This window comes from Arvicola amphibius, chromosome 13, assembly GCF_903992535.2.
Source record: "Arvicola amphibius chromosome 13, mArvAmp1.2, whole genome shotgun sequence".
NCBI lineage: Eukaryota > Metazoa > Chordata > Mammalia > Rodentia > Cricetidae > Arvicola > Arvicola amphibius.
Window position 1 is genome coordinate 59,788,601 of NC_052059.1, and position 72,089 is coordinate 59,860,689.

The 72,089-nt window shown below is 43.3% G+C and overlaps 1 protein-coding gene across 1 annotated transcript; it reads right to left on the reverse strand.

The window, feature by feature from the left end:
* Positions 1-5,296: 5,296 nt before the first annotated feature.
* Positions 5,297-14,453, reverse strand: LOC119799978 (dehydrogenase/reductase SDR family member 2, mitochondrial-like). The gene is made up of 7 exons (XM_038309913.1): positions 14,314-14,453; positions 13,496-13,673; positions 12,800-12,901; positions 12,272-12,342; positions 6,906-6,957; positions 6,452-6,610; positions 5,297-5,449 (listed from the first exon to the last, which is right to left on the reverse strand). Exons 1-7 carry the CDS (start codon positions 14,451-14,453, stop codon positions 5,297-5,299), a joined length of 855 nt encoding a protein of 284 aa, XP_038165841.1.
* Between the last annotated feature and the right edge of the window lie 57,636 nt (positions 14,454-72,089).

Genomic DNA, 72,089 nt, shown 5'->3' on the forward strand with positions numbered 1-72,089 from the left:
CAATTCCTTCAGGGAATACTATTTGTTGAGACAGGATCTAACCAACAGTGGAGTTGTGGGAGGAGACTACTAAAGGCTTGTGAGAAAACTTCAAGAAAACAAGAGTCCTATGACCTCAGGTTCTTCAAAATGTGGAATCGCTTTTGGATTATGCTTTCATGGCCCTCGCAGGTGTAGAGGATGGGTGTGAGTTTACTTCAGATGACTCATTACAGCTGGCTATTGGTTTTGTTTATGTGCACCTATGGAAAAGCATGCTTCTTCCATGTGCAGTTTGTTCACCACATGTGACTGGCCCTTGTGGCTGTGCACTCTACTCAGGTGACCCCTCTTAGCCCTCAGAATATAAACTGTCTGATGCTCTGAAGAAAGCTGGCTATTGCAGAAGAATTTAGTTTGCCTCTTTTATGGACTCTGTTCTTCCAGGTCCCATGGCCTTTAGAGAGGTAACCACTGGTTTTGACTCTAAAATGCTTCAATTTAACCATTTCAAACATAATAGCCCTCACACCACTCATCACAGAGCCAGTGTGGGAATTCTGCCAACTTCTAGGTTTATCTATCTCAACTATACTTTCTAGGACAGGGGAAATAATCGCAGGATAGATTTGAGGACCCACTGGACTTTCTGTGAGTCAAACTTCAGTCAAAACCCCATTAATCAGCAGAGCTCTATAAGTCACTACTTTAACTGAAGGGCCACAGCTTTCCTTGGGGTCTTCTGGAATCAGTGTCTATTCTGAACCAGTATCCAGCAGAATCTGGAAAGTCTCTTTCCTTCCCCCCAGGGTACAGTTACTCTTGTAAAAGGCCATAGGTCCCTCTGGGGAAGGACTGGAGAAAGACTAACCAAAAGGTTTAGGTATTTTTATCAGGGTCCTTCCCCAGGAGAACCTGGTTGCTCCTTCATTCAAAAGGATCTGGTTTTGCAAACTGACTCAAGTCTGAAAATTGATTCATGGGCCATAAGTCCCCTTTGCCATGATCCAATTTAACCTTTCTTCCATTTGTTTGAGAAATTTTTGGCTTATACAAATAAAACAAAAATGCAGTAGACTTCTTACCTATTTCATGTTAGGAAACACCAAGGTGGATTAGCCAGTACCAAGGGTCCATAAGAAGTACGCTACCGTCAAATTCACTTTGCATCTGCTGACCATTGTGGGTCAGGCCATTAAGGACATTACTTTTTCTATGCTTCCTATTACATAACTATGATCACCTTGCTTTTGGCGATTCAGTGCTGCCAACTGACCCCTGCTACTTCAGGGCCCACTTAAGTCTACTACATTTAATTCAGCAGCTCCAACCCTAGGTCTGGCAGAAGGAAGGGGGCCACAACAAAGCCCTTCAGATGTGCTGGTGCCCTCTCACCAATGTACATCTTATAGGATCAGTGAAGGGCATGCCATCCGGGCCTTCTCATTGTGGAGGATTAGGCTTCATGTGGTATATTCACTCCAGCAATGCAATGTTCCTGAGCTTTAAAATCCGTTCATCAACATTAAGCAAGGGTTATCAGGCAGTTCCAATTCCTTTTCATTAGGCCTTCTTTTGACAAATACTCCAGACAGTTATTCAAACAGAACTATGTGAGCTTCCATATTAAACCTAGAATCTCCATTCAGTGGGTTCATATCAGTAAACTCAGCCTGATCCAGTTTATGTCCCTTTCAAAATTATCCAATACCCCTAAAATCCATTCCCACACATGTTTTGCAGACTTCTGTTTGAGTGAATCAGCAAACTCAGTAAGTTCTTTAGTAGTGCAGTGCACCTCCTCTTGGGCTACGTTTCCTACCTTTCCTCTAGGAGCCTGCTTAGCCTATAAGGGGGTTATAGGTTTAGAAGCAACTATTGGTGGGCCCTAAGGGACTTCAGTATTATCTTGCCTGGCATCAACATTGTCCTGCTGGTTTAGCAAACAATGAAGGATTAATTTCTTCTATCAAAGGCAGAAAAGGCAGTATATTAGGGGTGTGGGTGGGAGTTCATCTTCTGTTGAGGGTGGAGACTACTCCCTCAGGTGAGATAAACCTTTGAGAATCTGAGGGTTCAAACAGGGTCCCCCCACATCTCCATCTCAAGTTACAAGATCCTCTTCTTTACCAATTAACACCCTTACTTTAACCTCTGACACTCTCCAAGACCGGGATTTGAATTTTCTGTATAGTTTAGTCAACCTTGTAATGAAAGCTTTGGTTTGCTTTTCTGCAACTTGAGTTCTGTAGCTGCTGGAGAGAAGATTTTCTTCCTGGGCACACTTAGAAACCTTTAGACTGTTTATGCGCATCTGGAGCCGGTTGGTTTTATCGGAGTTTATTGTTGTCCTTCACCACATTTTGAGATGCTAGAAGTTTTTAACGTTATTACAGAACTCATTATTTTCCTTTGTCAGTTTATTCAGAGATGCTAGGAGAAACCAACCAGGGTCTTCATTTTCCTTCTTTTTTCATAGGTAGTCAAAAGTCTTATATGCAGAATTGCCAAATCTGTTGCCTTTCACAATTGATGCGTCAAGATAATCAAGTGTATTTGTCTCTACACGCTTGTAAAGTACTTTACACCATGGGCTTTCAATATTCTCTGAGCTTTAAGGACTTTCAGTAACTGTAGCTGTTGGCAAATTGGAAACTTACCTAAAAAGTTCATCCTTACACTTCCGCCACTCTAAAACGACTCTGTTACCTAACCCTGTAATAGATCGGGTTCTGTAGAGGAACAGAACTGATAGACTGAATCTCTCTCTCATTGATTACACACACACACACACACACACACACACACACACACACACACACACACACTGGATTTACTAGAGTAGCTTACAGGCTTTGGTCCTGCTAGTCCATTGTTGGTAAGCAACAATGACTACCAGTGACATCCAATAGGAAGTCCAAGAACCTAGTAGTTGTTCAGTTCCCAAGGCTGGATGTCTCAGCTGGTCTTTAGTATATGATGTGATTCTGAAGAAGTAGGCTCTAATGCCAGAGAAGGAGTGGACTTGTCAGCCAAAGTGAGGGCAACCAGGCACAAAGAGAGAGTTTCCATCTTCCATGTCCTTTATGTAGACTTCCACCGGGTGTGGCCCAGATTGAAGGTGGATCTTCCCACCACAAAAGATCTAGACTAAAAGTTTATCTGCCCACTTCATATGGTTTAATTAAAGAAAAATCCCTCACAGGTACTCTCAGCTGCTTGGATTTTAGTTAATTCCAGATGTAGTTAACCAAGAAGAGCCATCACAAACCCACTGAGTGAGTGTTTCAATGTTAACTGATCTTGTTGTTGGCTTGGTCCTGTTGTGTGGCAGGTAGCCATAGACTAGACCTATTCCAAGCTACTTTCTTCCTCTGTTGCCTTCTAGGAAGCTGAAATGGGATTTGGGACTCATGGAAATCAGGAAGCTGCTTATAAATAAATGGTTTCTAACCTGTTGGAGGAAGGGGCCTCTGTCTCAACTGCTCTGTGCTGGATGCACAGATTTGGAAAGTAAGGGTGATGCCAGTCTTGGTTGTCAACTTGACCATGTCTGAAATGAACTATAATACAGAAATGGAGGATACGCTTGTGATCTGGATCTTGGGGAAGAAGACAACACGTCTTTAATCCAGACCTGGAGGCTGGAAGGCACACCTTCGATCTGTGCCACACCTTCGGCTGGGAGCTATACGAGGACAACCAAAGAACAGGCTCTTCTTTGCCTGCTTCCCTCCCCTTATCAGCGCATCCAGAAGAGCAACTGGGACACCCAGCCTTGTGGACTGAGCAGCTACTAGATTATTGCATTTTCCGTTCACAACTAGTCATTGTTGGGCTGCAGCCTCTAAGTCATTCTAAGAAATTCTTCCCCCGCCCCCCCCCCACACGTATTCTCTCTCATTCCATAATTTCTGTGACTCTAGAGAACCCTGATTCTCTCTCTCAGTCTCTCTCTCTCTCTCTCTCTCTCTCTCTCTCTCTCTCTCTCTCAAGATTTTTGAGACGGGGTTTCTCAGTGTTACCTTAGCATCCTGGAACTCATTCTGTAGGTCATGCTGGCCTTGAATTCACAGAGATCCACCTGTCTCTCCCTCCAGAGTGCTGGGATTAAAGGCGTGCCTCCAAGGCCAGCTACCAATAGCCATTCTTTGCTCACAAAAACCCTTAAGCTTCCCAGCGATGTTGGTTTCCCTTACTATATTTCTCTTTAAGTCAAGGAAGAATCCTTGAGGTCCTCCAAGAGCATAGTCCATGTACACCTGCTCCGTGTACATATGTACATGTGTGTGTATGATGTGTGCTCTTAAGGAATTCATCCAGTATACCCACTCACTGATTTAGCATCTGGGGTAGGAGTTCTCTGAGTTGGTCTGGCTATGAATTTGTGTTGCTTCTTAAAGGTGTGGTCTCTAAACATATCTGCTTGGGTTCTCCTTTCTCTATACTTCCGTTTGGCTCTCTCCATTCCGTATTCTCTTTTTGCTTACATCTTTCTCTGAGGATCAGTAGAAGGGCACTGAGATATATTTTTCTGTCCCTTTCAGGTGACGATGCTTCTGACTCAGCCGAGGTAGGGGGCAGTGATGGTTTGTGTCAACTATCTGAGAATGTTTGGACCCTGGGGAACCCTGGAATTGAGTTTTCAGAAAGAAAACCCCAGCTGTCATTCTGTGTATGTTAGCTAGATTTCCATAATTATAAGAAATACCTGAGGTAATAAACTCATGAAGAAAAAGGATTTCTTCAGCTAACACACTGTAGCAGGCGTGCACAGGGAAGCAGTTAGCTATGAACCTAATGGGAGGATGAGGAGCCTGGGGAGTGCTCTTCCCTTGGGCATGAGTCCCAGGCTACTTCCACCCTATTGTAGAAACAAAGTTGAGTTCAGCTCCTGCTCACACACTACATATGTCTTCTCAGAGCATTGCCTCTAAGTCTCAGCTCCCTTTGCTGCAGAATCAGCTATTAAGAGACCAGGCTCACAGGACCCTTTAGGAAATACTCTACACGAAAGCATTTAGTAACACGCACAGAAAACCAATTTGCTGTCCTTGCTTCTAGCGCTTTCCCTGCCCAACTACACCTTCTTTTTTTTAACCCAAAATTCCTGAGCCCCACATTTTGTTTTCTGGCAAACTGAGATTGTTTTGTTCCTTTTAATCAAGTTTTGCATTGCAAACTCTTTTCTGATGAGGTTTTATTTCTCTAAAAACTTTGACCCAAAGTGTACACATTTGGAACACAGGCTTATTTTTAAAAACATTATCGCATATGGCCTTAGGGACATGGGGAGGGGAGCCTGAGCTCAGGCCCCTCAGAGGTGGGGGGACCAGCCAGCTACAGCGATGTTCTCACCAGTGATATAGCTGGCCTCCGGGGAGCACAGGAAAGACACGATTCCCGCACAGTCCTCAGGCTGACCCACTCTGTATGGAGAGAGGAGAGGAGGCTGAAACACTGACGTCCTCTACATCAGCCCCATGCACTTGTGGGGAGCTGCAGAATCAAGACGGGGTGGGGACGAGCAAAGATCCACAAGCAGAGGCTTGTGGGCTCTGCGAGGAGCTACAGAGTGTCTCAAGCCTTTGGGGGATCTTCAGATCCTAGAAAGGGGAACGGCTAATGACCTGCAGAGCAACAGACTCTAACGTCTCATCTTTCATGTAGGTTCTGAGGTCATGCTAATTCAGACCTACAAGGGAGTCTGCTCATGATAACCTACCTCTGCATTCCAAAGATGTACTTCAAATGGTCCTCAAAGACCGAGTCTTCAGTGAGCTAAAGGCAAGGTCAGAGGTTAGAGTCCTGTTCATGCAGGATGCTGTCACATGGGCTCTGCATGAGGCAGGCCGTATGTTTGTGAAAGGGCTTCTGTGGGGACACTCTGGGATGACCCTGATTTTGATTCTAATGTGGATCCCCAAAGCTGTGGACTAGAACATCTGAGCAAAAAGGAGACCAAAGGTTTAAACCTAAGACTGCAGGTCCCACTAGGAGAACACGGTCCACAGAAGCAACTAAGCAGGGGTCGCATAGGCTCACAGAGACTGAAGGGATAATCACTGAGCCTGCATGGGTCCAAACTAGACCCCTGCATTCATGCTGTGGTTGTTTGGCTTGGTGTTTTTGTAGGACTCCTCACAATGGGAGAGGGGGTGTCTCTGACTCTTTCGCCAGCTTGTGGGACCCTTGTCCTCCTACTGGGTCGCTTCGTCCAGCCTTGATAGTGTTGGTGCCTGGCCTTGTGTCTTGTAATGCTGTATTTGGCTGATATCGTTGGGGGACTGCTCTTTACTGAAGGGAAAGAGGAGGAGTGGCTCTCCAGGAGAGGGGAGGTGGTGGGCAGACAACTTGGAGGTGTGGAGGGAGGGGAAATTGTAGTCAGGATGATCATATGAGAGATTTATAAAAAAAAGAGTGCAGGGGCATATCTGGGAGGCGGCAGGCGCCCAGAACTCAGGGGCTGGACAAGCTTCTTGCCCTTGGTCCTCACCACCCGGCCGAAGTCTGTGTTGATGACGCCTGGTGCTAAGCAGTTCACTCGAATGTTCTTTGGTGCTAGCTCCACTGCCAGAGTCTTGGTTAGTCCCAGCAGGGCTGTTTTACTGACATTGTAGACTCCTAGCTTCTGAGGACAGAAAGAGGACTAGATGGGGTGACTGGAATTGAGGATTTGTGTTTCCTGCATTCTTCTCGGGGAATCTGTCCTGGTTAGTATCCTGATCATCAAGTTTGGAAGTCAGTGTCCAGAAGAGATGGCACATGTTCCTCCTACACACATTTATAGAAGATGAAATGCCTCTTTTGCCTATGAGCAGTTCTGAGAAAGCCTCTGTTAAACGTCGGTTAGTTCCATACACCCCATTTTCTGAAAAAGGGGAGTTTCCTCTAATCTGACTGGAGCCACATAGAGTCATACTTACAGGGAATGGTATGTAGGCTGCAATCGAGGACACCAGGACCACGGAACCTTGTCTGGCAAGATAAAGAGGGACAGAACATAAGCTGAACCCGGTTATCTTATGTGTGACTGAAAATAGAGTTGGTGTTGTGGGATGGTAGGCATGGGAGTCACGGAGAACAGCTCAGGCCGGGCAGGATTCATTTTCCTTTTGCTCTACATCCTCGATAATGTTTATCAGGTTATATTAACAGAAAGGCCGTCTGCGTTTGGATTTTGTTTTTGGAAAGAAGTTGACTATGGATTACTATGGCTATTGCTAAATGGACATAGTATAAACTTACTGCTGTTTTATTTTTCAGACAAGGTCTCTCTATTATGTAGCTCTGGCTGTTCTGGAACTTTCTTTATAAATCAGGCTGACTCTGAACTCACAGAGATCTGCCTTTCTCTTCCTCTTGAGTGTTGGGATTAAAGGTGTGCACCACCACTGCCTGTCTAACTGACTATTAGTAACTTTTATTTATATCCATGGATCTCTCAACCCTCATTCGAGAAGCTTCTGTTGTGGTTGATGGGGATTGACGCAGAAACCCACAGTTGGTCAAGGTGAAGAGAATGCCAGCTCAGCCTACACGGGACAACTCGCTCACACCTCCTTCTCCCCAGGACGAGGCTGCTGAAAGAGTTTAAGAACCAGAGGTTTTGGATGACTACGGTGAAACCATGTTTTCCAGACACTGGAGGACAGTTGTTCAGATAAGTGCACAGTTGTTGTGATGGTGTGCACAAGATCTACACAAGCTCAACTCAGACCTACTCCCGGCACAGAGCTGTGGACATGAAGACCCACCCTGCGTTGAGGACAAAAGAGAATAAAAAAAATCCAGGAAACTGGATGGGGCGGGTTGCTCTGGGAGGAGTGAGGGGAAAGATATGATCCAAACGAGCGTTTGAAGTTCTCAAAACCAAATAAAATAAGAAAAAATAGACTAGAACCATTTTCTATGCATTCTTGAATTAATTTTGGTAAGGTATATGATTTAAAAAATTGTGTTTCATTACAATTTCAGCTTGTGTTTATCACAAAGTTTTCTGGTTGGCATTATCATTTGCTTAATGCCGTTTTATTGCCTTTTGCATCTCTAGTGGTGCTTTTGTCTTTATTCCGAATACTATTTGTCCTTTCCTTCATCAGTTTCACTAGCAATCTGTCAAAAGCACTATTTTTTATAAAATACATTTTTGGTTTTATTTATTTATGTATTATATTGCTCCCAGTCTCTCTTGCTCCTTCTCCAGCCTCCTCCCTTGAATGTATGTGTGTGTGTGTGTGTGTGTGTGTGTACATGAGTGTGTGAGCGCTTGTGTGTCCGGACATCCGAGGACACGCTTCGGTGTTGTTCTCAGGTGTCATGCGCTGTCTTTGAGGCGGGATGTTTCACTGAGCTCTCTTGCCTCCGTGGCTAGGCTGGGTGGCTAGGGCCTTCAGTGGTGAAACACAAGGCTTCCTTATGTGGGTCCTGTGGAACAAGCTCAGGTCCCCATGCTCGTTGAGGCAGGCACTTTATTTACCTCCCTGGCCCCAGCTTGGTGATTGTTATATTTTAACAGTTTTACCAATGAACTAAGAATCCCTTACCATCTAACCTTCAATTCTGTGATTTTTATGTCCCAACCCAGTTCCCTCTTGTCTGTCTGTTTTCGTTTTCTTTCGGATTTTGTTTGTTTTGTCTCTATCTCCCTGCCCTATTAGTTTAAAAATGTATCGTGTCCTCTATGGCCATTGTTGGCGCTGTCTGTGCAGAAAGGAAAATGAGACTGTTTAACTAATTAAAATACAATGTTCTTGCTCTGTCTAAACAGCATACGAATCTCTCAACAGTGTAACCCAACTTCTTTCTGATGTGAAAATTATTGTTTGTATGTTTTCATTTCTCTAAAACCCCCAAGACAGTTTTGTTTTGTGGAATAGATGGTTTGGTTTGCTCATGTTACTATGTTCTCTGCCTTTCACTCCAATTTTTGCCTCAGGTTTTACAGGTTTTACAGACCGGCTGTCTAATTCCTCTTACAGGAAGCAAGTGGCTTAGAATGTCCTTCAGTGACTGATGCCTGTCTGCCCCGGAACACTGTAACCCTAACCTGGGTTTCTGAGAGATGCATTTGTTGAGTATAGAATTTCAAGTTGAGAGTGCTGTTTTCTCCAGCATACAGGAAGCTCCATTTAAATTGGGTCTTGAAGAAGGATAATTAGGATTTTTAGCAAGTAGGCAAGACTGGATGGAAACATTTTAAATGGAATTCATTTCATGAAATTCTGCCTTCTTCAAAAACAATTGAAGCAATTTTGCTTGCTTCGATCCCAGAATAATAGTAATAAATTAATATTTTTGTAAATGGTAAGCTGAATTTAATTATGAAATTATATCTGTACTACTTATATGATAAACTAAACTGCAGGTCATTTTACTTTCAAATAATACTTGTTACTTATTATAGTAAATACATAGATTTTTTTACTTTATTTTGGAGCTGGCATTTATTATGTCAGTTATGTTCATGAATCCGTTAACTGTCTGAGCTCCTGCTCAGCAGACAAAGACCTGAAGACTGGGAATGGTAGGGACGCACAGCAGTGATGAGCGTTCATCTAAAGGCCTCGGACTTGAAAGCCCATGCAGTCCTCTCATTAGTTCTTTCTAGCTAGTTCTGTGCAGCTGGGTTCTGCAGAGGTGCCCAGGTCAGCTATCAGGAAACAGAATAATCCACATATCAGCCCCAGCAGTGGCTGTTTCCGTCTGTTTGTATTGGACTCCCACAGAGGGTACCCTCTGATGGGCAGGACCATGCTGCTAAAAGAAAAATCCAAAGCCATCGGATTGAACTGCACCCTATGAACTACTGTTTGGCCATTTTTTCTCTCTCTTTAGAGAATTTATTATTTTCTTTTAAAAAGAAAACAAACTATCTTTTTTCATTATACATACCAATCCAAGTTCCCAGTCCTTTCTTTCCTCCCATTCCCTCCACATACCCTCCCACCCCACCCCACTTCAATCCTCAGAGAGGGTAAGACATATTGCTTTGGGGAAGGTCCAAGGCCCTCCCTACTATATCTAAGTTGAGGAAGGCATCCATCCAAAAAGAGAATAGGTTCCCAAAAAGCCAGTACATGCAGTAGAGATAAATCCTGGTGCCACTGCCAGCGGCCCCTCAGCCTGCCCCAGACATGCGACTGTCAACCACATTCAGAGGGACTAGTTTGGTCCTATGCTTTTTCCTTCCCATCCCAACTGGAGTTGGTGAGCTCCCATTAGCTCAAGTAGACTGTTTCAGTGGGTGCACACATCAGCGGTAAAAACAATAACATCTTGAATTTTGCATGCAAATGTATGGAACTAGAAAACACTATCCTGTGTGAGGTAACCCAGACCCAAAAAGATGAATATGGTATGTACTCACTCATATGTGGATATAAGCAAAGAATATTGAGCCTACAGTTCTTGATCCCAGAGAAGTTAAGTAATAAGGTGAACCCTAAGAAAAACATATATAGATCTAAATAGACAAGATCACCTGACAACATTGGGGGCATGAGGATGGGGGAGACGGGAGGATAGAAAGGGAAAAGGAGGGGAGAAGAGGAGGGGCAAGGAGAACTTGAGGGAATGGGATAGTCCATAAGGATGAAGGACAGAGATGAGAGCAAGGAAAGAGATCTTGATTGAGGAAGCTATTATAGGGTTAGCAGAAACCTGGCTCTAGAGAAATTCCCAGGAATCCACAAGGATGACGCCACCTAAGACCCTAAGCAATAGAGGAGAATGGACCAGATCTTGACTTGCCCTGTAGTCAGACTGATGAATAGCTTTTTTTTTTTTTTTTTCCGAGACAGGGTTTCTCTGTAGTTTTGGAACCTGTCCTGGAACTAGCTCTTGTAGATCAGGCTGGCCTCGAACTCACAGAGATCCACCTGCCTCCTGAGTGTTGGGATTAAAGGTGTGTGCCACCGTTGCCCGGCTCAGACTGATATTTTAAATATCACTATAGAACCTTCATCCAGCAACTGATGAAAACAGAGGCAGAGACCCTCATGGGAGCACTGGACTGAGCTCCCAAAGTCCGGTTGAAGAGTGGGAGGAATGAGAATATGGGCAAAGACGTTTGGCCATTTTTATCCTGCAAATGTGGCACTTCTGAAAATACGGTTCAGTCGAATCCTACAGCATGCCTGTGCTGGAAAATGGAACAGGGCTTCATCGTCATAGTAAGAAGTGCTGGCTGTATTTCACAGGCAAGAGCTATGTCTAGAGAAACAACACCCTGCCTGTACCAAGTATTCGGCCTGTGCTTGCTGGACTCAGAACGCCAACACAGGACCAGACAGGGAAGCAGTGCATTCGGAAGAGAGTTGGCTTTCTTTTCTCCCTGGAAACTTTATGCATGCTGAGAACGCACTTCACGTGTGCCAAATTACATGCCCAGCCCTGGAAGCGGAGTCTTAAGGCAGTGTGTGCAAAGTACTTGGCCCAGAAACAACCTCGGCTCGTCGCTCTGAGTTACAGAGTGAGGGCCGTGCTGGCACAGAAGGCTGCTGACGTGCGTCTTCAGAACACGAGCGGCTGCAAGAGAAGAGACCTGCTAGGTTTTCCAGGGAGAGCAAGACCAGGCCAGGTAGCTGCTGACCTTGACCTCTCAAGACAGCCGCCACACCCAGCTGACAAAGGAAAACAGACGGGGTGGGTCTGCGGTGCAGCAAATGAGAAAGAGTTCTTGGGAAAGCAGCGACAGGGGTCCTGCCCTTCCCCCCACGCCCCCAAAAACGCTCAACTCCCGGAGAACACATTTCAGGAAACATCTCAAGTCACTGAGATTAGTGGGAAATCCAAAGAGAGAAAGTCGGTGCTCAGTCTCCCTCACAGGTGAGACTACACGGAGCTGATCAGGCCCGTCTCTGTCCCGGCGTGTGACAGAAGGCAGAGAAGCAGGCTACAGAGATGCCCCACGGCACCTCAGGTCCACCAGTCCCTGTGGCCTGCGCTCCTGTGTGCCGAAAGAAATCACATTCATTTCTGGATTCCGGGACAGTTGTGGGAACTCCTGACTTCCTATTTCCGTACCCCCCTCACTTCCCCCATTCCCCCATCCCCCATGTTCCCATACCCCCCATCCCCATTCCTGTTCTCCTTTCAAAAGAGTCATTGACAAATTCCTGGGCCATTGTATTCTCTGGGCACAATAATAGATAGGGTTCTTTGATTTCTGTTAGTGACCCAGAAGTCTGGAAGACAAACTTATTGTGCTTGTGTTATTGGCACACTCTTGCTTCCCTACTCCCGGTTCCATACCGGGTAACTCCTCCCTTTCCCACTTCCTCATCCTCACCCTCTGTTTTCCATATGGGGCAGCAGCTGGCTCAGCAGCAGGGCTGGGGCCTTCACATTCACACCCAGGATCTGAAATCAGAGCAAATAAGAGAGAAGAGATAGAATCCGTTTAGTGTTCTTCCATAGCAGGAAACATGCACTGTAGAATATGTACACAATGCTTCTGCCAAGGAAATTTATTGAGGCCTTTATGGGGGTAAGGCGACATCTTGAGGTTCAGGTTGATGTCTCTGGGGACTGAGATCCTGAAGTCTGAAATATCTTTTCTTAGCTCCAAAGGTACCTGCTTCACTTGGGTCACAGCAGATACCATCAGGGAAACCCAGGAAAGGTTGAATTTCAGGATTATAGCCTCTAAGGGCCAGGGAGAAAGACATTCACTTCTCTAGATGATCGCATAGGACAGCATGGATGTGTGGAAGCTGAGGACTACTCCCAGTGTGCGGACTTACACGATGCGGGAGAGGCTTATCCAGATGCTGAGGATGGTGCTCTACCCGCTCTCCTTAGCTTCCCCAGCTCTCACCTTGTCCCAGATCTGCTCGCTGCTCCTTAAGGTACTCCCCACCAAGGGATTAACCCCTGCGACACACACCAGGAAGTCCACACCCCCACAGCTTTCCAGGGCCTGCAGGGGAGGAGGAGACATGTGAAGGGGAAGGGAAGTTTTGTTGCAGTGGGACACCATTCTTGTTGGTCTGGGAATATGCCTGGGTCCAGTCCTGGAGAGGAACAACCCCAAGCAAGGCTGGAGAATGGCTGGTTTTATTTTCAGGAGCCAACAGCAAACTTCTGAACAGAGCTGGGGTTTCAGCTCAGATGGCTTCTGTGCTCCGACCCCAGGTACCCCAACTTGCCATTTCCTCAACCCATCTTTCCTGGAATACACTGGCCAGTTCTCCATTTTCCTGAACTCTCTAGATCTGGCTAAGAACCAGGACTTGTTTTCTATAATATCTCTGTCCCTGCTTGGATCCTCTCTAAGGGTCTGGTCTTCCAGGAGGGTCGGGTGGATGCAGCTTCCTTCCCTCCTAAAGGGCTTCCCACTTCCACATCTCCCTCCTGCCCTGAACATGTCCTTTCCCTGCTCAGGTCTCTTCAGGGGAGTTTATGGGACTGTCAAGCAGGACTGTGTGACATGGTGATGGGTCAGGTCCTGCAATGGAGTCTTTAACCGGTTGCCCTCATGTGGATCACAGAAGCTGGACCCCTGTACCCTCACCGTAGCCACCAGCTGCTCCCGGTCCTCTGCCTTCCCCACATGGCACACAGTGCCTGTCACACTCAGCCCCTCCTCCTTCAATGTGGCCACTGCACGGTCAACATTCTGCTGCTTCCGGCTGCTGATGACCACGTGGGCCCCATCCTGGGCCAGACGCCGAGCAATGGAGAAGCCGATCCTGTGGGCAAAGATGAAGAGAATGTGACAGTTCAGACTTGGGTTGACCCCTTTCTTTCTTGCTACTTTTATTTTTTTTTTGCCCCGAGGCATCAAACTAATTTTATCTACTGATCCAGAGCAGCTAGCTTCATGCCCTACTTCTGCATGATTAAGAAGGCTGAATTGAATCTGTGTTCCTCATCAGATTTTTGGCCTCATCTCCACAACCGACTGTCCATGCCCAGGTCCCCAAGCCAGTTGCTACTGTAGAGCTCTTTGACCCAGGTATCTGAATGCTGCTAAGTGCTCATAGGCACTCGGCTTGGAAGGATGTCGTTATCAACCCACATAGCACTACCTTCGACTAACAGAAGTTTGAAGCAATGGTTGAATTCCTTCTACTTTCCTCTGATGAGTTACTCTGTGATACATTCATGATTCCTACTGAATTTTGGGCCCATCCATCATGGAGTGGCCTGTATTAGGCCATGCTGGTAACACATCTGGCACTGGCTTTATCGCCAGTCCCTTGGAGTTTCTAAGTAGAATCATATTCTCAAGACTTAAGGCTTTGCTTTGTGGGGCCAAGGTTAGAACAAGGAGGTCAGCCAAATACAGAGATACCCATAGCTTCTGAGTTCCCAACGGGTTGCTCTCACCCATTTGTGGACCCTGTAACCACAGCGACTTTGTTGGCCAGTGTAAGTCTGCAGTTTGATCCATTACTGGTGCTTCTCACAGAGAGTACAGACACAGGTGCTGGGAGTCTCTTCCAGCCCTGGATCAGAGGCCTAAACATTGGGCCTCTGTTTGCTCTTCTTTTTGGCGAGCTTGGTCCAGAAAGAGTGACCTCTAGAAAAGAAAAAAGCAAACATAGTTACAGCGCCAGATCTTATAAGGAGGGGTGGATTTTGATACTCTGTGTTGGGCTGAGCCTGGGATGGTCTAGGACTCTCTGGCAGAAGCTCAGTCTAGCAGGAGCACCTAACACTATGACATAACATTCACTGTTCCACACTCCCTCAGGGCTCTAGGGCCAGTGGCGAGGAAGAGGTATGGAGGATCAGGATCAGGGAGGGAAGGGAAGTTTTTGTTGCAGTGGGACACCATTCTTTGTTTATCATCTCTGGGGATATGCCTGGATCAAATCCAAAAGGAAAACTTATAAATGTGTTGGGTTGCATTCATAGTTGTCATGGGCTGTAGACTGGACCTGCCTGGGTCAACTCAAGAGTCTAATGGCTCTATCTAGTCCAGTGCTTATGAGCTTAAGATCTTCCATGTCCAACCTTTTAAACTGGAATGTTTTTGGCTACCTGGAATCAAGTGCTCACATTTACAAAAAAGAGGTTCAACAAACATCCGTTCATTGAGACTCCTTAGGATGATGAGCAGGTAATTCACAGGTTACCCGTGAAATAAGATTTCACCAAAGACATAAGATTCACACATAAGCAGGCTTTGCAGCAACTCAATGACTGCTTAAGGGTCACAAGTTTTATGACTTTGATCTTATCTCAAGCCTTAGGACACACTACACATCTTGTTTCACTGATACTGTGTTTTTCAAGACTTCTAGACTGTTCTTCATTTTTATCCTGGTGCCGGGGGGGTGAAGGAGCCTCAGAGCCAATATTGTCTCTGCCAAATGATTGTGTGGTTCTTATGCTTGCTCTTCTTGTAACATTCGGCTCGCTGGGCCTGAGCAATGGTGCTGGGTGCTCAGCTCTAGCAGGTGCTGGGCACTGGCCATTGCTGGTTGCTGTCTGCTGGGCCGAATGAATGAATGGAAGAATGAGGGTTTGGCTTCCTTAGGGCTCTACTGAATCCGTGGGTCAAATTTCTTAGGGTTAGAAGGTTGGGCCATTCTCCCCTAACTGTTAGCTCTGTCAACTCAGCTCTAGCTTCAAAATATTTATTCTGAAGTAGTCATTCTGGACTTGTCAGTGCTCAGGTGTTGGGTGAACCAGGCATTGTGTACAAAGTAACTTGTGTTTTCCTTATATTTGAGTATCTGACCTTCTGTTCACCCTTCTCCAAATCTATAGCTATGAGCGCAGCTAAGAAAGCAGGGCTCTTATTAAAGCACTTTGACTTTAGTAAATCTTGGGTAAATATCAAAGCAGACAAGTGCTGCTGAAGAAACCTAAAGACAAATCGGATCCATGGTCTTAGGATTTAGCTCGGGCACTTCTCATTCATTGTGGGGCTTTACTTCCCGGGTCGCTGAAGATTCAAAAGAGCAAGCGAGCGTGCGTGCGTGCTTTCTCTTCCTATATCATGGTTCGTGAATGTCACTGAAGGCGATTTAATCCCAAATTTAAGGGGCTTCATGTGTCTAAGGTCATAATTATTCTTTGTACTTCTCAGCTGCCTGGGGGAAACAAAAACTAACTCTGACCCGGTCTCTATATCCCTTCCCACAGCCAAGCCTCTCCCCCACCCCCGTCCTGCCCCCTACCCCCCACCCTGCCTGACCCATCCCCCCCACCCGCCCATCCCTTTGTCACTTTCTGCTATTGTTCTCCAATCCCTCTCCACCCCCTGAAAAAGATACAGGATCCATACATGCACTGTTTTCTTTAAATTCATTCAATGAAAAAGTGTGTGTGTGTGTGTATGTGTGTGTGTATGTGTGTGTGTATGTGTGTGTGTATGTGTGTGTGTGTATGTGTGTGTGTGTTTGTATGTGTGTGTGTGTCCTGCTCTGGACTGGGTAACAAAGATGACGCTCATGATTTTAGTATTGAGAAATGCTCAGTCTGAGCTGGGACTGCAGAAAAATAAAGTTTGGCAAATGTGGTAGAGGCAGAATGCACTTCACACAGGTTTGGGGGTGCACGGGGAAGGAAGATCCTTAGTCTGGGGTGACGGTGGTTAGACAAAACCCCTAGAAAGAGATGTAGATGCCTGAACTCATTTAGGAAAGAGTCCTTCTAATGTTGGGGGTTTTAGAGCAAGGACTAATGCTAATAAAAAAGGATATATGTGTTTTGTAAATTTTTTTTAAAGTGGAAAATTTTATAAGAAAGTTTAGGGAAAATTTGTAAAAGACAAAATGTACCTGGCTTTGAAATGGATTGGGTGTCACCTGTGGTGGGGGTGGCGGATGACGATGACAATGACGGTAACAACTGCACTTTGTCTAATGCAGTTTTCTGGGTGACAAAATCGGTGGGGGTCTCTGTACCTTTGTCTTGAAATCAGTTACAAGTTAGTGAACTTCAAGTAATTGATAATAATGCCGATGATGTCTGTCCAGGGTGCCGATAAATGTCACCTGAAGACTGCCAACTCATTCGCCTTATCCAGAGTGGAAGATCAACCTTGTGTCTAATAAGCAAACTTACTTTATTTAGCATTTGTTTTACATAGCTGAGACTTTCTGAATTCACTTGAGGATAAATTGTACGTCTTAGTGGCTCCCCTCAGTAATGAATATGCTAGTAAACATTTTGGCACTTATTCATTTTATGTTTGTGTGAGAGTCATGATTTTTGCTTTGAAAAAAAAATCATCCCTTATAGAAGAAAGTGAAAATAAGACATGCCACAAAGCTAACCACCACCATTTTCAATATTCTACCTTTCCTTCATCAATACTCCACAGAGTTTCTCTGATAAAATAATATTGATATATTCCATGTTACATAAACACCATAGTACACATGAATTGATTCAGTTTTTTCTGGCTGGTTCTTAAAAGATGATTAGAGAAAGGAGTTTGGGAATATGGATTGGATACCAGGCAAGGAAGACAGTATGAGGAGGGTTAAGGATGGCAGGAGATCACCACAGAGCCTGGAACAGGAAGAAGGTGCTAGGGAGTGACTTGAGATCAGGTCCACTCAAGGCTTCTGATTCTCAGCCTTCTTAATACTACGACACTTTAATACAGTTCTTCATGTTGTGGTGACCCCCAACCATAAAATTATTTCATTGTTCCTTCATAACTGTAAGAATTCATAATTCATAACTGTAATTCTGCTACGGTTATGGATAGTAATATAGACATCTGATATGCAGGATATCTGATATGGAACCCCCAAAGGGATTGTGAGAACCACTGCTGTAGAATGTCAACAGCCACAAGGACTTTGACTTCATCCAGAGGCCATGTGGGAGCCACTGAAATTTAATAAGAGAATTGAATGTGTCAGATATTGATGTGATCATATTTTTGTTTTATAGGGACTGCTTCAAAGGACTGCATGATGGAGCTGCTCAGTTTGGTCTAGTTTCTAGTCATAAAGTCGGCAAGGTGTGGCAGCCACTCATTATTGAAGGAAGGGATGCAGGAGGTGCCAGGTAAGCGACACAAGTCACGTGTCAGGTACCTGGACTCTGGCATTGTCTGCCCCTGTTGCATTGATGCCTAACTCTCAGACTGTACTCGGGAGCGGGGAGCATGCATGCACTTCAGGGGATATGCTTGGCTGTTTTTTGGTCTTCTTATGCCTTATAGTGACCATGATCAGAAATGTCAGTGATTGAAAAGACAAGATCTCCTGAGTAAATTGGGAAGGGAAAAGGGAAGAAAGAAGGGGAATGGAAAAAAAACCATATATCTCAATAAAAACATAAAAAAGAAGTGTCAGTGATCACGACTAGGCAAAGGGAAGTCCTGTAGCAGGTGAGCTTAGGACGATCATCAGCCCATCAGGGAAGCACATTTTCTTACGCTGAATGTGAAGCACCAAGTCACACCAATGAGGGTGTAGAGCGGGCAACTGGGTGCCCAAGTTTGCAGCTGACATTGGTGAGAGGGCCAGGCTGCCAGTAGATATTGGGAGTTATCACGCAGACTGGCACAGTCTATCTGGTGGTGAATACATTTAAAAGACAAGGATTAAAGCTGAGTCATATCAAAGTTCTCTGTCTGTCTGTCTGTCTGTCTGTCTGTTTGTCTGTCTGTTTTGGTTACTGTTCTATTGCTATGAAAAGACAGCATGACGAAGGCAACTTATAAAAGAAAGCATCTTATTGGGGCTCATTTACATTTTTAGAAGATGAGTCCCTGACCATCACAGTGAGTAGCATAGCAGAGAACAAGCAGACATGTCATTGGAATGGTAACTAAGAACTATATCTGATTCATAAGTAGAGAGAGCTAACAGGGAATGGCATAAGCTTTTGAAAACTCAAAGCTCCCTTCCCCCACCAGTGACACACCTCCACTAACAGGGCCACACCTCCTAATCCTTCTTAAATAGTCCATCAGCTGGGAAACAAACATTCAAATATAGGAGTCTCTGAGGACCACTCTTACTCAAACCAACTCTCTCTCTCTCTCTCTCTCTCTCTGTTGAAAAGTAGGGAGAAAACTAGGTAATTTGTGTCTTCAAAACCAAATGGATGAAAGGGATAAGCCCAATGTACGAATTTTACTTGTACGAAATGTCTTTATGTAATATATACATATTACATATACAGTGCCTACAATCAAAATAAAAAGCATGAGGTACACTGCAATGTATGCAATGACTTTGGTTTTTGAAAATACCTGTTAATACTAAAATATCGTATATACTTATGTATTTATGGCATGCTTTGTGATGATCAATACATGCATACATTCTCTAATCCTAAAATCAAGGTTATACAACATTTATCACTCATCGTAATAAAACTGAAAGAGAAGGGAAAAAGTCAAACAGAGAATTCCAAGGAGGAGAACTAGCAGCCATGTCACCGGCTGCCGGGAACTGCAGTGACCTAAGGGCTCAGGATTGACTGTCAGCTTGTGCACTGAGGACGCTATTAGTGACAATCACAAAACAGGTTTCCGTGCAAGGATGAGGGTGCAGAACCCAAGCAGAGTGGGGTCAGAGATAACGTCAGGAAGATAGATGAACAAATACAGCCAAACCTTCCAAAGAGATTATTTATTGTTATTTTATCCAAAGAAACTGAGAGGGAAACAGGGTGATTGCTAGATGGACAGGTAATTAAAGTGGGATGGGGTAGGGGGACACACAACAGCACTGTGAGCTGCTCAGGATGAGCGCCATGACCCAGGACAGAGAGTAAGACAGTCAGTTCAGCAGAGAGTAGACGGGTGAGGCGTGTCCGCCGTCGGAGATGGAGACAGAATGCTGCGGAAGGTGGCAGTTAGCTTAAGAGCATCTACAATTCATTCAGAAGAGAGAACGCAGGTAAGCGCGAGGGAAGACAGGAGGCATGTGGTCAGAACACCGCCTAATTTTCTCAGGGACGTGAGATGTGGGACTATGAGCTGAGAGTGAGCGTCAAAGGTTTGGGGACTGAAGAAAGGGAAAGAGTGTTGAGAGAGAGCTGGAGAGTAAACGGCGAAGAGAATATGAAGCTGGGCAGTGCCAAAACTCTCTCCAAATCAGGCACAAGCTATGAAGACTGTCGCAATGGACATGATTTACAAACTGGGGTCCAGACAATGCTTTCATTTCTCCATGTATACATGTGGGGATGTAGCTACTAGCTTTATAGGTGATTTTATGTTCAACCATTAAAAAGCATCCTGACTATTTCTCAAAAAAAAAAAAATCAGGTGCTGTGTATCTCCTGGCACAACTTGATCAGATTGGCTGTAGAGGGCTGGGGTGGAGCTCAGTGCTCTGGTGCTTGCCAGCACGTTCAAGGTGTTGTGTCCTACTCTGAGCACCGTAGAAGACAGCCACAATTACTTTGCCAGGTGTGTGAGTCTCAAAAACACCCTTGCCCACAAAACAAAAGCAAAACCAGAAAACAAACAAAACCACACAGAAAAGTTTCACATCAAGTGGAATTTTCATGACTTTCTATTATATTATGATACCTTTAAAAATGTGACGGTGTGGCTAGATCAGTTTGGCTCAACGGTGGGCTTACACACCTTGCAGATAAGCCCTGGAAAGTGTGAAGCAGAAGCAATCACATTTCAACACATGCGCACTGCCCATTTTACAATATCAGAATTCAGAATTAGTGAAGTAGACCAAAGTAGAAAAGACCAATTCTTAGATAGTGATTTATTGATTTATTTGGCAATTCTCTTAAAGCACTGCTTGGGCGGCCTAGTGCCAAGCACAACTTCACTGGATACCTGGAACAGAATGACCCGCAGAAGTATCTGAAACTGTGGGTCACTGCCCTTGACAACCTGACCAGTCTTGCTGGCTTGCTCATCCCACCTTGTGGTTTTAGAATATAAAGCGAGAATACAAATTGGACCCGGGACCCAGACCTGTCAGGAGCTGTCCTGACTTTGGTCCCCTGGTGAATACATCTTTCCCACTCTCATCGGTGTTGGATCGCTTATTCCAGTAAGATTCCAGCTATGTTATCTCAGCTTCCAAGACTGTGCTTCCAATACCAGGCACTGCCCCTAACCAGATCAAGTATAAGGGGAAAAGGTAAGAAACCCTAAGGTGACAGTCACTAAAGTAGCCATGTCCCAGAAGGTTCTTGATTGACAAGAGGCAGTTTTCACTCAGAATCAACACCTCACAGCACGATAAGGGCAGAGTGGAGGTGGCTTCCTCCATCTTTGAACTGGCTAATGAAAGGGTCCCTGGAAAGTGGATTTGCAGCACTTTGAGCACGGAGGTGCTTTCTCGGGTGAACTTTAGGGAAGGTCACATTTCAGACAGTGAAGATCTGAAGGCTGAGTTTGAAGGGACCGTGACCTCTCCACCACCAGTTTTATGTGTCATAAATATAAACACTAAAGTCAATTTTTAAAGCAACTTTTCCAAGTAGTTGAGTCACCATACCTCAGTGGTCTGAGAACATTTGCACGGCTTCAGTAAGATTCATTCACACCTCTCTGAACTAACCTCCAATCCCACATCCGCTTCAGGTAACTTTGACTTACTTTCTGTAGTTTAAATATAATTTTGCCATTAGTCTTTTCTGAACATTTCGTATGTGCCTTAGCTACTTTTCTGTTGCCATGGCAAAATACCATCATCAAGGCCACTTATAAAAGAAAGAGTTTAATTTGGATCTAGTGGTTTCAGAGGGTAAGTCCATGCCCATCTTGGCAGCATGGTGGCAGGAAGGCAGGCACGACACGGGGGCAGTCGCTTAGGTCTGAGCCACCAGCATGAGGCAGAGAGAGAACCAACTGGACTGGCATGAGAATTTGGAACCTCAAAGCCCACCCCCTGTGCCACATCTCCTCCAGCAAAGCCATACCTCCTAGCCCTTCCCAAACAGTTGCACCAACTGAGAACAAATAAGCATATGAGCTTATAGGGGCCATTCACATTCAAACCACCATGGTATGAATGAGTATGGCTGTGATTACCCATTGGAAAGTTTTGCTTGTTTACTGGTCTGTAGCTTTATTTTGCCCATGGAATAGTCTGGTTGTCTCAAGCATATGGAAACGTGGAATTCTGGAGAGAGAGAGAGAGAGAGAGAGAGAGAGAGAGAGAGAGAGAGAGAGAGAGAGAGAGAGGAGAGAGAGATTTCGACATACACTTACCTTGATGGAATATCCCAAGGGCTGTGTTCAAGGCCTGTAAGGAACTGGAGTGTCAGGACCAGCTTCCAAGAGTGTCTGGGCAGTTATCTATCCTGTGTGAGCTTTTAAGTTAGGCTACCCACCAGCTCCTCCTTTTTTCGGCACACACCCACGACATTTCCCTGCCCTCTTTCCAGCCTTCACACAGCTGAGTAATCAAAGTTCACTTAGCACTAGCTTTCCACTTTACAGTAGAAATGATTTTGACTTGCATTTGCTGAATAGTGATGAGGAGCATCTCTTCATACACGTGGCGGCCATTTGTGTCTGCTTTTATGACTTGTTAATTCGGGTTTCTTGCCACTTAAAAGACCATTCCATGCCAATTTCATACGTGTATGTAAAGCTTTCTGATAATACTTGTCTTCCACCTTCTCTAGTCCACCTTCCAAATAGCTCCACTCCTCCCAAGTCAAGTCCCACTCCTCCCAAGTCCCATTCCTACTTTGTCTTTTTGTTTTATTTTCTTTTGTTTCATGACTCATTGAGTTTAACCAGGATGCCTTCATGAGCAATGAGTGTATCGTTATTGACTGGAGCAGGGTAATTCACTCGTGGGTACACCACTGAAGACAATGACTCCCTCCCAACAGTAATCAGCTCCAGGAGATGGAAAGTGAGTGGGAACAAGGTTCCATGAGACCCTTCCTTATCCATCACCGTCTTACTCATTTTTAATCAACGTATTATTTGTTATCAATATTGATTTGTTTGAGTATCTTATTTATTTTGGATGTTAACCCTTATCAGATGCATAGATTACAAATATGTTTTCTTTTTTTCATGGCTTATTTTTTTATATTTAAAAATTTCCATCTCCTCCCCTCCTCATCCCCCTTCCCTCCCCTCCCCTCTACCCATACCCCCCCTCCCTCCCTCTCCAGGCCAAGGAGCCATTCAAATATGTTTTCTTATTCTGTAGGTTGGCCCTTTGTTCTGCTGTTTTGGTTGCTTTACAGGACAGAAAACCAAATGTTTTTAAATTAAAAATTTCATGCGTATTTAATATGGGGTGGTTCTTCCTCCTCTCCCCCACTTCCCTGGCCCATCCACACTGTACTGTCCCCCAACATCGGTATTTTCCCTTCATCTTTCACGTCACACTAGAGCTATTACCCTCCCTACCTCTCCTGAAAGCAACACCCACCTCATGAACTCCTTTCTAGCTTCCTGGTCTCTACCCACACTTATTCCCATATAAATAAATATATGTATGTATATAGATAGCATAGACATATATAACAACCAGAAGCTAAGATTTGCATATGATAGAAAACACGTTTGTTTCTGAGCCTGAATTACTTATTTAATACAATATTTTCCAGTTCCACTAATTGACATGCAAATTTCATAATTTCATTTTCCATTATGGCCAAATGAAATTTCACTGTGGAGACACACCATGTTTTGCTTACCCATTCATGCATTCACTCCATCTTGGATGATTCCATTTTCTCGCTATTTGTGAACAGAGCAGCAATAGACAGACAGGCCAATATTTCTGTGGTAGGATACAGAGTCCTTTGAGTGTATACCAGGGAGCGGCACTGCTGGGTCACATGGCGGTTCTGTTTCTGGTTTTTGAGAAGTCTCCATGCTTTTTAATTTGATATAATCTCACTTGTCAATTCTTGATTTTGTTTCCCATGCTTTTGAAATTTTATTAAAGAATTCTTTGCCCAGATGAAGGTCATGAATCTTTTCTCTTTTTCTTTCTTCTACTAGTTCCATAGTTAGGGCCTCCCTTTCCAGTCTTTAATCTGTTTTGTTGTTGCTGTTTATTAGGTTTGGTTTTGTGAGACAAAGTCTTATTGTGTAGCCTTGTCTGGCCTGGAACTCAGTTTGCAGACCAGGCTAGCCTTGAACGCATAAAGATCCACGCATCTCCCAAGTGCTGGGATTAAAGGCGTGCATCACCCCACCAGGTTCTAATCTGCTTTGAGTTGGTTTTGGTATATGGTGAGACATATGGATCTAGTTCACTCTTCTGTATAATATACCACCCACTCCAGTAAAAATGGCTATTATTAAATGAGCCAAACATAAAACATAGCAAGACTGTGGAGGAAAGGAAGTCCCTGCATCCTGTTAGTGGGAATGTATATTAGTACACTCGACACAGAAGTAGTGTGGAGGTTTTTCTTTTTTTTCTTTTTTTCTTTTATTATTTATTTATTATGTATACAATATTTTGTCTACATGTATTCCTGCAGGCCAGAAGAGAGCACCAGACCTCATTATAGATGGTTGTGAGCCACCATGTGGTTGCTGGGAATTGAACTCAGGACCTTTGGAAGAGCAGGCAACGCTTTTAACCGCTGAGCCATCTCTCCAGCCCAGTATGGAGGTTTTTCAAACAATGAAAACTAGAACTTGGACTGGAAAGAAAACTCTGAGATTAAGAACACTGAATGTTCTTTGGAGGGCCTGGGTTCAAGTCCCAGCACCCATATGACAACTCAAGAACATCTGTAACTCTAGTCTCAGGGTGGTGCGAGAGAATTGTTTGTATTCTGTCAATCATGTTTTAAATAAATGCTGATTGGCCAGGCAGGAAGTATAGGTGGGTCAACCAGACAGGAAGTAGAGGCAGGGCAATGAGAACAGGAGTATTCTGGGAAGCAGGAAACTCTCTTGCCAGTTCTGCCCATATCACCGAAGAAGCAAGATGTGAGCTGCCCCACTGAGAAAGGTACCAAGCCATGTGGCTAACATAGAATAATGGATTAATATAAGCTACAAGAGCTAATAAGTAGCCTGAGCTAATGGGCCAATCAGTTTATCATTAATATAGACTTCTGTGTATTTTCTTTGAGATCTTGCTGGCTGTGGGAACTGGGCAGGACATAAACCCCAACAAGCAGGCCCCTTCGTGTTACATCAGGGAGTCTGTCTTAATTACTATTCTTTTGCTATGATAAGACACATGGTCAAGGCAACTTCTAGAAGAAAAGGATTATTTGGGGCTTAAAATTTCAAAGGGTTAGAGCACTAGTTAACAATAGTTAAGACATGAAATCACATCACCCAATGAAACAAGCATTATATACACAACTGAACACTCTTCAGCCACAAAGGATGAACTCCTGCCATTTGTAGCAACATGGATGGACTTGGAGGACTTTGCGTTAAAGTGACATGAGCCAGGCACAGAGAGACAATAACATACGATCTCACTAACGCGTGGAATATGGAAAAGTGAGGCCATAAAAGTTGAGAGTAGCACAGTGGCTACTACAGGTGCCTGGGAGAGAAGAGACTGCCGAGAGACTTCCCAGTGCACACAAAGTTACAGCCAGACAGCTCTGATGTGTGAGTGCACAGTATGGTGACTGTAGACAGCAAGAAAGGACCACACAGTTCCAAATAATTACAAGAGAAGATCTTTGGAAGGCAGCCATGCTTACCCCTATGGCAGCAATACATACTAGAAGAGAGGAGTTTTGACTATTCCACAGACAAAGAAATGACAAGAAATGAAGACGATAATTATCCCAAATTGATCCTTCTATAATATATATCTTTACTGAAATGTCACAGTGAACCCCATAGATACACAGAATTACATGTTAATTAAAAATAAAAGCAAATAGGCTGCAAATGATGTTTTGTGCATCATGTAGGGACCCTTTCCTTACACATCTTTGCTTCTTTCCACTGAGCACAGCAGCCTCTGAATTTCTATAGCAGAACCGTGGAGCAGAAGATTATGTGTTAGTTATCAGGCCTGAGAAAGCACAACACTGTTGTCTTAGTTTGGAGTTCTGTTTGACCAAGAGCAACTTGGAGAGGAGAGAGCTTGTTTTTCCCACAGTTCCACATAACAGTTCATCATCAAAAGCAGTGAGGGAGGAACTAAATTAGGGCAGGGATCTGGAGGCAGGAGGTGATCCAGAGGCCACGGAGGGGTGCTGCTTACTGGTTTGCTCCTCATGGCTTGCTCAGTCTGCTTTTTTTAAAAACAGAACCCAGGACCACCAGCCTAGGGGTGGCCTCACTCACAATGGCCTGGGTCCTCCCCCATCAATCACTAATTAAGAAGATGCCCTACAGGCCTGCCTACAACCCTCTCTTATGGGAGGCATTTTCTTAGTTGAGGTTTTCTCCCTTCAGATGACTTTGGCATGTGTCAAGTTGACATAAAACTATCCAGGACAACTGTGTGCCTGGTACAAAGCCCTGGGGCAGACCCTGAACTCTTTTTATCCCTCTTATCTGGAAATCAGAGTCACCAGGAGAAACACAGCATTTGTAAAGCATTGATTGGAATAAAACTTCACCTTCATAGAGAAAAATGGGGTGAGATCATCTTTAATAGTATGTACCAGTTGCCCCCCTATATAGCATACCCACCGGGCAGTCAGTGCCAGTCAGCAACTCTGCCTCCTCATATGACTGGAAAAGGTAGAAGAAGAGGGTATCAGAGGCCTTGGCTAAATGCCATGGGATGCATATACTGGAAAGAGCATTGTCTCTTGGAAGGAAATGTTTCTTCCCGTCCAAGGCTTGTTCTTCTGAGGCCAGGAGGGGAGAGACTGGAAGCAGTCTTCTAATGCACTGTGCTCATCAACTCTTGGGGCCTCTGTTCTCATTCTTGTATTTTCTATGTTAATGCGTGAGGCTCTCAATTCTGTTGTCTAAAATCGGAAACCTCAAGGTCACCCCAGATCTGTCTTCTGTCTTATTTAATATCGGTCGTGACTCTCCGTCAACACTGTCTTCTGTCTCTAAGAGGCCACTCTCATGGTGCTTGTGTTGCATTTGTCACATGGGCCATGCCTTGCCAGCAGTGTGACTAGCTTCTCTCCTGCTCTCACTTCTCAGTCAAGCTATAGCGATTTTTCCAAGGTGCAAAGGTGACCAAGTGCACACCATTGCTAGGATCCAACAATAGTTCCATTAGACTTTATGACTGCTCCTTATCCTCCTATCCTGAGACTGACCACCTCCCTAACCTCCTTACTATGGCTTCCTGCACTGCCTTTGCTGTAGAAATAGCAAAATTTCATGCTTGTACCATCCGCCATTACCTGACTTCTTCTTCTGCAACGAAGCCTCATTCCACATGCCTATCTTGTCTTTGTCTGTCTGTCTGTCTGTCTGTCCAGCTGCACCCTGGGTCTCATTGCTTCTCCATTTCCTATTCTCAAGCAAGCTGCAAGTGCCTCCAAGGCAGCGCTGATGTTTCAGCCGTCTCCAGGGTTAGCTTTGCACATGGAAGACAGCAATTTTTGATTTTGAGTTTCTTTATTTCAGAAGCCACATTTTTATCTTAATGTCTCTTCTGTGGAGATGGTCTTGGGTCTCTTATAGGTCTCTGAAGGCTGGGGTCAAAGGTGAGCTTTGGCTGAAGGAGAGATATGAGCTACGTGGGTGTTTGTTCTCTGGCAAAGTAAAATTCTTTCCTCTTAAGAGCTTTCTAGAGCAGTTTTCTATTACTAACGAGTGTGTGTATGTGTGTATGTGTGTGTGTGTGCTACTGATGACTAATTCTCAGACCTCACACATGCTAGGAAAGCACTTTATACTTAGCTCTGTCCTTGGCTGTCGAATGCTTGTATGTGTGTGGTATATGTGTGTACTTATATAGGTGTGTGCATAAATGTGTCTATATGGAGGTCAGAGGTTAATATTGGTTGCCCTTCTCAATTGCTCTCTACCTTATTTTTGGAGACAGGGTCTCACATTGAAGTGGCTGTCCAATGAGTTCAAGGGATCCTCCTTCCTTTGTCCCTCACTGCCTAGGCATTGGTGTTAAGACATGAGATGACATTCCAAGTTTTTACGTGGGAGCAGGGATCTGCACTCTGGTATTGATGCTAACACAGCAGACACGTTACCAGCTGAGCCATCTCCCCAGTACCTATTTCTGATCTCACTAAGTTAACCAGGCTGACCTTGAACTTGTGGTACTCCAGCCTCAGTCTTTCAAGTATCTGAGATTACAAGCTTATGCCACCAGGCTCAAAGCTCATGACTGCTAAATCCATAGAGTTGGCAGTACTATCTCCATTTTATACATTAGGAAACTGAATAATAGGAGAGTTAAATATCCTGTCCAATCAATATGATAGTTATGTATCAATGCTGAGGTTTGTCTCCAATGTTATGTTGTCTAACTTTGTTGTCTAGCTTTGTTTTGAAAGGGTCATTCATGACACAGATAAATGCTAGGACCTTACATTTAAGTAATGTTGCAGACATAACCCCAAGCTAAGCACAGAGCTCCTTGTCTGTTCCCACCTCCAGACAGGCTTCCCTACTTTCTACTTGCATACTCTGTAAGGGTCTTCTTGCTTCTATTTTCCTGATCCATATTTCAAAATCATTGGTTTGTGGCAATCTATTTCTCTCTTTAATGTTATGTCTAAGACTTGTTGAAAAGACGGGGGCTTCATTGCCCATTTTAGAAGCAGACAAGGGTAGGAAAACTTCCTCTTTTATAGAAGCCAGTTTCTTCCCAAATTCTGCTCACTTTTATCACAGCTTTAAATCCATATGTGCTTTTATCTCCTGAAAAGTGTTTTTTACCTTTGACAAGTAACCTAGTTCTAGACCCTAGTAATACAAGTATTTACTATTGTTACTATTACTGTATTCAGAGCACTATGATTCGATTCTGGAAGGTGAAACTCATTTTCTGAGTTTTAGGAAACATTTTTTTCTGTCTTCCAGAAGAAAATTTATACAGGCATAACACAATACATGCATACATGGATGCATGCAAGCATGCATGCATGCATACATACATACATAATAAATGTGTTCATATGCAAGCATTTTAAAAATTACCTATAGAAGCTGGGTATGTTACTTGATTAATTATATCATTTTGTATACAGTAGTGCTCATTACTGTATTATTTATTTTCTTCAAAAAATCTTCATTGCAGTAGTCTTTAATGAGGCAACTGTTTGCTTTTCATTCTCTTCCTGCTCTCTTTACCTCCAAAATAGATGGCTTTCTCTTCCACACCTTCTTCCAGAACTCATTGTCCTACACAGCCATCTCTCCTGTTCTCTCAACACTAACTGGGTCTCCCAGGATTCCATACTACACTATTCAGGAATTAACAAAGACCTTGACGGTTCAGGGTTAAGTCCCACAGGACTGATAACTACTTGTTTTTGTTTGTTTGTTTTTCATAGTTCTCTGAGTATTTCATAAAGTGTGCTTTGGCAATATTCATCCCCTCCCCCCAGATCTGTTCCTCCTTCCTTACCCAAACAACTTTGTATCCTATTTCCTTTCTTTTCTAAAAATCTATCAAGTACGATTTGTGCCGTCCACCCGCTTGGATGTATGGCCTTCCCCCAGAATGTGGTTGACACACCAGGGGCCACACACCCTTTGTGAAAGCTGATTTTCTCTCTCCCACAGCTACCAATTGCCAGTAGCTCTTTAGCTCCTGGCTGCTTTTACTTTAGATCTAATGGCAAGTAGGGGACACACACATTCCCCATACATCTGTCTCCATGGCTACAATGCACGGTTTGCCACAACCCTACCTCAAAGTTTTAAGAGTCTGCAATATTCAAAGTGTTTAAGAAAACAGTTTGTTAGCAAGGATGTGGTAAAGGACAAGGATGGTCAGGCAGACACAGGGATGCATAGAAAGAGGTCCCCATGCCCCAAGGGTAGGTGCTCTGCCTCCATGGGATTAGAGTGGGCTGCCTTCCTGGTACATGAATGTGTTCTACCCTGGACAGCTTCTGAAGCCTGCTTCTGTCATGTAGGCAGAACTGGTTAACTCAGCCTGCAGCTCTCTCTGCTTCCAGAGAAGGGAAGATGGGGCAGAGCATCACAAACTCCTCCACATGGCTTGTTCTTCTCCCGAGCCTACCCCAGACCCTGGAGCTCAGTAGAAGCAGCCTGGAATAAAACATGCACTCCCAAACTCCACCAGTCAGGACATTATGAAAGCTTTAGGATCTCTGGGAAGAAGAGCATTTTATGACAGGCCGAGACCTTAGCACAACTGATGTGAGGATGGAGGTGCTAGGATGGAACACAGCACAGAGGCAGCACCACCTACCAAAATGAAGGCAAAGGCATCTTCCATCAAAGTCCACGGTTCTGGGAAGTCTCTAATGTACTAACTGTGCCTTTTGGCTTCTGCAGTTCTGCTTCTGATTAACTGTTCTTGTTATTTGCAGTGTGTCAACCCAGAAGATGGCTTTTTGTGTTTAAAAACTCACCCTGAGAAAGGCTTGGGACCATGCTTAAGTCTCAAACATCCAGTGTAGTTGCCCGCCGCATTTAAAGACTTTCTGTTGGCTTGTGGCCAAGGAGTCTTCTCTGGTGGATGCCTCGCATTAGTTCTTACCAGCACAACTGTGCAAGCATGTCTTTACCTGCATGTTCATGAACATGTAATTATCCAGACACTAATTAATTAGAGACTGACAGAACATAAGGTATTTACACCTTAGATACCGTTTTGCAACTTGGGTATTTTGTTTGCCTGTGTCTCGGGGATCTTCTGAACAGCACAGAATGTACTTTACATAACAGCAGTTCTGCAGTTTTGGAACTCATGAAAATGCAATGATACTCCCAGCTACAGTTCATCTTGCAGAAAAGGCGGTGTCCATGTGATCTTTGGAGCTCAAGCTGTGGAAAAGCAATTTCATAACAGATCCTGCCAGTTGAATGGCCTGGTTCAGGACTTTGCTTGACAGAACTTTGCTTGCCCAACTCCCTGGGGCTTAGCAATAAGCAGAAAAGAGAGCACAGAAACCCAATCACACTGGGGCAGTGGCAGGAGCTGCGGTGGAGACCACTCTCAGTCTTTCTGTCTTGATGGAAGACATGAAGTAAGTTTTAGGTCTCAAGGAATCCAGGCATGACCACTGTCACATCTAAGCCTGGGTCATGACCCCACAGTAAGGTGCGGGTATCCTAGACCAACACCAGTATTCGTTTGAACAGGAAATTATATCTTTCTATGGGTTTGTACCCAACTTAGCAATATTTTTGTGTGGTCTTCCATCCCCAAAGGGTACCTTTCCTTCTGCATGGCAGTCAGTGAAGGGACTTCAGTTTTTCTCCTTTCAAAAATACTAGCCAATTTTAAATAAATTTTATCCAAAACCTCCATCTTTGATCGTACATTTAAACTACCAGACATGCTAATGAGGCACAGTACACGGTATATGCTGTATGCAAGAGTAATGGTTTCTCCTGCCGGAAGCTGACAGCATTGGCTGTTTCAGATAATCAATCTTGAATGAACCTGCTATCTAAAGGTTAGGCAATCTTTTTTGAAATTAGTGTTTTTTTTTTCCCTTCCTCTTCATAAATCTTAAGAACTTTTAAGTCAAACATCGTACATTTCCTTCAAATACTTGCCTAAGCCAAAAATAAAAAAATAAATAAATAAACAGGCTTTTTGAAAGGTCATCTTGGTGGACTTATTTATTTATTTATTTTTTTTTTTTGTTTAAATAAAAAGGAAGGTTTTAATGTTAAAATAGTAAAATTACTTATAACAAAACAGGTATTATATAAGATTGCAGTTACAATATTTATATCTACTTTATATTTTATCATAACTAAGGAAAACTATAAAACTATAGTTATACTATCTGTCTTTAAACTTCTTCACAGACTGCAGAAGGATATAATATTACCTAAGTAAACAGGAAGTGCATTGTAAGCAACTTCCAAAACTCTAGAAATGACAGAGACATCTTGCAGCCTGGACAGTCACCCAAAGTTCTTCTGCATTATTGGGGCATCCATCTTCAGCCTACGGACCCACAGTATTCGGCAGACTTTTCCATGAAGCAGGGAAATTTCAAAGACAGTTCCGCCTACATTGACAGTTTGTCAGTAACATTTTTCTGTGTCCTGAAGAATGTCTAGCAGACTCTTTCATGAAGCAGGAACCCTGAAGGTTGATCTCACCCTTAGGCAAGTTCAACAGTCATCTCTCCATGGGTCCTGCATGTCCAGCTTACACAGTGTACCATCAGGTAGTCCAGGCAAGATCGGTTTCTTGCCCAAATGTCTAATAAACTCCATGAGGAGCCTCTTCGATGCCCATCTTCCTCTCGAATTAATTGGTGCTGCAAGGAGCATATGTGTCTCACTGTCATAAAAAGTCCTAAGTTCTTAAAACATTTTAAATGACATATTCTGTAGTCTTTTAAAGGTTTGAAGATTATCTAACTGAAATACATTACTATATATCTAGAAAACCTAACACGACTGCAAGCTTGACTATTATATACATTACATTTTTAAATGAGATGTACAAACACAATACCTTAATCAAGAGAAGAAATATACATATATTGAGATTGATCTAAAATTTGTATCAATAGACCAATATCCATACCAATGCAAATCTCTATCGCATATCCCCCTTTAAATGTAAACAAACGTTTAAGACAATGGGTGTAGTTCTCTTCAAACTGCTTCCTGCTTTTTGTTGGGTGTAGTAATTTTGAGGGGTGTTCATGGTGACCTTTCGTGGGGTCATGGTCCATCAAACCACATTAGTCTCGAAGGATTCCATAGGTTCTCATCTTCTGTGGAAACAAAAGAAGAACCTCTTTTCCAAAGCAACATATCCTTAGATTCAAACTTTGAAGTCAAGAAACCTTTAAAACATATGTGGTGGTTTAGCTTAGCAGTCTCCAGAATCAAATGTCTCTCTGCAGTCAAAAAATTCAAAGAAAACACAATAATATACATAATCCAGACTCTCTGTGTATATTCCATCTTTACATGGCTTATTTTTCTTTTTTTTTTTTTCTCATGGTTTATTTTTTTTTTATATTTAAAAATTTCCATCTCCTTCCCTCCTCCTCCCCCCTCCCTCCCCTCCTTCTCCCCTTTCTCTCCCCTCCTTCTCCCCCTTCCCTCCCCTCCCCTCCACCCATACCTCCCCTCCCTCCCTCTCAAGGCCAAGGAGCCATCAGGGTTCCCCACTCTATGCTAAGACCAAGGTCCTCCCAACTCCCCCCAGGTCCAGGAAGGTGATCGACCAAGCTGAGAAGGCTCCCACAGAGCCCGTCCATGAAGAAGAATCAGAGCCCAGAGCCATTTTCCTTTGCTTCTCAGTCAGCCCCCGCTGTTGGCCACACTCAGAGAGACGGGTTTGGTCGCATGATCCATCAGTCCCATTCCAACTGGAGTTGGTGATCTCCCATTAGTTCTGTCCCACCGTCTCCATGAGTGAACGCACCCCTCTCGTTCCTGACTTTCTCCCTCATGTTCTCGCTCCTTCTGCTCCTCATCGGGACCTTGGGAGCTCAGTCCAGTGCTCCAATGTGGGGCTCAGTCACCTTCCCCATCTGTCGCCAGCTGGAGGTTCCCTCACGGTCCTGACTTTCGTTCTCATGTTCTCTCTCCTTCTGCTCCTCATCAGGACCTTGGGAGCTCAGTCCGGTGCTCCAAGGTGGGGCTCTGTCATTTTCTTCATCTATCGTCAGGTGGAGGTTCTATGGTGATATGCAAGAAATTCATCAGTATGGCTATAGGAACTGGCCTTTTCAGGCTCCCTCTCCTCAGCTGCCCAAGGAACTAACTGGGGGCGTCTCCCTGGAAACCTGGGAACCCCTCTAGGGTCAAGTCTCTTGACAACCCTCAGGTAGCTCCTTAAATTCAGATATATGCTTCACTGCTCTCATATCCACCCTTCCTATATCCCAAGCACCCCATTCCTCCGAGCTCCCCCCGCTCTCCCCTTCACACTTTTCTCTCCCCATCTTCCCTTGGCCCAGTCTTGCCCAACCCTCAAGTTCCCAATTTTGCCTGGCGATCGTGTCTACTTCCAATATCCAGGAGGATTACTATATCTTTTTTGGGAGTTCACCTTCTTATTATCTTCTCAAGGATCCCAAACTTATAGGCTCGATGTCCTATAATCATGGCTAGAAACCGAATATGAGTGAGTACATCCCATGTTCATCTTTATGGGTCTGGGTTACCTCACTCAGAATAGTGTTTTCTATTTCCATCCATTTGCCTGCAAAATTCAAGATGTCATTGTTTTTTACCGCTGAGTAGTATTCTAGCATGTATATATTCCACAGTTTCTTCATCCATTCTTCCACTGAAGGGCATCTAGGCTGTCTCCAGGATCTGGCTATTACAAATAATGCTGCTATGAACATAGATGAGCATATGCTTTTGTTGTATGATTGGGCATCTCTTGGGTAGATTCCCAATAGTGGAATTGCTGGGTCCTGGGGTAGGTTGATCCCGAATTTCCTGAGAAACCGCCACACTGCTTTCCAAAGTGGTTGCACAAGTTTGCATTCCCACCAGCAATGGATGAGTGTGCCCCTTACCCCACAACCTCTCCAGCAAAGGTTATTATTGGTGTTTTGGATTTTAGCCAATCTGACAGGTGTGAGATGATATCTCAAAGTTGTTTTGATTTGCATTTCCCTGATAGCTAGGGAGGTTGAGCATGACCTTAAGTGTCTTTTGGCCATTCGAACTTCTTCTGTTGAGAATTCTCTGTTCAGTTCATCGCCCCATTTTTTAATTGGGTTAATTGGCATTTTACCGTCTAGTCTCTTGAGTTCCTTATATATTTTAGAGATCAGACCTTTGTCAGTTGCAGGGTTGGTGAAGATCTTTTCCCAGTCAGTAGGCTGCCTTTGTGTCTTAGTGACAATGTCCTTTGCTTTACAGAAGCTGCTCAACTTCAGGAGGTCCCATTTATTCAATGTTGCCCTTAAAGTCTGTGCAGCTGGGGTTATGCATAGGAAACGGTTCCCTGTGCCCATTTGTTGTAGAGTACTTCCCACTTTCTCCTCTATCAATCTCAATGTGTTCAAATTAATATTGAGGTCTTTAATCCATTTGGACTTGAGTTTTGTGCATGGTGATAGATATGGATCTACTTTCATTCTTCTACAGGTTGACATCCAGTTATGCCAGCACCATTTGTTGAAGATGCCCTCTTTTTTCCATTGTGTACTTTTGGCTCCTTTATCAAAAATCAGGTGTTCATAGGTTTGTGGTTTAAGATCCGGGTCTTCTATACGATTCCATTGGTCAACTTCTCTGTTCTTATGCCAATACCAAGCCGTTTTCAATACTGTAGCTCTGTAATAGAGTTTGAAGTCAGGGATGGTAATGCCTCCAGAAGTACCTTTATTGTATAAGATTTTTTTGGCTATCCTGGGTTTCTTGTTTTTCCATATAAAGTTGATTATTGTCTTCTCAATCTCTGTGAAGAATTTTAATGGGACCTTGATTGGGATTGCATTGAATCTATAGATTGCTTTTGGTAGAATTGCCATTTTTACTATGTTGATCCTCCCAATCCACGAGCAGGGGAGATCCTTCCATTTTCTGGTATCCTCTTCAATTTCTTTCTTCAAAGACTTAAAGTTCTTGTCATATAAATCCTTCACTTCCTTGGTTAGCGATACTCCCAGATATCTTATGCTATTTGTGGCTATTGTGAAAGGTGATACTTCTCTGATTTCCCTCTCTGCTTCCTTATCCTTTGTGTATAGGAGGGCGACTGATTTTTTGGAGTTGATCTTGTATCCTGCCACGTTACTGAAGGAGTTTATCAGCTGTAGGAGTTCTTTGGTGGAGTTTTTGGGGTCGCTTATGTATACTATCATATCATCTGCAAATAATGAAAGTTTAACTTCTTCCTTTCCAAATTGGATCCCCTTGATTCCCTTATGTTGTCTTATTGCTATTGCTAGAACTTCAAGCACTATATTGAAGAGATAAGGAGAGAGTGGACAGCCTTGTCGTGTTCCTGAATTTAGTGGGATAGCCTTGAGTTTCTCTCCGTTTAATTTGATGTTAGCTGTCGGTTTGCTGTAAATAGCTTTTATTATATTTAGGAATGACCCTTGTATCCCTAATCTCTCCAAGACCTTTATCATAAAAGGGTGCTGAATTTTGTCAAATGCTTTTTCAGCATCTAATGAGATGACCATATGGTTTTTTTCCTTCAGTTTGTTTATATGATGGATTACATTAATAGATTTTCGTATGTTGAACCAGCCCTGCATCTCTGGGATGAAGCCTACTTGATCGTAATGGATAATTTTTCTAATGTGTTCTTGGATTCGGTTTGCCAGTATTTTATTGAGAATTTTTGCGTCCATGTTCATGAGTGAGATTGGCCTGTAATTCTCTTTCTTGGTTGAGTCTTTGTGTGGTTTAGGTATCAGGGTAACTGTAGCTTCATAGAAGGAATTTGGCAGTGACTCTTGTGTTTCTATATTATGAAATACCTTAAGGAGTATAGGTATTAGGTCTTCTTGGAAGTTCTGGTAGAATTCCGCATTGAAACCATCTGGTCCTGGGCTCTTTTTGGTAGGGAGGTTTCTGATAACAGTTTCTAATTCTTCGCGACTAACAGGACGATTTAGAGCATTTACCTGGTCCTGGTTTAACTTTGGTATATGGTATTTATCTAAAAAACTGTCCATTTCTTTTACATTTTCCAATTTTGTGGCATACAGGCTTTTGTAGTAAGATCTAATGATTTTCTGAATTTCCTCTGTGTCTGTGGTTATGTCCCCCTTTTCGTTTCTGATCTTGTTAATTTGCGTGTTCTCCCTCTGCCGTTTGATTAGTTTGGCTAAGGGTTTGTCAATCTTGTTGATTTTCTCCAAGAACCAGCTTCTTGTTTCATTGATTCTTTGGATTGTTTTCTGTGTTTCTATTTTGTTGATTTCTGCCCTCAGTTTGATTATTTCCAGTCTTCTACTTCTCCTAGGTGAGTCTGCTTCTTTTTTTTCCAGAGCTTTCAGGTGTGCTGTTAAGTCACCAATGAGTGCTTTCTCCGTTTTCTTTAAGTGGGCACTTAGTGCTATGAACTTTCCTCTTAGCACTGCTTTCATTGTGTCCCATAGGTTTGAGTATGTTGTGTCTTTGTTTTCATTAAATTCAAGAAAGACTTTAATTTCTTTCTTTATTTCTTCCTTGACCCAGGTGTGGGTCAGTAGTTGACTGTTCAGTTTCCATGAGTTTGTGGGCCTTCTGGGGGTAGCATTGTTGTTGAATTCTAATTTTAATCCATGGTGATCCGATAAGACACAGGTGGTTACTAATATTTTTTTGTAACTGTGGAAGTTTGCTTTGTTACCAAGTATATGGTCAATTTTCGAAAAGGTTCCATGAGCCGCAGAGAAGAAGGTATATTCTTTCCTATTTGGGTGGAATGTTCTATAGATGTCTGTTAAGTCCATTTGGTTCATTACCTCCATTAAGTCTTTCAATTCTCTGTTAGGTTTCTGTCTGATTGACCTGTCCATTGGTGAGAGAGGAGTGTTGAAGTCTCCAACTATTAGTGTGTGTGGTTTGATGGCTGCCTTGAGTTCTAGAAGTGTTTCTTTTACATAAGTGGGAGCTTTTATATTAGGGGCATAGATATTCAGGATTGAGACTTCATTCTGAAGGATTTTTCCTGTTATGAGTATAAAGTGTCCCTTTCCATCTCTTCTGATTGATTTTAGTTTGAAGTCAACTTTGTTGGAAATTAGTATGGCCACACCCGCTTGTTTCTTAGGGCCATTTGCTTGATAAACCTTTTCCCAACCCTTTACTCTGAGTAGGTGCCTGTCTTTGTGGTTGAGGTGTGTTTCTTGTAAACAGCAAAATGTTGGATTCTGTTTTCGTATCCAGTCTCTTAGCCTGTGCCTTTTTATAGGTGAATTGAGTCCATTGATATTAAGTGATATTAATGACCAGTGGTTGTTAACTTCAGTCATTTTTAGTAGTAGAGTTTGTGTGTTTCCCTTCTTCTAGTTGTGCTGGTGAAGGGTCGCTAGATGCCTGAGTTATTGTCGGCGTTGTTGGACTCCTTGGTTTGTGATTTTCCTTCTATTACTTTCTGCAAGGCTGGATTTGTGGCTGCGTATTGTTTAAATCTGTTTTTGTCCTGGAATATCTTGTTTTCTCCATCAATGGTGAATGCAAGCTTTGCTGGGTATAATAGTCTAGGCTTGCATCCATGTTCCCTAAGTGTCTGTAGCACATCTATCCAAGCTCTTCTGGCTTTCATGGTTTCCATTGAGAAATCAGGTGTAATTCTGATAGGTTTCCCTTTATATGTTACTTGACCTTTTTCCTTTGCAGCTCTTAATATCTGTTCTTTATTCTGTATGTTTTGTGTTTTGATTATTATATGGCGTGGGGATGCTTTCTTTTGATCCAGTCTATTTGGTGTTCTGTAGGCTTCTTGTACCTTCATAGGAACATCCTTCTTTAGGTTGGGGAAGTTTTCTTCTATAATTTTGTTGAATATGTTTTCTGGGCCTTTGAGTTGTAATTCTTCTCCTTCTTCTACCCCAATTATTCTTAGGTTTGGTCTTTTCATGGTGTCCCAGATTTCCTGAATGTTTTGTGTTAAGAATTTGTTAGATTTGTTTAGTTCTTTAATCTGTGAGTTTATTTCTTCTATAGTATCTTCAGAGTCCGAGATTCTTTCTTCCATCTCTTGTATTCGGTTGGAAATACTTGTCTCTGAAGTTTCTGTTCGTTTACTCAGAGTTTCCATTTCCAGTCGTCCCTCAGATTGTGTTTTCTTCAATACCTCCATTTCATTTATCAGGTCTTGTACTGTTTCCCTTACCTGTTTGATTGCTTTTTCTTGTTTTTCTTGTTTTTCTTGGGTATCTTTGAGAGATTTATTTATTTCGTCTACCTTTTTGTTTGTCATCTCCATTTCTTTATGGCAGTTTTTTACCTCCTGTTTAAGGTCCTCTATTATTTTTATAAAGTACTGTTTAATGTCGGTTTCTTCTATATCTTCTGGGGTAGGGTGTTCAATTCTTGTTGTTTCGGGATGTCTGGCTTGTGGTGATGTCATGTTGCCTTTCATGTTGTTGGAGGAGCTCCTGCATTGGCGCCTGCCCATCTCTTCCCCAAAGAATGATGGATCCTTCTGCAGACTGTGAGGTCCCCTTGCAGGCCAAGCAGCTCTCAGACAAAGGCCTACCTTGCTCCGGGTAGTCAAATGAAGGAGGGGACCTCCCACCGGCCTGGGAGCACTCAATTCCAGGTCCCCAGAGCCCAAACAGGCTGAGCTGTGGGATTTTGTGGCCCCAAAGACGGGAGGATGAGGAAGGGGGAGGGGGGGAGGATTCTGGGTGCAAGCTGGGAAGGGACAGGGAGAGAGAGGCGGTATCCGGGGAGAATAACCCCTGCAGGAAGAGCAGGAAGTGTGCTGGTGGCAGGGGGAGTTGTGGAGAGTCGGTGGTCCCTCACCGGGCAGCTGCCGAGGTTCGGGCACTCACTCCTCACTCACCCCAAAGAACGATGGATCCTCCTGCAGACTTTCAGGTCCCCTTGCAGGCCAAGCAGCTCTCGGACAAAGGCCTACCTTGCTCCGGGCAGTCAAATGAAGGAGGGGACCTCCCACCGGCCTGGGTGCACTCAATTCCAGGTCCCCAGAGCCCAAACAGGCTGAGCTGTGGGATTTTGTGGCCCCAAAGACGGGAGGATGAGGAAGGGGGAGGGGGGGAGGATTCTGGGTGCAAGCTGGGAAGGGACAGGGAGAGAGAGGCAGTATCCGGGGAGAATAACCCCTGCAGGAAGAGCAGGAAGTGTGCTGGTGGCAGGGGGGGTTGTGGAGAGTCAGTGGTCCCTCTCCGGGCAGCTGCCGCGGTTCGGGCACTCACTCCTCACTCACCCCAAAGAACGATGGATCCTCCTGCAGATTTTCAGGTCCCCTTGCAGGCCAAGCAGCTCTCGGACAAAGGCCTACCTTGCTCCGGGCAGTCAAATGAAGGAGGGGACCTCCCACCGGCCTGGGTGCACTCAATTCCAGGTCCCCAGAGCCCAAACAGGCTGAGCTGTGGGATTTTGTGGCCCCAAAGACGGGAGGATGAGGAAGGGGGAGGGGGGGAGGATTCTGGGTGCAAGCTGGGAAGGGACAGGGAGAGAGAGGCGGTATCCGGGGAGAATAACCCCTGCAGGAAGAGCAGGAAGTGTGCTGGTGGCAGGGGGGGTTGTGGAGAGTCGGTGGTCCCTCTCCGGGCAGCTGCCGCGGTTCGGGCACTCACTCCTCACTCACCCCAAAGAACGATGGATCCTCCTGCAGATTTTCAGGTCCCCTTGCAGCTGGTGGACTTATTTAAATAAGAGTAATAATTAATGTTATTTACTATATGAATAAATTGGCACTATTTAAAGCAAATCAATTAATCACAAAGCAGAACATTATGAGTAAAACTAAGACCAGAACAATTTCAATGAGTGGTATGAGCAGGCTTTATCAAAAGACAAAGCTGAAGCTGTTTCATGTGGGAACGGGTTTTACTTGTGGTTCTAGAATTGGGCAATGCATTGTTCCAGAAGATACAGTAAGTGCTCCAACCAGGAGGAGATGTGTGTGTTTCTAAGCAAATAGGGGCTGATGAAAGCAGAGACAAGCATCTCAGAGTGGGCTGGCCATTTCTGAGTTGCCCCACCTGAAGTGAGAACAGGGAGGCCATAGAAAAGGAAATGATTGGTTAACACGAGGTGATTCCAACGTATTTTTCCATAGGATTAAGACAGGGAACACTATTCTCATATACATCAAAACTTGCCTGCTTGAGGATTTGTGGATCATTCCTCCTGGCTTCTGGGGAGATCCAATATCAACTTACTTTCAACTCAGTAACACGGAATTTTAGTGCGAGTGACTCCAATTGAGTTTTGATCTTGTCTGTTAGGTTTTAATCCACAAGCTTAGTCCAAGACAATGACATACTTACTTTTCATTTAACAGATCAAAACAAAAAACTAGCAGGTACAGTTTTAAAATTGTTATTAGTTAAAAATTTGTATGCGTGAGTATGTATGCTGTTACAGAAGATGGCCAGTTCAAGTTCTGTATCCGCCATTTCTAGGAGTTTTATCTAGGGTTGCCCTCGTAGAGTCCTAGGAGTTTCCACTGCACTAGGTTTCTATGATGTTCCCAATTCCAGTTGTCTCTCTTAGTACTCTTTCTCTCCATCCTCCCCCAACCTGATTCCTCTTGTTCCCATCCCCACCTGTCCCAGTCCACACACAATATCTATTATATTTTCCAGGGAGATTCATGTGCTTTGCCCCTTCCCCTTGAGCCCTCCCTGTTACTTAGCATCTCTGGGTCTGTGGATTGTAGCATACTTATGCCCTTGCTTTTCAGCAATATCTGCTTATAAGTGAGTACATATCATGTTTGTCTTTCTGGGTCTGGGGTTACCTCACTCAGGATGATTTTTTTTCTAGTTTCATCCATTTGCCAGCAAATTTCTTAATGTCATTTTTAAATAGCTGAGTAATTCTCCGTTTGTATATGACCACATTTTTTTTTATCCATTTCTCGGTTGAGGGACACCTATGTTGTTTCCAATTTCCAACTATTATGAAAAAGCTTCTATGAACATAGTTGAGCAAGTGTCCTTGTGGTATGATTAAGCATCCTTTGGGTATATGTCTATGAGTGGTATTGTTGGGTCTTGAGGTAGATCAATTCCCAATTTTCTGAGAAACCACCATATTGATTTCCAAAGTGGCTGTACAAGTTTGTACCCCCACAAGCAATGGAGGAGCACTCCCCTTGTTCCTCATCCTCGCCGGATGACCTGTCACTTGTGTTTTTGACATAGCCATTCTGACAGGTGTAATATGGAATCTCAAAGTCATATTCATTTGCATTTCCTTGCTAGCTAAGGATGTTGAACATTTCTTTAAGTGATTCTTGGCCACTTGGGATTCCTCTGTTAAGAATTCTGTTTAGATCTGTACCCCATTTCTAATTTAGATTATTTGGCTCGTTAATGTCTTGTTTCTTGGGTTCTTTATATTTTTTGGATATTAGCCTTCTATCAGATGTGGAGTTTGGGGAAATCTTTTCCCATTCTTTAGGCTGCTGCTTTGTTCCTATTAACAGCGTTCTTTGCCCTACAGAAGACTCTGCTTCTTAAACTGTGTGTTGTGACCCACATGGAGCCCTCTAACTGAACTGTGAAAAAGTTGGCAACAGTAAAATGTTTCTGAACATGCAGTGACCCAAAAACTCAAAATCTAAGGAGCGATGAATCTGAGGTGCTGCTGGCAGGGCTCCCTGTTTCACTGTGGTCTCGGTTGTGAAAACACAACACGCACACTTTGTATTCAGCACATCATCTCACCAAGCCAATGCCAATGAACGTTCACTTGAACACTGCAGTTCAGACTTGAGACTACATAGGTTCATCACCTCGCCAAGCCAATGCCAATGAACGTTCTCTCAAACACTGCAGCTCAGACTTGCGACTGTCAAAAGTTCTGCACTACAGTGTTTTAAGCGAACACACAAAGTTCTTTGCTCTTGCAGGAATATAATGGTTTCATTATGTAAAACAAAGACTTAATAGTCTTTAACCATCATGTCTCAGCATGTATCAAATTAGTATATCTTTGGATTGTATCTTTGGGATGTTTGATTTTAAAAACTTCTGTTTGAGTTGCTGAGTTGAGCATCATAAAGAAGACATTAAATGAATTTTATTTTGAGATCAGGATACAATTTTCAACAATTCTTGAAATAGTCCTAAGCATGCTTCTGCCATTCTGTACAACATATGTATATAAAGTAGCATTCTCAGCATTGATGACTATGAAAGCAAAACATTGGTCAGCCCTGAAATGCAATAAAGATGCTCTTCACCTTCAACCAAGGTTAATTCTTTATGAAAAACAGACCAGCACGTTCATCTTAGTATTATGCAAATTTGCTTTAGTCTGTTACACATAATAAAACTATGCATGCCATAAAATTGTAAAATTTACTTCTTTGTGATTTTTTTAATCAATAAATGCATGGTTTGTCCTTGTTGCCTGTTTTGTATTCCCAGGTGAAAAGGAAGAATGACAAAAGATGTCCACTCTAGGATGTCCCTATCTGTGCCCCTAAGGACTCCCAGCTGGATGGGAAATGGACTTCGCCATAGATCTCGGGAGGAATTGAGATTGCTATAAAAGAAGACCACGTCTTCTCTGGAATGCAGATGTGGGGGAGAAAGGACAGGAGCCAAGAGGCATGATTCACTCACTAGTCCACAAAGATAATTAGGAGTCATCTTTTGGCTAATTCACCCATCTCTTGGGGCTGTAGTTTCCTAATTATTAAGAACTGAGGGAAGTGTCTGGTGGCTGTAAAGTTTGGTGGTCTGGAGGCCAGAGAGGTGGCTTAGTGATTAAGAGCACTTCTGTCTAGAGTATGAACATCCTTCCATCTATTTATTCCATTTCTGATATGATATCCTGATAAAAGTTTCCTTTTTACATGTATTCAATAATTTTTCCTAGGATATTCATTTGTTTATTAAAAACACTACATTAAAAAAGCACTTCTGTGCTTCCAGAGGAAACCAGTTTGAATTTTTTCCCCATAACCCAGTCAAACGCTTCAGAAACACCTGCAATTCCAGCTCTAGGGGACCCAACACCCTCTTTTGACCTCTGAGGGCACCTGCACTCAAGCGTATTATCCTGCTGCCACTGCTACCACACTAACACTAAACTAAAAATAAAAGAAATCTTCAAAAAAAATGGTAGTCAACTCTTTCTTGGGGCTTTTTCTTTCTACCTCAGAGGGGACCATCCTTTCTTTGGTCTTCCTTCTTCTCTCCCCCAAAAACTATCTGAACCCCAACATAGAAAAAGACAATCTTTACTTGTTAGGAAAATTGGTAATGCATTTTCCCTTCTGGCTGAGATTACTATGTGAACTCAGTGATGAAAAGCATGAAGAAAACCAGTCCAAAAGTTGGAAACCTTGCTGTTTTCTTTTAAGGGAGGAGTTTGCAGCTCATCTTTCAGACACCTCTTAGTCCTGGTTTTTTTTTTTTTTTTTTTTTTTGTGCCTGACCGCCTCCTGCCCAGCTATAAGTCAGTCATCTCTTTGTTAACCAGTGAGAATAATATATATTTGTAGTGTACAAAAAGACTGTTCCACAGCACACTGTTAGTTTGGGCCAGGAGAAGTCTATATTTGAGGAAGAGAGGGTAAAGCAGGGAGGAGAGATGCTGGCTTTAGGGAAGGACCCAGAACCGTGTATTTGTTCTGTGGCAATGGTGAGCGGCAGAGGCTGGCATCTCATTTCTCACTGTGCAGACTTGTGCACCAAAGGTACAGGCATTTGTTTTCTACCACGGTGGTGTTTAATATGTTCCTAACATGTTGTACTCTCAAATACCTGGATATATACTCGACAATAATTATATCTAGTTGTTGAAGATCTCAGAGATATTCTCAGGGCAAGCATGTGGGATCCTTGGGAAGCACCTGGATACGCTGATATGCCGGAACACTCCACATCTTTTCTTTAGCAGAGATGGGTGTGGAAGTGGAGGAGGTACTGCTCACGCAGGCAACTGCTCACAAGATAGCCCTCTCAAGTGTGTGGCACTGGGTCAGGCGGGGAGTTGTTTGGGAGCATCTAGTCTCATTTTACCTTAGAGGAGGGGACTTGCCACTTTGTCAAGGGCTTAACAGAATCCCACTGCCTGGAGTAGCTCTGAGATCTGGTCTCAGGCTCAGATGCTGTAAGCGGCCACTCATTTTTTGCCCTAAGTTGGGCTCTGTACAACTTGTTCCTCCCTCCGGACACGCCCACGGGATCTCCTGCCCTCTGTCTAGTCTTTGCTCTGTTGATCTGTCAAGGCCCCGTAGCTGAGCACGGGTAATTTCCTGGGCACATTCCCTCTGATGGAAAACCGTGTTTTGCCCTTATCATTGGACTGGTACCCATCACCTCTGAAGTTAACGGTTTTGAGAGGAGCTTTCCTTTTAAGTATAATCAAGCAGTCACTTGTCTGACTCTCCAGCCACTTTAACATAGCTTGACTCTCTAGCCTTAGCCAAGGTCTAACGACTGTGCTACTTACTTATCACTTGTGCTTCATGGCTTTGTCTTGTAAATCACCCCTTCTCTTTTCTAAATTAGACTTTGAATACAGCAAAGATTAAGGCTTTTAGTCTAGATTTGCAGTTACAGGTAGCTCTTACACGCTTGTGAGCCAAATCTTGCATGGTGTCCTGAGGAATTCTTTGTAGGGCCCAGAGGGAAGAAAACCATGTGAAAGAAGCCTTGTCTAGCAGCCAGGCTCAGGCCCATTCCATTTCCCAGCAGTCAAGTGATCTTCAGAGCAGCGAGCTCCTTTCATAAATGCACACAGTCCAGCTTAGTATAATCGTGGCACGCCCACGTCCCACCAGCGCTGTCATTCTAACGCGACTGGTAATTGCCTGTAGACTGTGCCCTGTGTTTACTGTTTCTTTAGAGCCCTGGCTAGCCCCAAATTCGAGTGTAGGGGGGACAGCAGCGTGGCACCACATCTGCCTGCCAAGAGTTTAATTATGAGGGATGGAACAGGGTGATTTTAAACTCAAACCATTTTTGAGTTCTTGGTACAGGATGGTATCTACCTGCAGGCAGAGGCTGGGCAGGACGCCATCCAGTTCTAGCTGGTCTCACCTAAGTGGGCTGCTCTTGAGGGTAGGGAGCACTGTGGAGAGACAGAAGGCAGAGGAACCAGCCCTTCCTTTGTTCCCCACTGAACACAGGTCGACAGTGTTGTCAGGAAACAGCAGATCAGGCCAGAGGGTCAGACAATTTGCAGATGAGGGGCTCCTATCACTAAACCACACTAAAACCAATGGGCTTGATGTGGCTCCGTCCATGATAAAACAGAGGGGAAGTGTTACTGAAGGGAAACCCGGGTGGGCCCACTAGCTTCTTGTAACCCAGGTTGGTTTGAGGATCGGTTACTTTGTAGGCACCCAGCGGAACTATGTATTATTAATTTCCCACTAGTTCTGTTACAGATTGTGGTGTCTGACACATGTATCATGGTAACAGTAATCTAGATGATTATAGAACGTTCAGGACACTAGAGCAAAGTCCTGACTCTTCACTAACACAGGAGCATGGGAAAGGAGACAGGCGGACTGACATTGAGTGAGAGGAGAGGAAGGCCTCAGCTACACCTTCCAAATGTAAGGTGGGCTCCTCCAGCAGCTCTGAGAAGACACTGTCCCACTGCAGCCTGGTATACTCAGCACAGGAAAGAGCATCTCAGATCCCACTAAGCACCTTACCATGTGGGCCATTGTCACAGCCATGCATAAAGTCTACGAGACAGGCAATAGTAACAGTGTTATAGTTGATGGGCCCCGGAGAGTCAGCGACCAGAAGAACTGAGAGAAGATGATGCTGGCAGGAGCAGGCCTACTGGAAAGCAAGAAAATTGGAGTTGAGTCCTATACCTTCATCATGGAGTACAAAGACCTCGGTGAACACCATTCTCCTTGGGGTGAAGAGAGCAACAAAGAGATTCACTTGGAAGAAGAACAAAACTTCCAAGATGCCATCAAGTGTATTGCGGCATGCTCTTGGACCAGAAACTGATGTGAGGGGATAGAGCATTTGAGATAGCTGTGACCCATGCCTTTAAAGAAAAAGTCAAGTGTAATGACTCAGCCACACAACATGGCTGACCCTTCCGGGTTCCAGGGCCAGGCATGTGTGGACAAGCCCTCAGGCAGAGGTGCCTAATGGCCCTGGGAATCTTTAAGGACCCCGCATGACCCACGTGCAGCATCTGCGTATGACGCAGCTACATGAGCCCTTGCACACATGTGTGAGCTCTGTCATCTGTGTATGACACAGCCACGTCATCCCCCGTGTACATACACTAGGCAGCCTTTAAAAGCTGGACGCGCCATCTTCAAACTCTCCGTCTCTCTGCACAGATTTGTTGCGTGTTCCCTGTTTGCTTCTCACTCGCGCCAGGTAATTTCACCAAGGCCATAGTGGGTGTGAAGCTGTTATGGAGTTTGTGACCCTTGGGAAAAGACCATAGGCTCAACCCAATTATAAAGGAGAGTTTCTTTCAAGGCTGTTGCTGAGGCTTTAGAGGTCATCCCCTTACCCAGAACCGAGGGGCCAGCCTTGTCTTCTTACCTCTCTCAGGCTAAGCATGCGAGTTCTGGACCATAAACAGCGAGATGGGTGCCTTGGTGAGCGTGGAAGAACTGGGCGTGTGGAGCCGTTGACTGTGAAACTACATCCATGTGACACAACTGTGCAGACGACAGCTCTGTGGCTGTGATGATGACATCCCTTCAGGCCACACAACGAAGAGTGATGACAGAGTCAGCCATGTGGTCCTCGGCAAGATGGCTCTGAGACACAGAGTCAGGCACCTACCCCTGCCCTCAGCCAGACTGCCAGGAATGCCGTGGACCTCTTTGGAAGAGATCTGGCTCAAGAGAAGCCCACAGTCTCTTCTGTTATACGCCTTCCACTGCATGTGCTTCTGATGACTAAATTGAAGTCATGTGAAGGGAGCTCACACTGAACAGAATGGAGCTGAGCTAGTTAGGAACAGGAGGTAGAAAGGAATTGAGAGCTAAGGTCCCAAAGTCAAGCCGAGGTGTAGTGATGGACACTTCTCTCAAGTATCACGAGAGACAGGGCTGTTGGCAGTGTTTCTTGTGAGCTGCGGGCAACTCAGTAGCAACTTGGAATTTGCTTGCCCTCTGCCTCATGCAAGCTTCGCCTTGCATTCTGATTTCTAAGGAACCCAACCAAGACAGAGTACCACAGCTGGGCTTGGAATCCTAAGATGACAGAGTAGACTCACTGCTGTCTAATTCTGTTATGCTCTGCTTTGGTCTCTGTTTTCTGTGAGCTGTAGATCCTAGGTAAGGATGTCTAAAGCTTCTCAATGCTCTCATCTAAGGGCCAGGCTGGCAGTGGGAGATCAGCCTAGCCAGGAAAAGTCTACTTGGGACACAGAGGCTGCTTTTGCTTCAGTAGAGAGAAGGGATCAGCAAGAGGCTTTTTCTCTTGGTGTAAAAAGGGGTGAAACCTTAGGCCTAGACACCAGATAGAATCTCTTAACCTAGTTAAAAGGGGAAGTTGGAGGGCACAGTTGCTGGTCATTTGGGCATGCTGGGAAGGGGGTTGTCTCATGCTAGCAGACAGCCATTTTTGCCTAGACCCTTCTCCCTAAGTCACGGCTGTTAGCTGGCAGATTAGGAAATTGGAAGGAACAGAGCCAGGACTTCAAGAACAGTTGATAGCTTTTGCTTGTGAGTCAGGCTGATCTCTGACCGGATGCCCCTTAAATCTGATTTGGAAGCAGCTAGATGTGTAATAATTTAAGCAAATTTGCCCTTTCCCTTCAGTTTAATTCAGTTCAGTTCAATCAATATTTATCAAGAGATTGTTCCGTGATGGCCAAGTTCTCATAGGTATGGCAAGCGGGTGCTGCTGATACAGCAAGAGAAATGAGGAGACGGGAGAAGGAGAGGGAGCCAGATTGTAGGATCTCCAGGGCAGGTCCCTGCAACATTGCTCCCAGGGTGTGAAGGTCAGCCCGGTAAGATGCTCCAAGGAGGAGGGGGAGCCAACAGTGAGCGACCCAAAGGGATACCTGAAATCCTGGGCCCAGGGCCTCTTGACAGTCTGCCTGGCTCTACTGAGTGGAGCTCACACTCAGTCCAAATGCATCCATGTCTTCTCTGGGGACCCTCCTTCTTATCCCTTTCACCATCACCCCCTAGACTCCCCCATGTAGACACCCGGGAGTGTAACAATGTGGCTCCCAATGCTACATATGTAGGCAAAATAAGTGTCACTTTTTTGTTGAATATCATTTTGCTTGCACAATAGCATGATTGTCCCATGGGGCCTTGGATTCAGGTCATGGCTCTCTGGTGACAACATACACCGAAGGCAGTGGGTTTTTATATTGTTTGCTAGGGAAGATCTGGGCCCTGGAAGGCTTCCCCAGGGAGGACTTAGACGTAGGAGAGAGGAAGCTACTGCTGCCTCACGGAGTTGGCAATATTGAATTTGAGCATTCAACAGTCTAGATGCTTGAGGGCATCGACAAAAGACAAACTGTGCCACATGGGAATTTTGAGTGTGTCAGATTTATGTTTGAGCCTTCTGAGCAGCTTGACATTTGAGAAGGAAATAAAAGCTGGCTGAACTATTCAGCCATAACATCTGTGTGGACTTAATTTCCCTAAGGCTTCTGTGTGTCTGAGATTCTTCACGGCACAGTGAGGCCCAGGGCTTTGATGGTCTCCAGCACCAATTCTACTCTTGATCTAGGTATTTGGCTCAAACTGTTTTTCCCCCCAGGTTGCCATTGTCAGCTGGGCACCTTCCCTGTCCCTTTCCCTGCATTGCTGAGGGGTCATGAGCTTCATCTCCCAAGGTCACCTTTGGAACTGGCTCTGGGTTGGAATCTGACAATTAAAGGTGCTCCCAGGACAAAGGATGCAGAAGCGGAGTCAGCATCCCTGTTGGCAGCTGTGAACAGCTGCTTGGGCATATGATGCGCATGCAATTTGCTTCAGCTCCTGGGCAACCTTCTGAGAATCACCTGTTCAGGGATTGCAAGCGGCTGGGGCTGTCAGCAGCTTTCCCAAGTTCAGCCTTGCCTGAGTTTGTGAAAGAGGCAGCAGTTTCTGTTGCCTCCCCAGGCATTCTTATCATGGTTATAGCTTCTGAGTCTCTACATTAAAACCCTTCCCCACTGCATACAGAAGTGCATCTCTCAGAGTGAGTCCTGACTAAGGGACCTCTCCTCTCCTAGTGAAGGTCATTCTAGTGATATGGGTGACCACTGGGACTGAGACCACCTAGCAAATACATTAGTATGAGTCCTCCAGCTCTGTGACCAGAAACTCTTACTGGACTGTGTCAGCCATTCCTGATAGACAGGACAAGAAGAGTTACTCATTATGTCCTATGACCTTCCATTTGCGAGAACTTAGCATGACTGAGGAACTTAAGAATGGATGGCTATGTGGGATACCCAGCCCCAATGGACACATCTACAACATGAACACAAGATCTAAGGCTCAGGGAACATGGTGAAAGAGGAGGTAGAAAGATTGTAAGAGCCAGAGGACCAGGATATATGCTGTGATATAGGGCCGTCTGTATATGACAGGTTGCTGCATGCACCCGGGACATGTTAACAATATAGTCACATACGAAGATCTGCACAGGACAGTGCCAGTTGACAAACCAACCTAGAAACCTCATAAGACCCCTAGATGAAGAGTTACAGGTAATTAATGGTTGCTAAGAGAGGGAGAATCAGTCTTCTCCGCGAACGAACCCCATGGTAGGTTATCCAATCTTAAGTGATCGTCTCTAAAAACATGAGCAACATTAAATGGACCAGGGAGGCTGTATTCGTATGTACATATGTGTCATGTATGTATGTGCTGTGTCTGTCTGAGAATAATAATTAAAGAAGAAGATGTTACAAATTTGAGAGGGAGTGGGCTGATACTAGAGGAGTTAGACTGTGAAGAAAGGGTGGGAATGACGTAAATACAGTACTCGTGTATGAGATATAGAATAGCTGTCTAGTTGGAGGGGGAGGGGCCCATGAAGCCTTACCAGTAGCAGGAAGCCGTTGGTAGTTGGTGGTTTCAGGGAAAGGGAGAGTCAGTTTTCTTTAAGGGTTTGGCACCTGGCAGGTCTACACTATCTAGTTGATGGCACTGTCAGGTAACCAATGAGTGTATGGGCAATACAAATTTCTCTCTGTAGTTTACAGAAAAATGAAAGCATGAAGTTGGGAGGGGTGGAGCTGGGAAGTGTGTCTGGGAGGAGTTAAGGGAAGGAGTGTGTGTGTGTGTGTGTGTGTGTGTGTGTGTGTGTGTGTGTGTGAATCTAGTCAAATATATTGTGTGCATGTATAAAATTCTCAAATAATTAAAAATATGTGAAATTCTAAGTATTTGTCCTTATAGTCACAGGTTAAGTATGGTCTCTAACCCTCATCAAGAAAGCTTCTCTTTGCACCAGATAGAGACCACTACAGAAAAAGAAAACCAATCAAAATGCAGAGTTGTGGAGCCCAGTCCCAATGGATAATGGATACATTGCCCAAACACTCCTGCATCAAAGGCTCAGGGAACATGGTGGAAGCAGAGGCAGAAAGACTGTAAGAGTCGTAAGGTCACGGACTTTGCTGTGAGACAATGTCTCCTAGGAATGTCAGAAGCTACACCCATGAAGTCTCACCAGCGTGGCTGCCTAAACATGAGCTGAACAGAACAACAACAGACATGCTAGAGCGGATAGAGGGAAGCCCACAGTCCTCAACCTTAGACAAAGGACCACAGGCAACTAAGGAACCCTGAGAGCAGGAGAAACAGTCTCCCCAGGGAAGAGCACACCAATTAGTTGTCCAACACCAAATGATCTGCCCTGAAACTATGCATACAAGCAACATTTTCCCCCAAAACATCAGCTTGGGGTAAGCAGCTATCAGGGGCTTTGGCTGGTCAGAGGATGTTCATTTTGAGAGAACAGAAAGCCAAGGGATGCTTCAATAAATGAACAGTGGGAGTATATGAATACTTCCAGGTAGGAAGAGCATTGTGGTTCCTCAAAGATTTAAAAACAGAATTATATGTAATCTAGTAATTATTCTAGATCTTAGTCCATCACTGAAGGAAGTTAGGACAGGAACTCAAGGCAGCAACTGCAGGAGCTGGTGGAGGCTGGGGAAATGCTGCTTATGGGCTTGCTCCTCGTGGCTTGCTTAGCCTGCTTTCTCACTAAGACAGTGCCCCACAGCCTTGATCACAAGCCAGTCTTCTGGAAGCATTTTCTAAGTTAGGATCCTCTCTTCCCATATATGTCTAGGTTTGTGTCAAACTGACAAAAACCAATCAGCATAGATATGTTCCACCTCAGAGCCATTTCCCATGAGAATACCCAGAGGGCACAGAAGCTAGATTTACCAGATTTAACAAACACAAACACAGAACAACCAGGGGAATTTGAATTGCACGTGAATGGTGAGTGTTTTGTATTTTATCCCACTTTTCCCTCCACCTGCCCAGACACTAGAGGAAACAGTTTGCAATATCAAAATCTTTGATGAAGATGTGTATATACAATATTCAAAGAATTCTTAAAACTTCTATGGTAAGAAAACAATCAGATTAAAAATGTACTGGAGATTGGAACAAACACCTCGCAAAAGGAGGTGTGTAAATGGTAAATGAGAATATATAAAAGTGCTCCACTCTACCTCACCAGGGAAATGCAAACCAAAGGGACACAGGGACACCACAGCGCACCTGTTGGAATGCCCAAATCCACAATTACTGGCCGCAACTAATGCTGGTATTCTGTGGAACTCACCGCTGCACAGCGTACAGCATTCTGAAAGAGAATTTGATGACTTTGTGCAAAACCAAACATGCTCTTTCCATACCACCCAGCAGCGAGCATCCGTGCTCAGTCATCGTGACTGTTTTAGCGGGTGAGGAGAGCAAATGTGTCTTATCCAGACAGTGGAATGTTGGTATTTTCTAAAGGAGTCTGATAGTAGTGTTTATGTGTTTATTTGTCAGTGGTGGGGACTGAACCCAGGATTTCACACTCACAGGGTGTCTTGGTAGTAAAATAGGATTCCTGTAAGTAAAACTTTGCTCAGTCATCCTAGAAAGAAATGTCTGTTGGGACAGCCTGTCTCACCTAAGCCATTCCTGAGAGGCTTCAGGAGGGAAACTACAACAATCTCCTAATTTCTAAGGCCCTTACTCCACCACTACAAAAGGTCACAGCCAACATCCCCCCTTGGCAGACCCTTCAATTTGCCAAGGGAGAGAGGCTGCCCCTTGCTGTATGTGCTAACACAGTTCCCTCTGTTGAAGGTCAGACTCCTATCTCTTTCTGCCTTTTGTCTCTGTACACTACCTCAGAAATCTGAAATCATTGGCTAACCAAGTCCTCAAATGCTAAGCTATGCCACTATCTTAGACAAATGAATAATGTTTACTGATAAAAAGAAAAACCATCCAACCATTGTTGGAAGGAGGGCTGTTTGTCCTGGCCGTCCGGCTAGCTTATCTCCGAAATAACCACACAGAAACTATATTAATTAAAACACTGCTTGGCCCATTAGCTCTAGCTTCTTATTGGCCAATTCTTACATCTTAATTTAACCCATTTCTATTAATCTGTATATCACCACAGGGTCGTGGCCTACCAGCAAAGTTTCAGCACATCTATCTTTGGCAGCAGATCCCTGGCGTCTCTGACCCCGCTCTTCTTTCTCCCAGGATTCAGTTCCATCTTCCCTGCCTACCTAAGTTCTGCCATATCAACAGGCCAAGGCAGTTTCTTTATTCATTACTAGTAATCACAGCACACAGAGGGGACTCCCACATCAACCCAAAAATCCATGGGGAAAGATTAAAGGCATGTGATTAAGTGGAAGAGGCCAATCTGGAATGGACACTCCGGTTCTAATGGTGTGTCATCCTGAAAGGCAGAGCTGTGGTGAGAGTGACCCAGATCAGTGTCTGGGTATTGGATGCTGTGGTAAAGGAGGCTTGAGTGGGCAGGACAAAGGGGATTTTCAGGGCAGTAAAATTACTCTTAGGATACTTTAAACACAGACGTGCCACTATCGTTACTCAAATGGTAGAACACTCAGTAAGTACAGCAGGCCCCACTGTAAACTATGGGTATCCAGGATTATGTGTTAACACCACCAGGCATGAATAAGACCACTATCATAATTTTTGAGCCAAATTTGAAGCAAACTTTATTAAATACTGGCCAGGACGATGAATACTGACCGGATGTATACCTGGCATTCCCAGAGAATGGCCATGAATTATGTTAGTCAGGTGCTTGTAAAGGCAAAACCCAGTGGGCTAAGTACTTCCTGCCTTTGTCTAAGGGGGGCAAGCATACATCCTGATGTACTTCCTACCCACATACTTCCCACCTATGTGTGAGCAAGTGTTAACCCCTCCAATTGAAAATAAGACCACTACCGCAGTTTAAAGTCAAATTTGAAGCAAGCTTTAATTAAATACTGGCCAGGTAGATGGGGCTATGATCAGGTCCACCTCTAGTTCCCTAGAAAAATGGTTCTGAGTCACAGTTTGCAGTTGCTTAACTATTTCCCATCAGGTCCAATCAGGGGCAAGCATATATCCTGACATATTTTCTGTCTAGGTACCTCCCGCCCACATGTGATCAAGCACACCTGATGCAGATGATTCAAACAAACTTGCTTAGAGGAGTGAAAACTCCTGACTTGTTATCTCCCATAAACAACAGCCTCCAGCATTTCAGGAACTATCTGTCCTTGAGCAAGGGACTTGCGATCAGAGATTTTTGTTTCATGGATCTCTAAAGCATAAAAATTAAAACTCAGACTGTAACTTTGGCTCACACACAAGCACATCCTGTGCAGTGGGACAGCCACCCTTGTTTATAAATGTGAAGACACAGGGCTTCTTATCTGACATGAACAACAGCCCCAGCATTCCAGGAAGTTTTCCATCCTTGGGCAAGTTGAGTTTACAGGTTAAAGGCATTTTTGTTTTATAAATCTCTTAAGCACAGTAATTACAATTAAAACATAACTTTAGCCCTCAAAATTAAAGAGTCCAGAAATAAGAATATAGAAATGTAGGTTCCAGAAATAAGAATGTAAAATACATAAATGTAAAATTGTAAGCCCAAACACATGTTGGAAGAAAAAAAAAATAAAGTTGTCAGCCACTGTTAACCTTTAACAAACACTCTCTGCCTTAAGAGCAGACATACTGTCAGCCATGTGTGCAGAGGCAAACATTTAACAATTGTCTTCTGTCTCCCAGCTTCCCAGCTAGGCAGGTACTTGGGACAAAGGTTAGTCTCTAGCTATTGCCTCTATGGAACCCTCTGCTTGTATTCCCTTAATTTTTAATTCTCTCCTTATTGGCATCTTAGAACAACAGGGAAGGGCCAAAGGATTTGAGGCTTCCTAAGATCAAATTTTTGGCGAGGGCTTTTATGCTGATCCACAGAACCAAGCTCTCTATACTGAACACACCTTGTCCCTATGCCATATAGCAGCCTTAAATGTTTGGGACCGGAATCAAGAACTAGGAAAGAGATTTGAGTCATATATTGGGGTTAAACAAGGCCAAAGAGAACCCTTTAGTGACTTTTTACAAAGATTAACTAAGGCTGTACAAATAGGAGTAACAGACCCAGAAGCTAGATGAGTACTTACTGAATCTTTGGCTTTTGAAAATGCCAACTTAGAATGCAAAAAGATACTTGGGTCTTTAAAAGTTAGATCAGTACCAATGGATGAATGAATCCTGCATACAATAAACGTTGAGGCATTTGACTATAATATTGGGTAGGAAAAGCAATTTCCAAAGGTATGAAGAGACATCAAAATGCCAAATGTTTTAATTGTGGTAAAATAAGACATCTGAGAAGAGATTGTAGACAAGGCATTCCTAAAAATAATGTCTCCTCTGAGAATGACAAAAATAAAAGGTCTCAATCTTCTAGATTATGTAGAATATATAGCAAAGGCCGACTTTGGACAAATGAATGTAAATCAACAAGAGACAAACAAGGCAACCTGCTATCATCGGAAAACAGATGAACAGCCCCCACCTACAAAATGGTGCCAATGTGAGGCAGCTATATCCATACAAAACCTGAGAAAGTTTAAAAAGAAATTCTAGACACAAAAGAACAGAGTTAAGCATGACTTCTTGGTAGCCACATTGTTTTCTGGATCAGTTCTGCTTGCTAGCAGCAAGCAGGGACACTGAGGCTCCTATAAGAGAGGTCTGCCCAAAGGCCAGTTTTACCAAGAAGAAAACAAGCTCCAAGTGGAGTGCCTTCAGTGTTCAACATTTTCTTAATTTGCCAAACATAAATGGACTAAGTATTGTAACTATAATTCTTGCTTGATAACTGTTTTATTGTATGTAATTCTACTATGTTAAAGTTAAAACCTTCCTTTTTATTTAGAATGCTGGAGACAGGGCCTCCTTGTCACTCTGTAAACACTGGGTTCCACTAGAGCCTACAGCCAAACTATGAGACCAAATGGAAGAATTGTCACATTCATTAAGGTTGTAGATGAGCAAAAGATGTAAGAAGAAACAAAAATGGGAGGGGGGCAAGCTTTACTAAATCAACAGATTTCCACAACACTTCATTTCTCATTTAATTGTTGTTTTGTGACATTTGTCTATTTGTACTGATTAAAAGATGACTTACCTAAGAATCCATAATTGGGAAATATGAATTTTACTCATAACACCCTGACATTTAATTCCACAGTTAACTGAGGAAAGGCAACGGAGACTGAGGCACCATTAGGCTGGAAGAGACATTGAAATCTGAGAATGTGTATTCACAGAAGTGATGGGCACCTGTAAGTGTCACTTCTCACTTTGATTTGCACATTGATGTGGTTTTTGAGATACTTTGATGCAACATAGAGAGTCCTCCAGAAAGCTCTGTGAAAACTCAAAGAAAAGCAAGAGAAAGATTCCTGTTTTAGTAGTACATTTTAGCTGAAGTAACACAAGAATTGTTGCTCATATGACTCTAACACAAACTGGCTAGAAAGAAGTTAATGATATGAGAAATTTGTCACTGAGAGTCATGAGCTCAAATTTTAGGAGAACATTATATAGTAGGGTCTCCAAGGAAGAGGAGGATGGCAGACAAAACCAGGCACCTGCTTATATTGAAGTAATTTGTCTAGAGATCACTCTAGTAATATTTTGACGAAGAATGTGTCTGTTGCTCGTCCTTGTCCTAAAACTCCTCCCCATAATAAATTGAAGGGTTCTAGACCAATTTCATTGGCAAAGAAGATTTTTAAGACAGCCTAATATCTGCTATGTGGTTGTTAGTAATTACTCTTATTTAGCAAAGAAGAGCAAGTGGGGGAATACAAACGTACAATTTGAGGAGAAAATGAACACCAGGAATTTTAATGCTGGAGCCTTGGTTTGTGCTGAAGAGTTAAGGAGAAATGGAATAAAGGGAGTGTGCCCTCAGGGCAAGACCTCACGCAGCTAATCCTGCAATTTGTGAAAAGAAAGGGACTAAGGAATTATCAGTTTCTAAAGAATGACAACAAAAACAGGTAAAGAAATGGTTCAAGACAAGAAAACTGAAATAGAGGCAATAAAGAAAACACAAACTGAGGGAAATATGGAAACACAGTTTCTGAGTAAACAACCAGGAACTACAGAAGCAAGCGTAAAAACAGAATACAAGAGATGGAAGAGAGAATCTCAGGTGTTGAAGATATAATAGAAGAAATAGATTCATTGGTCAAGAAAATGCTAAATTTAACAAATTCTTAACACAAAACATCCAGGAAATCTTGGACACCATGAAAAGACCAAACCTAAGAAAAATAGGAATTGAAGAAGTCCAGCTCAAAAGCACAGATTAAATATATTATACAAAATTATAGAAAAATCTTTCCCAACCTAAAGAAGGACATGTATAGGAAGATAGAACAAGCTTGCAGAACACCAAATGGACTGGGCCAAAAAAAAAGTCCCTTTGCCACCTAATAATCAAAACATTAACTATACATCATAAAGAAATAATATTAAGAGCTGCAAAGGAAAAAGACCAAGTAACATATGAAGGCCTGACATATCAGAGTTACTCCTGACTTCACAATGGAAACAATGAAAGCCAGACATCCTGGTCAGGCATTATGTAGATATTAAGAGACACAGATGTCAGCCCAGACTACAATATCCAGCAAAGTTTTCAATCAGCATAGACAGATAAAACAAGATATTACATGACAAAACCAGATTTAATCAATCCTTATCCATAAATTTAACCCTACAGAATTTAAACTCCCACCCAACGAAGTTAGTTACACCCATAAAAACACAGGCAACAAATAATCTCACACCAGCAAAATACCCAAAAGACAAACCTACACATATTACCACCACCAACAGAAACAAAAAACAAACAAACAAAAAAACAGGAACCATCAATCACTGGTCATTAATATCCCTTAATATCAATGGACTCAATTCACCTATAAAAAGACACAGGCTAACAGATTGGATATGAAAACAGAATCCATCCTTCTGTTCAGGCTCAAAGATGGACATTACCTCAGAGTAAAGGATTGGGTAAAGATTTTCCAATCAAATGGACCTAAGAAACAAGCTGGTGTAGCTATTCTAATATCTAACAAAATAGACTTCAAACTAAAATTAGTCAAAAGAGATAAAGGAGGTTATTTCATATTCATCCCAGGAAGAATCCATCAAGATGAAGTCTCAATACTGAACATCTATGCCACAAATACAAGGATACCCTCATATGTAAAAGAAACAATTCTAAAGCTTAAATCACACATTAAACCCCACACACTAATAGTGGGAGACTTCAACACACCACTCTCACCACTGGACAGGTCTGTCAGACAGAAATAAAGGAACTAACATGTTATGACTCAAATGAGCTTAACAGACATCTATAGAACATTTTACCCAAACACAAAAGAATATACTTTCTTCTCAGTACCTATGGACCCTTCTCTAAAACTGACAAAAAACTCAGTAATAAAGCAAATCTCAACAGATACAGAAAAAATTGGAATAACCCCCTGTGTCTTATCAGATCATCATGGTTTAAAGTTAGAATTCAACAGCAAAACTAATTTCAGAAATCCCACAAACTCATGGAAACTGAACAGTGCTCAATTGAATCACCACTGGGTCAAGGAAGAAATAAATTAAAGACTTCCTATAATTCAATGAAAATGACTGTACAACATACCCAAACCTATGGGACACAATGAAAGCAGTGCTGAGAGGAAAGTTCAGAGCATTAAATGTCTACATAAAAAAGTTGGAAAAAATCCCACACTAGTGAATTAACAGAACACCTGAAAGCTCCAGAACAAAAAGAAGCAAACTTATCCAGAATGACTAGAGGACAGAAAATAATCAAATTGAGAGCTGAAATAAAAAAAAAAATAGCAACAAAGAAAACAATACAAAGAATCAATGGGACAAAGAGTTGGTTCTTCAAGAAAATCAACAAAACAGACAAAGCTTTATCCAAACTAACTAAAAGGCAGAGAGAGAATATCCAAATTAACAAAATCAGAAATGAAAAGGGGGACATAACAACAGACATGGAGAAAATCCACAGAACCATCAGCTCATACTTCAAAAACCTGTACTCGACAGAACTGGAAAACTTAAAGGAAATGGGCAATTTTCTGGATGAGTATCACATACCAAAATTAAATTAAGACCAGATAAGCAAAATAAATAGACCTATAACTGCTAATGAAATAGAAATAATCATCAAAAGTCCCCCCCCCCCCCAAAAAAAAGCCCAGGGCCAGATGGTTTCAGCACAGAATTCTACCAGAATTTCAAAGAAGAACTAATACCACCACTCCTCAAATTGTTCCACACAATAGAAACAGAAGGGACATTGCCAAACTCTTTTTGTAAGGTTACAATTACCCTGATACCCAAACCACACAAAGATACAACTAAGAAAGAGAATGACAGACTAATCTCCCTCATGAATATTGATGTAAAAATACTCAATAAAATACTGACAAACTAAATCCAAGAACACATCAGGAAAAATCATCTATCATGAACTAGTAGGCTTCATCCCAGAGGTGCAGGAATGGTTCAACATATGAAAGTCTGTCAATGTAATCCACCATTTAAATAAACTGAAAGAAAAAAAACACATATGATTATGTCATTAGATGTGGAAAAGATCTTTAGCAAAATTCAATGCCCCTTCATGATAAAGGTCTTGGAGAGATCAGGGATACAAGAAACATACCTAAACATAGTAAGGGCAATATACAGCAAACCAACAGCCAACATCAAACTAAATGGAGGGAAATGCAAAAAGCAATCCTACTGAAATCAGGAACAAGACAAGGCTGTCCACTGTCTCCATAACTATTCAATATAGTACTTGAAATTCTAGTTAGAATAATAAGACAACAAAAGGAGATCAATGGGATATAAATTGGAAGAGAGGAAGTCAAACTTTCACTATTTGCTGATGATATGATAGTATATATAAGTGACCCCAAAAATCCTACCAGGGAACCCCTAGAACTGATAAACATCTTCAGGAATGTAGCAGGACACAAGATTAAGTAAAAAAAAAAACAGTAGCCCTCCTATATACAGATGATAAATGGGCTAAAAAAGAAATCAGAGAAACATCACCCTTTACAATCGCCACAAATAATATAAAATATCTTGGGGGTAACTCTAGCCAAACAAGTGGCTGATCTATATGACAAGAGCTTTAAATCTTTGAAGAGGAAAATTGAAGAAGGCATCAGAAAATGGAAAGATCTCCCACACTCTTCTATAGGTAGGATTAACATAGTAAAAATGGCAATCTTACCAGAATCAATCTCCAGATCCAATGCAATATCCTTCAAAATCCCAGCACAATTCTTCATAGACCTCGAAAGAATAATACTCAACTTCATATGGAAAAAAAACCCAGGAGAGGCAAAGCAATCCTGTACAATAAGGGATAATAATAAATTTCTGGAGGCACCACAATCCCTGACTTTAAACTCTACTACAGAACTACAGTGATGAAAACAGCTTGGTATTGGCACAAAAACAGACAGGAAGACCAATGGCACCAAATCTAAGACCCAGATATCAACTCACACACCTATGAACATCTGATTTTTGACAAAGTAGCAAAAAATATAAAATAGAAAAAGGAAGGCATATTCAACAAATAATGCTACACATAACTAACAAGATGTCAAGCTGTAGAAGAATGCAAATACATCCATTTTTATTCTCATGCACAAAGATCAAGTCCAAATGGATCAAAGACCTCAAAATAAACCAACCACACTGAACCTCATAGAAGAGAAAGTGGGAAGTAGCCTTGAATGCATTGGTATAGGAGACTACTTCCTAAATATAACCCCAGTAGCACAGACACTAAGAGCAGCAATGAATAAATATGACCTCCTAAAACTGAGAAGCTTCTGTAAAGCAAAGGACACAACAAGACAAAATGGCAGCCCAAATAATGGGGAAAGATCTTCACCAACCCCACATCTGACAGAGGATTGATCTCCAAAATATACAAAGAACTCAAGAAAGTAAACATTTAAAGAACAAATATCTAATAAAAAATTGGATACAGACCTAAACAGAACTCTCAACAGAGGAATTTCAAATGACCAAAAGACTCTTAAGGAAATGTTCAATTTCCTTACTCATCAGAGAAATGCAAATCAAAACAACTCTGAGATATCATTTATACCTGTTAAATGGCCAAGATCAAAAACACTGATGACAGCTTATGCTGGGGAGGATGTGGAGTAAGGGGGACACTCCTTCATTGCTGGTGGGAGTGCAAACTTGTTCAGCCACTATAGAAATCAGTATGGCTGTTTCTCAGAAAATTAGGAATCAATCTACTTCAAGACCCAACAATACCACTTTTGGGTATATATCCAAAAGATACTTGATCATATCACAAGGACATTTGCTCAGCTATGTTCATAGCACCATTATTATTTATAATAACCAGAACCTGGAAACAACTTAGATGTCCCTCAACTAAAGAATGGATAAGGAAAATGTGGTACATTTACACAATGGAGTACTACTCAGTGGTTAAAAAAAATGACATCTTGAAACTTGCAAGCAAATGGACAGAACTAGGAAAAAAATACTGAATGAGGTAACCCAGACCCAGAAAGACAAATATAAATGCACTCACTCATAAGCAGATATTAGACCTAAAGAAAAGGATAATCAGCCTACAGTCTACAACCCCAGAGAACCTAGACAACAAAGAGGACCCTAAGAGAGACATACATGGATCCACCTAGGAAGGAGAAAAAGACAAGATCTCCTGAGTAAACTGGGCTTGTAGGAGGCAGGGGAGAGGAAAAGGTGGAAGGGGAATGGGAAAAATGTATAGCTCAATAAAAACAATAAAAAACGGAAATCGAAAAAAGAACAAATCAAAGATTATGCAAATGTAATTCAGGAAGGAGGTCAAGTGCCATCCCAATCAAGCAGCAAAACTTGGCTTTAGAGTCATGAAGGATACAGGAGAAGAGGGGTTGTAGAATCTTCCTCTGAGGTAAAGGAGAGCTGCTGAGCCAGGTATAAGGCAGGAGAGTACCTGAGCTGAGGCCCTGATGTGACATTTTGTTAAGCTGGAAGTGAAGTCTGGATTGTGTTGGGGACCCCAGGATATTGGAGATGACAGTGCCATGTGATATCTGCTAGGAAAAGCTACATACAGGGAGCAGAACTAGCCAAGAGCGAGAAATGTGTTGCAGTCAGCAAAGCTGAAGGGGAAGAGCCTTGTAAGCCCTTTGACATCAGACACAGAACATGGATTTGGAGCTTGGCTTTCTGTCTTGCTTTCGTTCAGTATTTCCCCACTATATTCCTGTCTTTCCCTTTTAGAATGGTAATGTATATTTTGTGCCATAGTATGCTTCTGAGGTTTAATATTGATTATAATTGCTTGGCTGATGGCTCAGGCTTCTTACTAACTAGCTTTTAAATCTTAAATTAACCCATTTCTATCAATCTATGTATTGACACGTGGCCATGGCATTACCTCACATCCTGTTTCTCAGGCAGCTGCTGGCGTCTCCCCGACTCTGCCTTTTTTTCTGTGTATCTTTGCTTGACTTTCCTGCCTGACTCAATTCTGCCTAGCTATTGGCCAAATCAGTTTCTTTATTAACCAGTGGTAATGAAACATATTCACAGTATTCAGAAGGGCATCCCACATCATTGGGGGCGGGCTTTGAGATTTCAAAAGCCCACACCACTCCCAGCGTCTCTTTCTCTGCCTTGTACTTGTGGATCAGACATGAGCTCTCAGCCACTGCTCAAGAGTCATGCTTGCCTGACTCCTGCTCCGCTCCCCTAAATGCAGGTCAAGAACTCACCTTCAGAAGCTGTAGGCGCCCACTAACTGTTTTCTTCTGTAAATCACCTTATCAAGGTGTGTCCACTGGTGAACAGTGGTGTGACCATTTCGAGGGTAGTTATGTGTCTCATTAGACAAGAGGCCCCCAGGAATGAATTCATGTGGGGCCCAGCACACCCAGACCAAAGTCTATGGCTGAAGATGGCTAAGGATGTCTTAGGTCCTACAGGAAGAGTTTGCTGTTGTGTAGTTAAACTGGCATGGCCCAAACTGTTTTTCTAAACATTACTGTACAGACCCTCAGACAAATGTCACCCTTAGCCAGAGAAGCTTCTTTGTGATGATGGTGGTAGATGCCAGGACTCACGTCTGCTCTGGGTGCTGAGAAGAAGGGGTAGTCATGTGATCATTCCCACTCAGGACACTTCTACCATCCCGCTATGGCTCAGGGACCACTGTAGAAGAGAAGACAGAAAACAGAAAGGAGGGCTCTGATATTCTGTCTTCTAGGCATGACCCAGCTGTTGCAATCACAATCCCACAAACAACAACGGCTGTGGTTGCCTGTACTGAGCATGCACAGGATTGGATTTGCCTTACCATCCTTTTGTGGAGAGCCATCAACAGCCTTGACAACAGCCTGGAATGTTTAGTGATTTCTACTGGGCCTCCTTTGGCCAACATCTTGTTTAGATGCAACCTATTCCTGGCACTGGAAATTTCATTTGGTGGTAAGAGCTGTCTAGTTGGGGCTTTGTCTCTTTGTTACTTGGTGATTTCATCTTATATTTCTTTCATATTTGTATATATATTTAAGGAACTTCTACAGAAGTAAGTTTATGCATGACCTTTAATATGGCTCCTAGTTTTAGCTATCTTTCCCCGAGTTTCCTGCTTTGCTCCCTTCCTCCCTCCCCCTTGTTTGATCCTCTTCTCTCAATCCCTTCCCCAATCCATCCATCCATCCATAACCATTTATTTTATTTCCTCTTCTTAGCGAGATCTTCACTCTCTCCTAGTCTCTTAGTCTAACCTTTGTGGTATATAAATTGTAGATTGTTTATTGAGGACTTAACAGCTAACACTCACATATAAGTGAATACATTCCATATTTATCTTTTTGTGTCTGAGTTACTCCACTCAGGATGATTTACTTTCTGGCTCCATCCATTTACCTGAGGATTTCATCATTTCATTTTTTTTAGTAACTGAGTAATATCCTACTGTGTCAATTTTTTTATCCATTCATTCACTGATGGACATCTAGTCTGCTTCCATTTTCTGGCTATTATGAAAAGAGCAGCAATGAATATGGTTGAGCAAGTGTCTCTGTAGTAAGATGTAGAGTCCTTTCATGGGTCTTTAACCCAGATCTGTAGAGATAAGAAAATCACTGTGGCTTGCTGGCCACCAGCCTGATGAGAGCCCTAGTCTCAAAGAAATAAGGTGGATGATGTCTTCCAACCACTCCAACCACACCCCAACACACACACACACACACACACACACACACACACACACACACACAGAGAGAGAGAGAGAGAGAGAGAGAGAGAGAGAGAGAGAGAGAGAGAGAGAGAGAGAGAGAGAGAGAGAGAGAAATGAGAAAATGGGTTTGTACTCCTCTTTTGCACTTCCATGATTTAAACATACATCAAGGAAACCCAGACAGACAGCAGCTGCTAACAGTTTGACCTGAGACTGCTCAGATACTGAACTATGGGAGGAAATGTCTTTCTTTTTTTTTTAGAGTATTTTTTATTCTTTGAAAGCTCCATACATTTTTACAGTGTGTATGGATCATACCCATCCACCACTACCACCCTCTACCTCTTACAGTGCCACCAAGCTGCCTCCCGGTCTCAACTATTCTATTTTTATTACTAATCAACTCCAGTTCAGCCAGTGCTGCTCACATGTGCACAGGCATGTGACAATCTACAGTGCCATGAGCAACCTACCAGTCTCCTCAATTTCAAAGGAGAATGAACTGCCAATAGCTGAGAGGAAAGTCTTTATAAATTACCCTGTCTGCATAATCTGTGGACCAAGACGCAAATGGACTAAGACAAATGTCCCTCAGTTTCTAGGGAACAAGTTATTGCCCTCTTCCCTGGGAACTCAATGACAGCTCAGAACTGCAGAAGATAAATAAATAAGTGTTCTCTCTCTCTCTCTCTCTCTGTGTGTGTGTGTGTGTGGTGTGTGTGTGTGTGTGTGTGTGAGAGAGAGAGAGAGAGAGAGAGAGAGAGAGAGAGCGAGAGAGAGAGAGCCTTGCACAGGCTAGGTAAGTGCTGTTCCAGACACCCGCAACCTAAGAGCCAAGAGCCCTGAAGGGAAACTTTGTTGGATTAAAGGGTCAAGTAACATGGCTGATGTATTCCATGCATGAAGGAACTGGGCTATTTATGCCCTTGTGGGTTAGTTTTATGAAGTAGGCACTTTAAAAATATTTATATTGCAACAGTGGACTTTCTCCTATAATAACACCAAACATTTGGTAACCCGTGTTTGAGAAGGAAATCATATAAAAGAATGTGTTGGTTGAGTTTCCTAGACAATCCTCAGGTGAGGGTGTGGTTGTAAAATCCATCTGAGGGAAACATACTGAAAATAGGCCAGGAACAGAGTAGAGAAGCCAGAAGGGGAAAAGGAGGCAAGTAAAAATGATGTAGGCCAAATTCTACAGGGCATGGATCTCAGGAGAGCCTTCCCCCACTCGGGAGAAGCTGGCATGAAGGTTACACCAGAGTTACTCAACTCTAGGAAATGGTGTCACCTGTCATAATCTAGCCTCTAACATTCTTTGTTTAAGGGCTTCTTTGGGGAAGTGTTTAGGGCAGGATGTAATCCTTCTGGCTTTCTGTGAGGAGGAAGGGCAATGCTTAAAGAAAAATCATATATGCTGGGTAGGGTGGTTAATTTTAATTGTCAGAATGATGTACCCTTGAATCACCCGGGAAGAAAGCCTCAGTGAGAGATTTTCTACATTGGGTGCTGCGGGTTTGTCTGGGGAGAGACTGTCTAAAGTTGATGAGGGACGATCCAGTTCACTGTTGGGAGCACCATTCTCTAGTCAGGGAGCCCTGAAACTGTTTAAGGGTGGGGAGATAGAGCTCAGTGCACACACAAGAAGCAAGTGAACATGCACTCATTCATTCTCTCTGCTCTTCACTGCGGGTAGGATGTGACCTGCTGTTTGAAGCTCTTGCCATTGTGACTTCTCCATAGTGATGGACTGTAACCTGGAACCATGAGCTAAAAATAAACTTTCTCTCCTAAGCTGGCATTTGTTCAGAAATGAACTTAGACCATGGCTATTGGAAATTAAAGCACATTCAGTGGGAAGGCACACGGACACTTTCAGGAGGCCCCAGGGAATTTGCACAACACGTCAACATGATCCTGTACATCCCACTCCCGTGTCACCCAGGTTTGTTCACACCTCACATTAAGTTGACTCCAGCCAGCCCAACAACAGACCTTTCTGTGTGGCAGTGAGTCCCCTAGGGAGCCTGAATGATGAGTCTATGGCGATCTTTGAGTGCCCAGTTGCAGTTGTTCCAAATGTTACGACGACATTCCTGTGGAAGGCTTTCTTCGTTTTCTTCATTCCTGGTAGTATTTATGCCACTCTGGGTAGCCTGTTATGCTTTATCGGGCCATAGTTGATAATCCTTGTCTATTGAGTTAAAGTGAGTGTCTTCAGGCTAGTGTTGCTGTGATGAAATACCATGACCAAAAGCAACTTGGGGAAGAAAGGGTTTATTTGGCTCACATACCTGAGTCATTGGCCACTGAGGGAAGTCAAGGCAGGAGCTCACACTGGGTGGGAACTGGAGGCAGAAGCTGATGCAGAGACTGTGGAGGAGCACTGCTTACTGGCTTGTTCCCCTTGGCTTGCTCAACCAGCTTTCTTATAGCTCCCAGGACCACCGGCCCAGGGATGGTACCATCCACAACGGGCTGCACACTTCCACATCAATTACTAATTAGGAAAATGTTCAATAGGCTTGTTTACAGCCTGGTCTTATGGAGGTATTTTCTCAGTTGAGGTTCCCTCCTTTCACATGACTATAACTTGTGATAAGAGATGCTCAGTGGATCCCCTGCGTTGCAGGCATACTTTTGCTTGCTGTGTTATGTAGTAACAGTAGCCTGTCTCCTTGAGGAAATCTGAGCTAATTTTCCCTTCAAGTCTTTAAGACTAGAACCCGACACACCGTTGCCCCTATAGGCCAGAGGTCAACTTTGACTGTTGTTCCTCAGGAGCCATGCTCCTTGGTGTTGATGTAGGGTCTCTCCTTGGCCTAGATTTCAGCGAGTAGGCGAGGTGGTCCCAGGAATCCTCCTGTTTCTGCCTCCCCAGCACCAGGATGCCAAGTGTGAATCACCACATCTGGATTTTTACATGGGTTCTGAGGGTCAGACTCAAGTCCACCTGCTTGGGTGGTGAGCCCTTTGCTAACTGAGAGATGTCATTAGTCGTGACAATTAGGACCTGTCTCCTTCATTTGCTGCCCTTGTAGCCAGAGGAGAGCAAAGTATTTGGTGACAACCAAGATTTCAGATTCATTGTGACTGTTGCTACAGGGCCCGAATTCTAGAAGCCAGGACTCCAGAGTTGGCATAAAATAAGGTCACAGCCGTAAGAAGGATGTGTTTCCTAATGAGCCCTTGGGAACGACAACAAGAGAGAACACGTTTCCTTTGCTCCTGGAAGGCTGTGTGTTATCTGCAGGAGCACAATGTCACCGGCGTAAGTTGCACCCTGAATTCCAAAGAGCAGTGTGCCGCCTTCAAACCAGTGCCATAGAACACCTTCACAAGCCATTCCAGAGCTCTTTTCAGGTGGAGTACCGCAAAGCCAGCAGGGCCTCTGACCCTTCTCTCCATCTTGTTGTAAAGTGTTACTTCTGTTTTTGTCTGGGCGAGCATAACGATACATCAGGCATTTCATAGTCATTGATGAATGGTGTTGACTCAGGCAATGTTAGCAGGAAAGGCAGTCTCAACCCAGAACACATGTCAGTCTCCATGGGAATGAATGCCTGGAGGAAGTGGTTTGATGGAATAAGCTTGTGTCAAACGACTGGCTGGTTTTCTCAACAGAAACAACAGAAGCAAGAAGAAAATGAAGGATGTGTCCAAAGAACTAGAAAACAAAAACAAAAACACAACAGCAACAACAACAAAAAAACCAAAACTCCTGTCTGGAAAAATATATTTTAAGAATGAAAGGCTTTGAAACAAATCTGAAAACAAAATTGAAGCTATTCAGTATTATTCCTTGTCGGCATTGAAACTGTGCTCAGACTCAACAATAACAACCGCTAGGAGACAACACGTTTGGAAGTTAAAACTTAGTTCTACACAACTCAAACCAAAGAATAAAGCATAATGAAAATTTTAAACGCTTGAAATTGAGTAATAATAAAACAGTATGTATTGAATCAGAAGGGAAAGGCTTCTAAGAGGGACACTTATTAGTTCAAAGAATTGCTGAGAAAAAAAATAGCTGAAAAAGCAGCGAATTAAGCATTCTTTTTGAGAAATAAGAAAAAGGACAGAAACAGAAATTCAAAGAAAGTAGACAAAAGAATAAAGAAAGCTCTGTGAAACAAGAGGCAGCCCAACGACAAACAAAAAGCCAGACTGCACTCTGAAAAGACACTGAGACTAGTGCCTGACTGTCGGGGCCACGGGCAAGAGAGAAGGAGGAAAATCCAGCACACGCAGCAAAGAAGCCAGCTATGGTGCCGCGGGTAGCGGGAGGATGGTCAAACAACAGTCCCATTAATTTATGCCAATACGTTTAAATGTTTAGATGACATTTTTATGCACACAAAACCCACCAGTATTTACATGAGAAAGAACACCAAAGACTGAGAGTTCTATACTTCGCTTTGTAGAACAGGCAACAAAATGGGGGCTCCTGCACGGTGGGGTGCGACTACAGCTCCAGCCAACATCTGTCTTTTTCCTCCCTCCCTCTCTCCCTCCCTCCCTCTCACCCTCCCTCCCTCCCTCCTTCCCTCCCTCCCTCCTTCCTTCCCTCTCTCTTCCTCTTTCTTTATTAATAAATGTTATCTGACAATGGAGACACCGGGTCTATGATTCTTACCAAGCATTTCTGAAAGAAGGAGCACTAATCCTGATCTTACATAGACAGCTTGGGGGTTAAACAGGGACCTATTTCATGAGACTAATATAATTTCCCAACAATGACATCATAAATGTAAATTTTAGGCTAATGTTCATGAATGTAGGTGTGAAAATCCTTTTTAAAAATCAGGAAACTAAATTGAGCAATATATTAAGCTATGATATGCTATAAGCAAATTCAGTTTACATGAAGAAACCAATCAGTTTAATTCACTATAAAACATAATAAATGACAAAGGCATTATCTTAATGGCTGCAGAGAAAAGACAAGCATCATATCTCAACAGATATAATACAAGATATCTTGTAATCAAACACAGAGTTTCTGCAGCTAAACATATGAGTTTTTCCATGCAGCAAAACGGAGACTATAAATAGCCTACATCTGCTCATGCGGAGTGGCGCTGCCAAACGAAAACAAAAGCCCTTCCTTCTCGACTTTCAGTAGTGTATAAGGGATTATAGGTTTATATCAAAATATTTTAAAGTAACTGGTTGGAGTGTCATGGAAATACCAACATAAAAAAATGAAACCACAATGCTAAGTTCTTCATGTATAGAGAATAGCAGGGTTCCCTGGTGAGCTTGTCCCTTGCTAGGCACAAATCGTCAGTTAGCTGTAGTTCTAAGGCTGTGTAGCACTCTTGGGGTCCGTTCTTTGGAGCGTGGCGATTTGGATCTGGAATGGCCCTCACAGACTCTCTCTAGCGCTCAGTCCCCAGTGTGTGGCGCTATCTGAAGGGTGTTGAGCCTGAATGGTGGAAGTGGGTCATTAAGGGTGGCCGTTGAGGAAGATACCAGCCACGGATTCTGGCTGTTCTCTCAGCCCTGGTCTACTAGCCACGTGGGAAGTCCCACGCATGCGTGCGAACACACACACACACACACACACACACACACACACACACACACACACACACACGCCACTGCTGAGTCTCTGACACTAAAGCAGAACACACCTCTCCTGACTCAAGCTGTTCCCTGCAGGTACCGTGTTGTGATGACTGAAGGAAGAAGGCATCGCAACAGCTAAGGTTAAAGGTGATGACCGGGTACAACTTCTGTGACCGGAAGATCACCGTTATCACCAGAAGAAACGGATGTCTGCTGTTGCTCGGGCTGGGTCTTCACGGTGAGCCTGCAACCAGCGTACAGGCAAATCTCAGGACAGGCACAAGTGAGAGATGAGGGTCACTGCCCACTTTTGACATTTTGAAATGCAAACGCAGTGCTCTTTTCTTGGCTTGAGCTGAAGTTATTGCGGTGGCCGCTAAGAACTGAGACAGGATACTGGCTTGCTTTCCATGTGCTTAGTATTTTTTTAAAATATTTGAAGAAAGCACTTTTTTTCTGTTTAGTCCCAGTACTCAGGAGGTGAAGGCAGGAGGATTGCAAGTTTGAGGATAGCTCAGGTTGCATTATAAAATCTTATCTCAAAACAAACAAAAACATTTGACTAATGTCTTAAAATATTTTATAGTCATGAATTAACTGTGATTTGAAGTAACTATTTAAAAGGCTACTAATGCCACTCCCTTTGTTATCTGCTTGTCATTTAATTTTTGATACTCTTTTAAAAGTTTTCTTTTTTTTATCCCCTGGAACTGGAGACATGGATGGTTGTGATCTACCACGTGGATGCCAAGAATTAAATCAAGGTCCTCTGCAAGAACAAATGTTCTTAATTGCTGCGCCATCTCTCCAGCCCCTAACTTGGGACACTTCTAATTTGATAACCAGTTGTCCCCCCTTTCTCGTTTTTTTTTTTTGTTCAGGTTGCTGTATTTGCTGTAGACTTACCAACTTTAGAACTTAAAGCAAACGCAGTGTTTGGAAGTCATTACACATTCTTTCCAATAAATAATACATAGTTTTAAAAAATCTAAATACAACCTTTAGCATCTTACAGAATACCTTCCATATAGAGGATGCTGACTGACAGGAGCTCAAAGACTAGACAGAGGAAACCAGGTAGGTGTGGTGGGTCCCTCTCAACTCCCATGTCTTCTGGGTCTTCAGGGAAGACACCCCTCTGCCTTTGTGTAGCTGTTGAGCAGACATAAATTCAGAGCCTCTGTGAGAACTTCTTCCTCTGGGCATGGCCAGCATATTCTTGCTTAGAAATGTGTCAACCTTTCTTTCCCTGGAGTCAAAGAAGCTCTGTCTAGAGGTTTCTTTTGATGGTGAGTTTTCCAGACAATTTGACGGCATGATTTTCAATCTGTGATCTTTTTTCCCCAATTCTAAAGTTTCTCCTTTTCTCCTCCTCCATCCCCCTTCCTTACTTTCTCTTTTTGTTCTTTCCTTCCCCCTCCCCCTCCTCTGAGTCCTATTCCCTTTGTTCCTGTGTTATTCTTTCTGCAAATGTCTGTTATACATAGCAAGAGAGAAGTGGGGGTGGAGGGTTGAGATCCATTTTAAGGAACTGGCTTGTGTGGCTGGATCCAGCAGGGAGGAAGCTGACAGGCTGGAGCTGAGAAGAGCTGCTGTCCACACCTCGTGCACCCACATGGTGGGTCTTAATTTCAGTGACTTTAGTTCCTGGGGCTTTTGACATCTACAGGCACCGGGCACACTTGTGATGCACAGATAAACATGTAGACAACAATCCATACACACAGAATAAATAAACAAACAGGAATTTTAAAAAGGTTTAAAATGTGCGTAAACATAAGATTTTTAAAAATTAAAAATACTTTAAAAAGAAAAGAGAGGGTATGCACTTCTCTGTCTCTGTCTCTGTCTCTCTGTCTCTCTCTCTCTCACACACACACACACAAACACACACATCTGCACCTCCTTTTCCATTTCTGAGACAGTTTTGATCTTTGAGGAGAACAAAGCAGATGTAAGCTTTGGGGTTTTTGGGGGGTTTTTGTTTTTGTTTTTTGAGACAAGATCTCTCTGTATAGTCCTGCCTGTCCAGAAATTCACTCTATAAACTACACTGGTCTTGAATGCAGAGATCCACTTGCCTCTGCCTCCCTAGTGCTGGGATTAAAGGCCTATGCACTATGCCCAGTGTGTTGTTGGTTTTTTTT

Bases quoted from the DNA above. Each gene is read 5' to 3' on its own strand.
- LOC119799978 (XM_038309913.1), bottom strand. From the start codon at position 14,453: ATGTTTAGGCCTCTGATCCAGGGCTGGAAGAGACTCCCAGCACCTGTG. The intron at 13,674-14,313 runs GTGAGAGCAACC...CTTTGCCCACAG, and splicing joins GTTACAGGGTCCACAAATGG to GATCGGCTTCTCCATTGCTC. The intron at 6,958-12,271 runs GTGAGGATGAGG...TTATCTTGCCAG, and splicing joins CCCCATATGGAAAACAGAGG to ACAAGGTTCCGTGGTCCTGG.